The 72089-nt window shown below is 31.8% G+C and overlaps 4 protein-coding genes, 2 long non-coding RNA genes and 2 pseudogenes across 8 annotated transcripts; 6 read left to right on the top strand and 2 right to left on the bottom strand.

Moving 5' to 3' along the window:
* Nucleotides 1-6271: 6271 nt before the first annotated feature.
* On the top strand, nucleotides 6272-6737 carry LOC108846967 (uncharacterized). 2 transcript variants are annotated; one of them, XR_008943869.1, is made up of 3 exons: nucleotides 6272-6343; nucleotides 6455-6498; nucleotides 6570-6737. It is a non-coding gene; the product is annotated as an uncharacterized LOC108846967 (long non-coding RNA). The 2 variants fall into 2 exon arrangements; XR_001948849.2 differs by having other exon boundaries at nucleotides 6414-6498.
* Nucleotides 6738-6832: 95 nt separating this feature from the next.
* LOC130510200 (uncharacterized) lies at nucleotides 6833-8327 on the top strand. Its single transcript, XR_008943870.1, has 3 exons — nucleotides 6833-6974; nucleotides 7136-7612; nucleotides 7705-8327. It is a non-coding gene; the product is annotated as an uncharacterized LOC130510200 (long non-coding RNA).
* A 5223-nt stretch (nucleotides 8328-13550) lies between these two features.
* On the top strand, nucleotides 13551-15358 carry LOC130510199 (indole glucosinolate O-methyltransferase 1-like; annotated as a pseudogene).
* A 10341-nt stretch (nucleotides 15359-25699) lies between these two features.
* On the bottom strand, nucleotides 25700-26225 carry LOC130509968 (protein DOWN-REGULATED IN DIF1 11-like; annotated as a pseudogene).
* A 6486-nt stretch (nucleotides 26226-32711) lies between these two features.
* On the top strand, nucleotides 32712-35867 carry LOC130510198 (probable pre-mRNA-splicing factor ATP-dependent RNA helicase DEAH3). 2 transcript variants are annotated; one of them, XM_057006604.1, is made up of 7 exons: nucleotides 32718-33089; nucleotides 33179-33381; nucleotides 33459-34543; nucleotides 34865-34990; nucleotides 35075-35313; nucleotides 35401-35519; nucleotides 35596-35867. In XM_057006604.1, exons 1-7 carry the CDS (start codon nucleotides 32799-32801, stop codon nucleotides 35720-35722), a joined length of 2190 nt encoding a protein of 729 aa, XP_056862584.1. In that variant the 5' UTR covers nucleotides 32718-32798; the 3' UTR covers nucleotides 35723-35867. The 2 variants fall into 2 exon arrangements, with proteins under 2 accessions (XP_056862585.1, XP_056862584.1); XM_057006605.1 differs by lacking the exons at nucleotides 35075-35313; nucleotides 35401-35519; nucleotides 35596-35867 and having other exon boundaries at nucleotides 32712-33089; nucleotides 34758-34984.
* Nucleotides 35868-42857: 6990 nt separating this feature from the next.
* LOC108844443 (ADP-ribosylation factor 1-like) lies at nucleotides 42858-44733 on the bottom strand. The gene is made up of 7 exons (XM_057005660.1): nucleotides 44618-44733; nucleotides 44259-44424; nucleotides 44098-44168; nucleotides 43756-43875; nucleotides 43359-43477; nucleotides 43166-43247; nucleotides 42858-43074 (listed from the first exon to the last, which is right to left on the bottom strand). Exons 2-7 carry the CDS (start codon nucleotides 44404-44406, stop codon nucleotides 43069-43071), a joined length of 546 nt encoding a protein of 181 aa, XP_056861640.1. The 5' UTR covers nucleotides 44407-44424; nucleotides 44618-44733; the 3' UTR covers nucleotides 42858-43068.
* An 18550-nt stretch (nucleotides 44734-63283) lies between these two features.
* On the top strand, nucleotides 63284-66896 carry LOC130510197 (boron transporter 1-like). Its single transcript, XM_057006603.1, has 12 exons — nucleotides 63284-63774; nucleotides 63864-63946; nucleotides 64018-64210; nucleotides 64285-64423; nucleotides 64493-64658; nucleotides 64730-64896; nucleotides 64972-65145; nucleotides 65227-65322; nucleotides 65408-65539; nucleotides 65610-65929; nucleotides 66003-66270; nucleotides 66342-66896. The coding sequence occupies exons 1-12, from the start codon at nucleotides 63671-63673 to the stop codon at nucleotides 66609-66611; spliced, it is 2112 nt and encodes a 703-aa protein (XP_056862583.1). The 5' UTR covers nucleotides 63284-63670; the 3' UTR covers nucleotides 66612-66896.
* Nucleotides 66897-71058: 4162 nt separating this feature from the next.
* Nucleotides 71059-72021, top strand: LOC108845183 (short-chain dehydrogenase reductase 3a). Its single transcript, XM_057006303.1, has 2 exons — nucleotides 71059-71072; nucleotides 71207-72021. The coding sequence occupies exons 1-2, from the start codon at nucleotides 71059-71061 to the stop codon at nucleotides 71985-71987; spliced, it is 795 nt and encodes a 264-aa protein (XP_056862283.1). The 3' UTR covers nucleotides 71988-72021.
* Nucleotides 72022-72089: the final 68 nt, after the last annotated feature.

The following is a 72089-nucleotide window of genomic DNA, read 5'->3' as shown; positions in this document are numbered from 1 at the left end:
AATGAAAGTGTAAAAAGTGCTGAGAATCAATCTTATCTAAATAAATTATTAGAGCCGAAAATTTATAATGTTTAGAGAGTTACAAATACACACCGAAAAGATCCTGTCGACAATGTCGGTGAACACTTGGAAATAAGGCATTTTTTTCTCTTTGCTGGAGTTCTCTCGAGTCTTTTTGGATGGCTGTGAGGTTGATGTTGCTGAGTCAATGGGTTTTATTATTTATAGGGAACTGTTAGATGTAAAAGAATATATTTTCCTTTTATTGTTTAAAGTAGTTTTTTTTTAAATGTATATTTGCCTTTTTTAATCTTTTTTACATTTTAACATAGATGTTTAATGTAGTATTTACATTTGTTTATCTGTATACTTACTTGTTTTCAAAACTAAAAATTTTTCTTTTATTTTTTAAAGTAGTTTTTTTAAATGCATATTTGCCTTTTTAATTTATTTTACATTTTAATGTGGTATTTGCATTTTTAATCTGTAAACTGACTTTTTAGTTTTTTTTTTAAATGCAGATTTGCCTTTTTAATTTTATATTACATTTTAATTATGGAATCGTGTAAAGAAATTATGGAAATGTTATTGTTTAATTGCTGAAGTTTTTTGGAAATTTATTGTTTAAGTTTACTAATTAATAAACATGACACGTGTCCTCCAAAGAAGCTATTATTAAACGATGAGGTGGACGCTCCCTGGTGCTTCAAAACTGTACTTTTAATAGTATAGATTGGTTTCTTCTTAAACTAACCCACGACCAACACCAAAAAAAAATGCTTTTCTTCATCTTTTTATAATATTGTTAATTGTATTAACTAATACTATATAAGACCAACTCTACAAAACACACACCCAAAGTAAACATAAACACAAAAACTATTAAATAATTTTATGTGTGTTATTAAAATGCTATCTTAGTTTTTATTTTATTTTTATAAAGTAAATATCTTACTATTAATAATATTTATCAAAATCCATTTTCTACCCAATAAAATTAATTTTTAGTTTATGAAGAAATATAACTATTATTGTGTACTATACCATATTTATAGACTTTTGTTTTTCCCATTTTAGAAATATTTGTTACATAAAATATAAAATTAAATTTGTAGATAGAAGTTATCAAGAATTATTTAATTCTAAATATTACATAAAATTAATGCATATATAGTTAAATTGTACACATATAATTAGTTTTTTGTACTTAACGACTAATGAATATATATTATAAATATGGAAAAGTTTATTAAAAATTATGCATATACATTTTACTTTTAATATGTACGGATATATGCATATATCATATGTATAAGTTACAATATTAAGTATATATATATGTATGTTTGTTTCAACATAAAATTAAATTTTAAGTTTATTTTTAAAACATATAATTATATTATTTTGTGTTTGTTTTTTTTTATTTTAAAATATGATTACGTGTGTCTTGATAATAAATATTTTTTATATTATATTGTTTACATAATAAATATTTTACTATTAATAAAAAAAATATTTTATCATTGTAAAAAACAAAAACCAGAAACTAAAATCTAAAAGCACCATTCATGATTTTTAAAAAACTAAAATCTACTGCAAAATCAAAAATCAGAAATCAAAATCTAAAATCCAAAAACCAAAAACTAAAATCTAAAATCTAGAAACCAAACAAATAATCATCACCTAGATAATAAAGTAGTTTTTTTTGAAAAACAAAATCGTAAAACCATTTCAAAAACTACAAACAATCATCCTCTCAGATTGTAGAAAAAATCAAAAATCTGATAGTTGGCCTCAATTATGTACTAGGATAAATGAACTTAGGAAAGCACTTTCATCCATGAAAACCGTTTAAGATTTTTCAACAATCAAAATAATAACATACCAAGTTAAGATCCACGCTTTTATGCAGGGTGAAATGATTAAATTTATGATATTTGCATAACTTTATATGAAATATATTTTGTTTCGTAACATAAAATACATAGTAATTTGAAAATTTAAAATTTTATAACGTACATTTCATTGGAAAAATGATTGGGATTAGCTAAATAGACTAATTTCTCATAATTAATCTTGATCCAATTTTACAGATCTCAAAAAGAATTTGATAGTATTTAGTAGTTAAAAGGCCTATCAATTTAAAATATGTTATGAATTGGCCACTTACGTTTTATTTTACTGTGTTGATAATGCAATGTAAAATCTATAAATTAATAATCGACAAATAAATAAACACCATAAATTGATAAATTTTGTTGGTCTCGATTTGACTGCTTCAAAATATGATACAAATCGATAAAATAATAAGATAATAGTTTTTTAGAAAATTATATAAAATAATAGTTGGTTCATACTTATATAAAATTTGTATACATTAGTTATTAATTTATAATTTTAATTGGACCATATTTTATATATAATTTTCAGAAAATTATTATCTTATTATTTTATCGATTTGTATTAAAATTTAGTCTGGCCCAAGTTAAGTCCGAAAAAATAATTTATGATGTTTATTAATTTATCGAAGTATTAATTTGTAGAATTTCTACTGTATGGAAAAAAATTAATCAACTGAATTGGTTTTGTAAATTATTATTAATTTATTCTAAACAGATTAAAATAAATAATTACTTGTGAAATAACTGTAACTTATTCTAAAAACAGATTAAGGTATAATTACTTACACTGACTTGCATGGAATTAGGCAATAACTCATATTGTCCCATTTGCATTGACTTGGACGAAATTATGCAATAAATTTTATTCTATAGCGCCATTCAAATGTTCTTCTTTTATTGTGCACCACAAACTCTATGCCATATAATTGGGATTTTAGATAGAAGCAAAACCTATAGTATACTGATTCACAATATACTATTTTACTAGGATATGACCCGCGTCTTGCGCGGAGTGAGAAAAATAATAAATTATTTTACGTACGTAATATTTTTTTTAAATTGTTAGTATACATGTATAGTATGAATATGTAAAATATGATAAAAGTTAGACAATGATAACACGAATATATGCATTAGAGGATACAAATAACAAACATCATGTCTTATGTTGAAAAGTTGAGGATCGACATATTGGTTTAAAATAAGATTACTTTATGGATTTGTATTTGTTTCAAAATATAAGAATATATCTCAAGTTTGGAATGGGTCATTCACTTGAAACTTATAAGACATAATTGTTGACATAAAATAAATGCTGAATAATATTTAAAAAAACATAAATAAGACATTAAAGTACTATTAATAATAAAGCAGCAAAGAAGCGCAAAAAAATTAAAACCGGGAAAAAATATTTGGATAAACTCTACGGTTTTTTAATATATAAATCCGACGGTACATATCTCTACGGTTTGTTAATGCTTGCCTTAGGTCACTATCCAACCGGGAAAAAATATTTGGATAAACTCCAATGGAAAGAAGAAATATCTACTTCCAACCATTGCTGGTGCCGAATCAAGAACTCTCTAAAAAACATCTCTGTTACAATGAAGAGAAAATGGTATGTCAATATGGTTAACCTTCGGCCCCACACCCAATGCCATCCCGAGAATGACATGATTTTGGTATGCGACCAATGTTACTACTTCAAAAGAATGATGCAATTTTATCACTTTCTGAATAAGGAAGAATAAAAAGCAGGAGTGAGAAGCCATGTGTAATGAAATCTATGGAATATGTCTAAATTTGGATTTTAGTTCTTTGTAACAATAAGAGGGTATTATTTCTACTTTGTCTACTTTACTATGCGGTTTCCTCTTCTGGGATCTGTTACGTGTTTAAGTATTTGTGTGGTGTAATCCAATAATTTGCTTCCTGAATGTTTAATTCAATAAAATTGTGATCTTCTAAAATCCCGAGAATACTAATATACATAACTCTCACTTGAGAAAACCGGTAAATTAAATTGAGATGTAAACCACTGATCTAGCATTTTAATATTGATTTTTTATTATAGAATACAAATTGTGGACAAGAACCAAAAGACTTCTCGATGGTGGAATATTAATTGCATTTTCGTATTGTAAAAATTTTAACAGTCTAAAAGTAAGAGAGAGAGCGAGTCACATTAACATTTACATTTTGAATAAGTCATGGTCGTAATTATAGAAATAGTTTGCTATTTGTCTCTACACGGTCAATCATTAATTTGGTGCACGTAAATGCATTTAAAATGTCAAGAAGAAACCGCATAGTTTCAGTTACCACTACGTTACATAGTTTAGGTCATCAAGAACAAAAATCAATAACTATAGTCAAAATGTAATAAAAAATCATGCTGTAAATTTGTGACATACCAATGGCAACTGATGTAAATAATCTAGTAATTTAAGGATTAATGCATAGGAAGGCTGAGGTGAATTGTGAGAAAGACACCTATGCAAAATGGCAACATGGTAATAATTCTACTTTTTAAAGGTTGTTATTTTTAATTGCTCCTCTATTAATACTAAGGGGATTTATGTAAAATATAAATTTACTACACGGCAAATCAGTTGTACGGTTGCATTGTGCACAATTTAATCACTACATCCCTTGTAAACGTTAACTAGATTCTTATCCGCTCTTTGAAGAGCGGATATATTTTTTTGTTTCAGTTTTTTGATATTTAAATTTTATATTTTTTTTAATTGTATTTGCGTTTTTTATAATTATATTTATCTATAAATCTTGAGATGTTAATAAACACATATTCTTATAACAAACACGTAATTACGTTGATAAAGATGTCTCAAATGCTTAGTTAAGATGTTATAATAGTAAATCTATCTTATTTAAACCATCTCATTTTTTACCGACCCGTTTAAAACCCGTTAAAAATTATTTAATTTTTAGATCTTAATAAGTATTTATTTAAATCTGTATAATTATATTGGTTAATTTAAACGGATTATATTTATTTAAAGTATTTTGAATACAGTTACAAATTTATTTAGTTATTAAAACTATTTTTCATTTGATTAATATATTGCTTGATTGATGAAATAACCGTAAAAATCTATAATCGTAAAAATATCAATTGTAACCCGTTCTACTATATAATAAAATAATATGAATGTTAGTTAATTTGTAATATGTTATTTTTACCAAGTAAACATATTAATTCAATTTTATTATTTAAATTTAGAAAGTTTTTCTTTATAAATTTATTTTTTATTTCTAAATTAAAATTTTATTTATTGATTTTAGTAGTATTATATCCTGAAATTTGGAATATGTTGTAAGTGCAATATCTACATTTGCATATTTTAATTCTAGTAATCTATTTAAAACCCGTTACACTAATGATTTATAAATAATTTTATTTTTAGTAAAACCCGTTATAACTCAACAGTTATATACATAATAGATACCTACTTGTTTCCAGCCAATATCTCACTAAAACCAAAGTTTCATGTTACGTCTAGGTATTTAATTTTACATTATTTAAATTTTAGATATTGTATATTATTTTTAATTTTTGGACTTTAAATTTTTACATAATTTAAATGAATACTCGAATTTGAACTAAATCCGTAGTGATCCGATTCGAATCAAAACTAAAATTTATAAATATCCAAATAAGGTTTAAATCTATGAAACCAATATCTGAATAATCTGAAAAGAATCCAAATGCTTAACCCTACATGTATTCTATAATTTGAATAGAGTAATATATGCTTATACCATCTGCTTTAGACATACTTGATTAATAATATATAGTATGATTAATTGGATAGTGTTAATTCTTTTAATTCTATACTATTTAACTAAGCATTCACTTAACATTAAACTGTTATATCAAACAATACGAAAAGGGAATGAGCTAGGCTTTTTAAGCTGTCCACGTCAGACTCAAAAATCATCCAATAAGAGATCACTATTTTGCCATGTCACATTCAGTGATTATCTGAATCTTTATAAACGCATGTTTTGTACAAACCTTCTTTTTGGCCCAATAATCCACAGCAAAGGCTTTGAAACAGGTTTCGACGCTTCACCTTCATCGTTCTACTCAGAGAAACTCAGGCGTCTCTCAACATCTTCGTTTCTCACCATTAACGTCGACCTCCAACCACTATTTCTCATTAAAATATTCTTCTTCGCTCTTTCCACCTGAAGAAATGGAAGCGTTCCAGCTCCTTTTGTTTCTCAGCTTATATAAATCTATATTTGTATCTCTGTTCCACACAAACATCACGCAAACCACAAAACCACATTTGTTTCCCTGAGTTTTAAATTCAACATTCCATATGACTGTCTAATATCTTTTACGTGATGCTGGATACCATACAAAACTAAAGCATGAGACCACCTACAACCTACTGTATTTCTTCCAACCAAAAGTAAGGACATTTACTGAGTTGTTGATCACCATCTAACAATTGTTTTACACACAACGTTGTTTTCTTCGAGGTTGAGAACAAGCGTCTGATTACTGATACAAACAAGTTCAGGTTCCACTTATTTGAAGACTTTGATGCCAACTGTGGTCTCAGAGGTGACCTCTATGTTATGCTACATATTCTCCTACCTTGGATCACTTACTTTCGTAACTATTTTAAATTTCAGTAAGGTTTTACACCCTCCACGTGGCCAATTTCGCTACAGGATGCTGTAGATGTTGTTGGCCGCATGAAGCTAATCAATTGCAACCTCTCTCATTAACGGACCCGTACTTGATGAAGTTGATAGCTTCCACTCAGCGAGTATTGGTTCACCTACAGCCAAGAGAGTAAGCTTTTTGAATTGGCTGTACTGCCGACATTCCCCTGTATTTACATCAAAAATTAACGCACTCTCAATGAGCTTTTGCAGGGGGCTTCTTATATACATGTTAGACCAGGCTGCCAACGAGCTGTACATGAAAGCTGAAATACTATTAAACAAATTCTAGATTATGAGGAATAGTGTGATTAACAAAGGTTAATTTGCAAGACATGTCCTACATATATAATCATCATGGCCTTCACCAAGGTCATAGTCTCTTAAAACTTTCTGATTTGCTTTTGTAGGGAGTGTTATAAAGTGCTATACAAGGCATTTTAGTATAAAGTTAAAAGCTTTTCTTGTTTATAAAAAAAAATTAAAAAAGCTATTTTTAGGATATATTTTACTGTTACATATGTTTTATGCAGGATTCCTCTTTTCCAAGAGTTAAGTGTTTGTTCATGGAATAAATGTTTTGGTAATTATTTTCCTTGACTCCGAAGTGGCATGATCATCTATCATGGCTGATGGGTTTGTGATGGAACCTCATAAACCATTTTCCAAACACTTCTTTTTCTTGGACCTTCAAAATCAGTAAGTACTACAGTCACTCTCCGAACAAGCAAACCATAAGATGTGAAAAGTTGTAGAATATCTAGACTAAGTTCTCGGATCTTTGCAGATGGGATTTCTGATTTTACCAAGGCAGTGTGGTCGAACTTCTTGATGGTCACTCATATAATTCACATGACATTATTGGTTATCTTGGTCATCTTCTCAACTTTTCCTGCCAGACTTTTGTGTCTTTGTTTTTCTTATTAATGGCATGCTGTAGAAACATGAGATGTAAAGAAGAGATTTTTCCTTGTGGCCTTACTGGTAAAGGGAATGTGATAGAACATATGGTTTGTAAACTCCCAAATAGGAACGATTGTCCATTTAGTTCTGCCAGATGTTCCGTATAACTAAATGTTTATTGTCTTCTTTTCTTTTGCAGTTAATCGTTACCATTCTCTATTTCACAAGAAGTGCCCACTTCATCAAAGGTATTTCTATGCGTCCTTAAAAGCATTTTATCAAAATGAAGTTAGTTTCTGCATTTCTTTACATGCTAATTTCTTTTCTGCAAATGAAACATGAAAGAAGTCGTTAGTTTCATGGCTGAAAATGGTAGTGGCAAAAAAATAAAAAATGGTAGTTGCAAAGAAGTATATAGCTGACAGGGCGTTGTGCAAAGCCACGTTACAGCTCCAGTTTTCAGGAAAACATTACCCGAAAACAACCACTCGCTGATTCAAGTGGTAGCATGATATCTTTATCATCCAAATGCTTTATTATTTTTCTCCAAGCAAAGGAAACGAAAAACATTGTCAATAGGAGCAAAAGTGGGACCATAATGTATATGCACAGATGTCTATATTTTTTTTTTGGTAGGATGCACAGATGTCTATTTTATCATTGGGTTGTGTCGATTTGTATTGACCATAATGAATATGCACAGATGTCTCTGTTATCATTGGGTTGTTTCGATTTGTATTTCATGTCCGGTGGCTTATTGAAGGCTTTTGGCCATTTACGAAATTAGTAAGTTTTACTATCTAATAACTTTGAGTTTGTTTTATAAACGTCTTATATATGTATTGACATAATATACATTAAAAATTAATAAATTAATAATTTTTGGACTTTGATAATTTATTAAACTATAGATTTTAATAAATATGTTTTATAGAACTTAAATGTCTTTTTAAATATAAATATACTAAATTTCATTAAAATATATTAAACATTAAGAAATATAAAAATTCCATTGTGAATATAAAACTAACACATAATGGTTGGTTTGTGATGATAAAAAAGACTGGTTTGTACGTAGATAAATTAATTGTATATGCATATAAATTATTAATTTATAATTTTAATGGGACTATTATTTACATGAGATTTTCCTAAAAATTCATTATGTTATATCGGTTTGTGTCAAATTTTGAACCGACCCAATTTAAGACTGAAATAATTTATTAATTTATGATGTTTATTGAATTATCGTGTATTAATTTATTGAATTTCTTACTATATATACTCAACAAAAATATGCATAACTTTAAATTAATAAAGGAAATAATGGTACTATCCAAATAAATTTTAAGAAACTTTTAACTTGATTTCACACAAATAAATTGATGAATAAAAATTACTAAATAAAAAAGCAAATACTTATAAATCTTATAAAGTAATTGAGCAGAATTATCTCTCTCTCTCTCTCTCTATATATATATATATATATACACACATATGTGTGTATCAATCATAATAAAATCAACTGTATACCAGAAATTTTATATGATTATTTCAAAATATTAAATTAACCATTGATCTTATGAAAAAGAGTCAATTTATTGTCATAATATTATCATACTCTCATACAATATTGTAAATGATTAATAAATGATATTATCCGGGCGTAGGCCGGGAAAACCTCTAGTGAACATAAAAGATGCTGCCTAATGCATAGAAATAATAATTGTACTATATCCAAAGTTTTTCATTATATACAACACGAGGAACTATTGTATATATCTACTTAGAGCATTTTCAATGCAGTATTTTTTTAATTTTATAATAATATTTAGAGATAAATTTACTTAGTGTTAAAAAAGAAGAAGATAAAATTACTCAATCCACTTCTATTTATTCATTTATAACAGGAATTGATATTTTATTTACTTAATCTATAGAAGAAAAAATAGCATTCTTCTATTCTTTACTTTATATTTAGAGACTACTAATTTAAAAGAATACATTGTAACATATTTCATTTTTATTATAGAGATCTTTTACTTTAAAGTAAACATAAAAAAATTCATTGGAAATGATCTTAGCTAATACTTGTAGCATTAGCAGTTTAGCACAATCATTAAAAATAGTTGAAGATCGATCACTAATACTTTTTTTTGTACACCAAATTATATTGAAACTGAAAAAGCAAACAAGGCCTCAGGCCCAAGTCTTAACCCAATGGGTTTTAAACAAAATAGCCACTTAGGGCTTTCTTGGCAAGCAAATTGACATCTGAAATTAGATTACGAGAGATGTGATGAAAGGAGATATCGATGAACTCAGAGGAAAGTCTTTGAATATCACAGACGATACCAAAGATTTCCTTAGCCTGAGTCTCAAAGTTGATTGCTCTGATGAGCGTTATGTTGTCAGAGAAAAATTTCATCCTGGGGATGCTTCGCTTCACTGCTGTGATGATTCCCGATCGGAGGGCTAGTGCTTCTGCGACGATCGGAGACGAGACGTTATTTATGATGCTGCTTCCTTGTGTCGAGCTGGATCGTGATTCGTTGGTGATGATCCATGCGAGACCTGCCTTCTTCGATGATCTGTTCCAAGCGGCGTCGGTTCTACAGAAGCTGGTTGTGCATGTGTTGATGAGAGGGGAGTTCCTCCAATCATCCTTTTCTCCTCGTATTCCAGGTACTGCAGGCGTCTTTTTCTCTTGATTTCCTTGGGCTGTTATCCATTCCTGTGCCGATCTTAAACCCCGAGTCGTGACTTCCTCTGTAGATAGAAGCCGATCTTCAAAGATGAGAAGGTTTCTGGCTGTCCACAGAGACCAACAAATCCAAGGCAGGATGTTTTTTGAGACTCCCTTTGGGGGGAGGCAGATCATCGATTTGAAAGCAATCACCATGTCCTGGAAAGTGGCGTCGGTAGCTATGTGAACTACTTGTTTCATAGGGACTCTGCTCCATACCTCTTCTGCAAAGGGACAGGTGAAAAATATATGCATAGGTGTTTCTCTCCCTTTGCATCTTTTACATAGAACGTCAGCTTGTATCCCTCTTGTCTGTAGGTTATCACCTAACGGGAGTGCTTTTTGGATAATAGACCAGAGAAAGAGCTTCATTTTTGGTGAGTAGCTCTCGTTCCACACATCTTTTATCCAGTTAAAAGCTTGGGATTGACTTGTTGGACGTTTTTGTGTAATTGCAGCGCAGTACCCCGACCTTGTAGTGTAGACTCCGGATTGTAGGGGATGCCAGATGAAGATGTCCTCTGATTCTGAGTGACCTGGATGAAGACTTCGGATTTGTGATGAGAGATTAGGTAAGAGCTCTTCAATCCTGCGTCTGTTCCACTTCATATCAGTAGTCAAGAAGTCTGAAACTGTTAGATCTAAGGCATTCTCTGGTATAGGGCCGAAAGGTTTCAGTTGTGTCTCTAGAGATATCCATGAGTCTTTCCACACCTTAGTGGTTAGGCCATTACCAATAGCTTTTCCTATATTTCCCACTAGAAGATCTTGTCCATGTAGTATACTCCTCCACCCGTGAGAACACACTGATGGTACTGATGCTTCTAGGATAGAGATATTGTGGCAATACTTTCCTTTTAGGACTCGTGCTAGTAAGCAATTCGGTACGGTTAGGATTCGCCATGCTTGTTTAGCTAGGAGAGCTTGGTTAAAGATTTGGATATCTCTGAATCCTAGGCCACCTTCTGCTTTAGGTTGCGTTAGCTTGTCCCACGAAACCCATCTCATTTTTCTTTTGTCGTCTTAGTCATCCCACCAATATTTTGTCAAAACTGATTGTATGCGCTTACATAAGCCTGCAGAGAGCTCGAAGCATGACATTGGATATGTGGGGATTGCGGTGAGCACTGATTTCAACATGGTCAGTTTGCCTGCTTTGGAGAGGCATTTCGTCGATCTGCTGACTGCTTGTTGACGGATCCTGTCAACTATAGAAGTGAACAGATCGCGTTTTCTCCTTCCGAAATGCTCAGGGAGTCCCAGATACTTACCTGAACCGCCTTTTCTCTCTATAGTCAGGCATTCTTTTGCCATAGTTTTCATTTCTATAGGAGTTTTTGATGAGAACGTAATAGACGATTTATCATTGTTTATCCTCTGACCTGAAGCTTTTTCATACTCCAGGAGGATTGATTTGAGTTTGGAGCAGCTTTCTTTTGTGGCGTAGCAGAAAAACATAGTGTCGTCTGCAAACAAGAAGTGATTTACCCGTGGACTCCCTCTCGCCACCCTTATACCTTGTAAGGTTCCTTTCCTTCCTGATTTAGTACATAGGCCTGATAGGACTTCTCCACATAGAATGAATAGGTAGGGGGATAAGGGATTGTCGAATCTCCCTCTCTGGTGTTACATGACCTTGCGCTGTTTCATTTATTAGATAGGAGTAGGAGACAGTTGAGATGCAATGCATAATTAGGTTCGTCCATTTCTCATCCTTTTCTTATATTTTTACTTTGTAGAAAACTATTTTTTCAGCTTATTTCCACTTAACTAAAAGACAACTAATCCCACAAGATTTTGTATGACACTGCTAAGATGCAATGTACTGACGACTGTCAACTGACAACACTATATAATTATAAAGTTCACACCAAATCTTCTAAAATCAATCTAGTACATGTTTCAGCCATTCAAGTTCCTTTATAGCTTAAAGTGGTATCGTGATTCACGTGTTTGTCGTGGACCAGCTAGTACGTGAATGATTAGAAAAATATTGTATGATCACGATTCACCACCCATTTTACATAGTCTTGTGTGTCGTCATCATTTTTTCGTTTCTTTAAATGATTAGAAAATATATATAGTCATTCCATTCTATTCTCCATTATTAGCCCTCCGGTTGGAATTTGGAGATCATCTTTGGTTGAATTCTATAATATAATGTATATAAATTACGTAACTTTAAAAGTTATTTTGAAATAAAAATAAAAATGGATTTCTTTTCTGTAAAAAAAATGGATTAGTTCTCAAATTTATAGAATTTTAATATTTTAACTAGATCTCGATCCGCACAACAGTGTGGATGTTTGTTTTCATTTATTTTTATGTAAATATTTTGTATTTAATTTTAAATTAGTATATATTATAATATATATGAGGTGTGTCTATTATTTTTTAAAAATAATAATTACCGTTTATTTTTGTTTGTTGAATATGTTGTTTCAAATTTTCACATGTATTTATATCTTCTTCTACATAATATATATTCTTGGATCATTATTTCTTTATTTAACTTACCAATATATATATAAAGATTGAGCATGCATTCATAATGTTTTAGTGACTACAACGATATAAACAGAGGTTTACTGGTTAATTTTAGTTGAAATGGTCTGCCTACAAACAGTTTTATAGTTTGATAGTGATTTCAAATATACTATATGATGGTATATCTCAATCGTACACTCTTGCATATATTATTCCTACGAAAACATCCTAGTATACAATGGTTTATCTAAATTACACCAATATAAATCATTTATTAAGTATTCAAATATGTGTTTGTTAACCAATCCTGATTTTTAAAAATAATTTATTAAGAATGATATATTATTGAATCATATATTTAGTAACTAATGAATGATAAGTGATTTCTAGTTAATGGTCTATTTTTAGAAAAATCACACATGAATCAAGGTTGTGACTTCTCTTTTAATATAATAGATTTTCTCTTATTTGTTTCAATAAACTTTCGGTACAAAAATAAATTAGGTAATGTTATGGAATTAGCTAAGAATTCCCTACTCCTCTTTGGCGATGGTCAAGACTCCACTCTATGGTTCCATTAACATCAAAGCTTGTCATTTCATTCTTAAACAAATGAGTATGTAATGTTCTAAATAAAACCAAAAAACAAATGAGTATTCATAGATGTTATCGTCTCGAGAATCTCCAACAAAAAATAAATAAAATATTGGCCATACCTCGTCGTCTGGTGGAGCCAGTTGGTCATCAAATCAAAACTCGAAACAGTTGGCTTTGGCTTGTGTTCCTTTTCCCTATAAATAGCAATAAGTATGAACGTTACAACCAAACTCACAAACAAACACAAACTCTTCTTTCAATCTTATAACCACCAACAATAATGCCAAACCATCTTCAAGCCCCCTTACTCACTTACTCTAAGCCGGTTTTAACCAAAGAAGAGCAAGAAGTCGACGACAAAATGGTGAGTTTGCAAGCGGAGAGTATCGTCAATACAGTGGCTTTCCCCATGGTTCTCAAAGCCGCCTTGGAGCTTGGTGTCATCGACACGATCGCTGCAGCAGGCAACGACGTGTGGCTCTCACCGTATGAGATAGCCCGTAGTCTCCCAACCAAACCCACCAACCCGGAGGCCCCAGTGTTGCTTGACAGGATGCTGCGGTTACTCGTCAGCCACTCTGTTTTGAAGTGCCGTATGGTAGAAGGTACAGAAAACGGTCGAACCGGAAAGATGGAGATGATATATGCAACCGAGCCGGTTTGCAAGTATTTCTTGAAATTTAGTGACGGTTCTGGTTCTCTTGTTTCTATGTTTATGTTGCTCCACACCGAAGTGTTTTTCAAGACTTGGTACGTACTTCATTATTTGTAAATGAGTTAAACCGAGTTGGTTCGTTCCTCACCGTTACTAGTTTACAACGAATGTTCTTTATAACCCAATCATAAATGAACATGTGTATATTATTTTCTTTTCCTTTATTCACAGGACAAATCTTAAAGATGTGATACTAGAAGGAAGAGATGCATTCAGCTCTGCCGATGGCATGAGACTTTTTGAATACATTAACTCAGATGGAAAATTTGCTAAAGTGTTTGATCGTGCCATGTCAGAACCTTCCACCATGATTTTGAAGAAGCTTCTAGAAGTTTACAAAGGATTTGAAGATGTTAGCACTTTGGTGGATGTTGGTGGAGGAAGTGGCACTACATTAGGTCTAGTCACTTCCAAGTATCCTCATATCAAGGGTGTTAATTTTGATTTACCTCAGGTTTTAGCCAATGCTCCTTTATATCCAGGTACATAACTACTTATTTTATTTTTTTGATAAAGTTATATGTTGAAGTGCCAATCAATTTGTTTAATTTTGCTAATTTTAGGAGTGGAGCATGTCTCTGGAGACATGTTTATAGAAGTTCCCAAAGGAGATGCAGTCTTTATGAAAGTAAGTATAATTTGATATTTGTTGCACCCTTTTAAAAAAAATTACAAAAAGAATAATTTGATATCTTTGAGTTTTGTTAGAGTTCTTTTTTTCTTCTAAAACATTGTGGTTAATTTGTTGGTAGTGGATACTACATGATTGGACGGACGAACTCTGTATAAAGCTTCTAAAGAATTGTTGGAAGAGTCTACCGGAAAATGGAAAAGTGATCATTGTAGATTTGATAACACCATCAGAACCAAAGAGTGGTGACTTTTCCTCTAACTTCATGTTTGGTATGGACATGTTGATGCTAACACAATGCTCAGGCGGTAAAGAGAGTTGTTTTCGCAGTTGGAGAATTTAGCATTTGGTTCAGGTTTTCTTCGGTGTGAAGTTGTTTGTTATGTCCATTCATATTCTTTTATCGAATTCCAGAAATAGATTTGGAATCTACAAAACAAATTACGGGACAACTGAATAAATGATGAGGATTGGTGCTTATTTTAATGATTTTGGTGCATGTAATAAAGTTTTATGGTGTTGGCTTGCTCAATTTCCTTTTCAGTTTGTGGTATGAAAGTGTGTTTGTATTTGAGAGATTGTTTCCTATGCTTAAACTTTTGTTGGGAAAGCATGTTCCTTGTCTAAAAACATTTCTAAATTGTTTTGGTAAAGGAACACGAAATAATCTTATTTTAGTTTCTTTTTCGAATGTTTTTAAAGTGATGTCACTTTAAAATCGATTACACATTTTTAATATACTAAATTGAACATACATACCTGTGTTTATACAACCATTTACTGTCTTAACTTCTCTGGTGAAATAAGAAAGTGGAGAGGGTAAACTAGGGGTGGGTAGACGGCTAGACACAGTCTTCGTTAGACCCGACCCGAATGGATATCCAAACGCTCATCCCTAGGGTAGATGCAGTCTTCGTTAGCTTTGACTTTGAGTTGTATTTGACTACACCTACACGCGTCTTAATGAATTTCACTAAGTGTCAACTGAGAACCTTGACAACATGTGTTTACTGATCTGTGATCTACTTCACGTTTCCTACCTAGAACAAATGGCACACCATCTACTTGAGTTAAGCCTGGCCTTGAACAAAAGCGCAACAAACTGTTGCTTGTTTTTCCAGCGCCACTGCGGCACTGCCTTGGTCGCTTGAACTATTTTAGTAGGCATTGCCTATTTCTTTTGCTTCTGGGTTTTGGTCTCAACATTAGCTCAGGAAACTAATCACTCGGCCTGTTTTTAAGTTCTAGTTCTAGGTAGTGTCAGGTTGTCATAACTCGACCACTTTTGGATCTCTGCGTATATAAATTATATCCAAATTATATGAAACTTTTGAACCGAATTAACTAATTTCGAATCGAACTAACCGTATTACTGTTTGGGACAGATAAATAAAATTTCTGAGGCTTAGATGCTTAGTGTAGTGTTCCGACAACTTTTGGATTTTTGCTTAGAAATTCATAGGATTTCGATAAGTCGTGCCATAGAGCATCGTTGGGTTTGCTGGATTTGTGCCAGTGGCGAATCTAGAAATGATTTTTATCCAGGGAAAAAATCAAAACTATTAACAGAAGCATAATATATAAACAGGGGGCGGGGGGAGTGCATCACTCAAATTTTATAAGAATTACACCACATCTGAAAATGTTATGGTGCGACACTGTCACGCCCTTAGTCCATGTAGCTTCTCCCCTGGTTCGTGCTAAGGATAAGCATCGTCAACTCCTGTTGGGTTTGTGCTAAGAGTGTCGTTGATTTTATGAGTAGTGTTCATATTCAAAAAAGTTGTTGGGGGAACTGGGAACATGGTTTGTGTTTTGAAACGTCGTCATGAGACATGTTTTATGGTGTCGTCGGATTTAGTAGCTGTTTATGCGGATGTAGATCAGATCTTTCAGTTATATATATATATCAAATCAAACAATACTAAAATGAGAATATGGTGAGTGTTTAAGCTGTCCACGTTAGCATGAAAATTCAGGCCAATCAACACATTTCTTTTTTCCACGTCATACATGCTTGCTTTCGGTTGGGCTTCGTTTGATTATTACCCATATCAGACAAACACACAGAGAGTGGGTTTTGGGCTCCGTTTGCTGTAAGCCCTATTCTAACTATCACACAAGTAAACAACCACAAAAGAAACCATCGTCATCTCGCTACTGCTTCGTCTTCTTCGCTTCCATCCCATAGAAACAGATCCCCCTCTACAGCCTTCAGTTGAACATCTTCAGGGAAATCTTGCAAGAGAGATCGTTTTATTAGCCAAGCGTTTCTTATATTACACGAATCGTCTATGTTGACGCCTCTGTTGCAATTAGTTTTATAGACCAAACCATGTCGTTGAGATTGCTGCGACGGTTGAACGGAACCGACAAAAAGCTTCCGGTGGTTCCGCAACTTTGAAACAATCTAATTTGGCCAACACAAAAACTGACTTGCCAGGTTCGGTTTAATATATTTCCTTTACAAGCACAACAAATAACATCTTTACATAACCCATGAAAGAAGTCTTCTTTTGTTTCTTTGCACTCTAATTATTTATTCATCGCAGATATGCTAATAATTACTTTTGTTTGTGAATGGTTTAAACTAACGTAATCGATTGATGCCTAGAAAAAAAATAATGAAGAGGAGAGTCTAAGAATGAAAACAAACATCCAATTAGTTCTGTAGATCAAGGCACAAGGTATGTTTGCAGGTTCTGTTATTATATATATTTTTGTGTTTATGAGTTATATGCTGTAGGTTCACATTTATTCTCTTGCTCTACTTATGTACTTTCTTGCATGCATCTACATCAGTAGGAATCGTGGATTCTGGGGTTTCTTTGATCACCCAGTGAGAAAGTCTGCTCCAAACTTATTGGTATTCTTTAACTTCCTATCTAATGTGAAGCATATCTTACACATAATATCTTTGTATTTGATATTTTGAATTTGATTTTAACCAAGTGAGAAGATGCTGTGTTAATATCTTTGGATTTTTTTTGACAATAAGCAGGCATATGAACATATTGAGAGATCAAGAGAAAACGCTGATAGCTTGGATTTCGAACCCAATGGGATCTATCAGTTTGAACTTCTAAGGAATGAAATGAAAGAGCTGGAGAAGCGGGTCCAAAGAAGTACAGATGAGTCGGTAAATGAAGAGGTTAGTAGTAACCAGACTTTGCTGCAAGATGTTTGTTTCATTTTCGACACATTTAGTAAATATCTATTTGGCACGTTCTGCTTGGAAGTTCTGGGGATCCTTCTACATCAGGCAGTAGCACGAAAGGTGTGGAGTTTGTTCAGAGCTCAAAGAAAGAAAACGTCACTGACAAAAACACTCCATCAAATCAAAGAAACAAACACAGTATGAAAGTCGTTTCAAACCTTCATGGCGCCCAACTTTTTCTGATCATCTTTGTTCCTTGACAAGTCTACTTCATGGTGTAGTTGCTGTGATATTTTTGATAGGACGTGTGGCAAGGTCTTCAGCGTCTTGGATCTGATTCAGTTACTGCTATCGAGCTACTTCGGAGGTCTGTAATAGGAGATGAATTAACAGAGAATGAAAAGAAAGCTCTGCGCAGGACTATGACTGACTTAAGCATCAGTTGTCCCCATTGGTGTATGATTCTTCATGTGAGTAAAAACTATTCCCTCCGCATTGTTTGGTCATCCTTGGCAATGTGTTTGAGCTGTTGAACTAATCTATTGGGTACTTATGTCAAAACAGGTTACACCAGTTTGCCATGCGGATATTGACGTGTAAGGTATCTAGATAGAGAGCAAAGCGTCCACCACCACCGAGAGCTAGAAAGTCCTCTGAGCATAATTTGTAAAACCGATTTGCTTCTGTTGGACAGTATATAGTGGGTTGTCCAGACTTATCAGTGAAAACATGTAGATGCTCAGTACTACGGTGAGATCGCTATTGGTACTCCACCACAGAAGTTCACCGTGGTGTTTGACACTGAGAGCTCTAACCTATGTGTGCCATCATCTGGGTGCTATTTCTCGGTAAGCAGCAACATATAATCTATAACTGTTGAAAAATGTGGTCAATATATTTTGCAGAAGAGAATTTAATGTGTGCTTCCGTACGTTGTGTAGATTGCATGTCTCTTCCATTCCAGATACAAGTCCTCGCGTTCAAGCACATATGAGAAGAATTGTTTGTTATCTCTCTCTCTATTGAAAACTTCTTTCCTGTATTAGCCATGCCGTTTTTGTGGTTTTGTGTTCTGAAAGTGTGGGACCAGCTAAGATTGTTTGAAGGAACTCTCCACGTGATTGAGAATCTGGCTTGAAACATTAAACAAGACTACTAATTGAACCACTGAGTAGTGAATCATGTATTTGATTAGTATTTCGTAGGAGCGAGTTTTCAATATTATAATCATTGAAATTGGAAACTAGCAAGTTGTTGTCAAAGTTGATATCGACGCAATGTTATGGAATTTTATGTAATATGATTTTATATCAATTCTATTTTTAAAGTAAGTTTTTTTCTAAACACTAGATTTTATATATATGGAGGTACAAAGGATCAAGTACAATCAACAAGAAGGTGATAGTGGTTATCAAGCCTTAAACAAAAAGATGACTAAGCCATAGAGGATAACCCACATATATATATGATTGAAAAAGATCCTTCGTAACTACACTTAAGGGCATCATTATTAGAGGGACTGGACTTTGTCCCTTAACTAAGGATTTTTTGTTTTTTTTGTTTTTTTTTTGTTCAGTAGAAAGCAAGGGCCAATATTTAAATAAGGGCTTTTCCCTTCTCTTTCCTCCTCAATTCCCACATTTTCCCTCATAAGGGCTTTGCTAAGGAACATCAATAAAGATGGTCTAAGCAATAAGCTTAGCCCCAAATAAGTGTTGATGAGAGTGAGATGTTGCTTTCCAGTCAGCAAAAACAAAGTTAAAAAAATCTAAAAATTGTTGTAGTCCTACGAATGGGGAGTATTATTGAGTTATTATTATCGTGATACCCAGGCCTAAAAAGTGTGATACAAGAATAAAAAAACAAACAAAAGTGTGGTAAGAAATTAAAAGCCGACAGAAACGGATGAAATAGTGGGGACTCATTACGGCTCAACAATATTGCAAATTAGAATATTAATCAAATAAAACCAGTATGACTAAACCAAAAGAACACCCAGAACCACCTCTTTTTCCTTAATGTATATTTATTTGTCAATCAGCAGGGCTACAGGGGCATTCCATGGTAACTCTGGTGCAGCTGCTCAGACTGTGGGAAACATGGCTCCTTGGATCGTGACAGTGGCTGCAACTACTTTAGACCGGTCCTTCCCTACACCTCTTACACTTGGGAACAATAAAGTCATATTGGTAATAACAAGATATACATTGTTATACCAAGTGCAGATGTTTTCGCAGTTAAATGTCTTATTGTTTAGTTCAATCATTGTATTCCAGGGCCAAGCAGTAAATTACGTATAAATTGTTAAATTTTTATTTTATTTAATTAAAAAAATAAGCAGAAAAACTTAGACGAAACAGACGGTATGAAAAAAAAATAGAGAACAAGGAAAAGCTCCTGAAAAAAAACAGAAATGCCTCATTTTTTTATTTTTAAAGTAAGATATATATATATTAGTAAGACAATGTGTATATATTAATAGTGTTTTTTTTAAAAAGTAAATAAATAAAACTTCAAATTGTATAGTTTAGTCAATTTACTTAAATATAAATGTGAGTTTTTTCTAAAAATAAAATAAAGGATTTTTTTGGAACAAATCTCATATAAGAGTATTTTGGTCAATTTTTTTACAATTAGAGTCCAACTAACATTGGAAGACATATTTTTTTCTTAATCATAAATACTACATTTAGTAATTCTTCGGAATTTATGTATTCTTATTATCTTGGTTTGTATCATTCTGAAAGGATATTTAAGATTTAATACAAAAATTCAAGTTTAAAATATAGTAATTAGCTAGAATATTATAGAAAGTAAGAACAAAAAAGTATTTACTTTGTTTTAATTTGGATTATGAAACTGATATTCAAAACATATTAAATTTTCTAAGTGTATATGCCTAAATAAAATACAAGTAGTAATATGGTGATAGGTCATAACTAGGGATGGCTACAATAATCTCTAAAACAATTCTGGAAATCCTTTTGCATTTGTAGCAATTTTCTTTGGTCAAAAACATTTGTAGCAATTTTTATAGTCAACTTTGATGCATCAATATTTTTTTATAGCTACTCAATGATTCAATCTCAAACTAATTGTTCTGACTTTAAAATCTTTTGATTGCTTTCTAAGAAGTAAGCTTAGAAATTAAGCAAAATAGGTTGTTTCTTAAGCTCTCAGATTATTCTCTTTTGACATAACACTAATTCAGTGTTGGCACTAATTGTCAAGATGTCGATCTTACAATATGGGACAATTAAGAATTTATGTTCAGTGAGCTGCAAATCATAAGTAATCAAAGATATAAAATTGTCATGGTAACAAGTATATCCCTAAAATATTTTTTAAAAAATACAAACTTAAAACTGATTAATAACTCTTATTTGCATAAAAACTATTATTCGTTTCATTATCAGCCACGCAGTTTTACTTCCACACAACAATAAAAACATCAAAGACTTCAAAAGAAAAATAATAGTAAAGTTCAATACATGAGTTAGAGCAAACATATTAAGTTCCAATTTACAGCTCATAAGATTATAATCAAGAAAACATAATTAGGAATAACTTCCCTACATTTTGAGAACTGTTTATGTATTTTGAATTCAATTTTTATATTTTCGTCCAACTAACCTTTAAAAAAGTTATTGCAAAAAATGCGTTGAAGAAAGCCTATATGTGATATCATATAACAAAAGTGAGAACATGTCTCTTTTCCTATATAATATCTTACACACTAAATAATTTATATACACAGAAAATTATACAATATTTGATATTCACACAACAAAATTGGTTGGACTATATAATAGCAACTATCCGCGCGTAGCGCGGAAAACGACCTAGTCAGAGATAATAATGGGGTATTAATCATGTTTGGGATTGCGCTGACTCGGTGGTTAAATTAACAAAAAGATCAGGGATTACTTTTGAGAATTTTTTTAATTTTCTGCTCAATATATATATATATATATATATATATTATATATATATATATATATATATATATATAATATATTTAGTTGTATAAGAATTCGAAAGTGTTGTGTTCCATAGCCTAGTGGAAAAAATCCATGCACCTGTCCCCATGACCCGAGCTCGATCAACTCCTAGTGTTTTTTCAATTTTTTTTGTTTTTCTTTTATTAATGGCATAAATGTAATTTTTGTTATCTTTTTCCCAGGTCGAATTAGGTTTTGCAGATCAGAGTTTTACAGCCGTCATTGTTCTTCTTATAGAATCCATCCATTGTTATACGTTTTATTGATTTTTTGCTTAAATCTTGCAAATTTGACATATAATACCGGATTTTAACCTTTAGAAACAAAAAATGATGACTCCGATTTAGAAAAATAGCCATGGTTAACCATGAATATATAAGTTGATTTTCTGGGTTTTACTTGTTAAACATGTTTTTCTTGTAAGTAATTTTGAATTCTTATATGGTTTAAACACCTGTATTTGCAGATTTGATCGATGTTTGAAAATTGGAATAGGGTTTATGCAACAGTCATTTAAAATCTGAAAATTATGTGTTGTAGACGTATTAGAAGATAGAGATTAGAGATGTAACTGCCTGTGTAAACTGATCTGCCAGAAGAAATATAACTGTTTTTGCAGTTACCATATAAAAAGGAATGTATATATTCATATAATGCAGTTAAAAAATTTAAAAAGTGGACACAACTTTTATCAATAGGGCACATTGCTGTTTTAATAGAATAGATAGATAATAAGATTACAACTTTCTACTATACGATTTTTAGACTGACTTTCCAAAATCAATAGAGTCCTGGGATAATGGTCGAGGCCTTTATGAAACATCTGAAATTATAACACATCACCATGACTTGACTATATGGTGAAACATCAGTAACTTGTGTTAATATGATATATAGTGTTGGTCAAGAACAATTATAGTATCAGCAAAATGACATACATATGAAAAATTCAATGATCTACTGTAACCTTTTTGAGTACCAATAAAGGTCATATGTATGTCATTTTACTCACATATATTGACTAAATTTGATGAAATTTGCATATTTCTTATCCTTTTAGATTCTAAATATCTGAACCCGACCAGTATCCAATACGGACCCGAAAAATTATAGGTATTTTAAAATATTTAATTATAGACCACAATTGTTCCGGATCCGAGAAGAACCGATCCAAACCCGGACCGAAAATTTATAAGTACCTATTAGATCCAAATGTTTAGGACTTCAAACACCCGGACCCAAAAAATCGGTCCGAATCCGACCCGAAAACCCGAATGCCCATGCCTACCAAATACCAACAACGAGTCAACGAAGGTTATTTAGTTATTTGTTTTGTCTTTTAGAAAAAAGAGTTAGTATTTTGTTTTAACTCATTCACAACTTCATTTAGTATAGGTCTAGGCATGGATTGAATAATACACTATTTTCAATATCTGTGATTTGATTCGTACTTCACGGATACTTGATTTTTTTATTTGTTTTGGTTCGTAAAAATATGGATATCCCGTTTTCGGATATCTAGTATTTTTTTTGATATTTGCGAATATTCACGAATATTTTCGGATAATTTTTCCACTTTGTTCAATACAAGTAAATCTAAAAAAAATAATACCAATCTATTTGTTAGAAATATATTTTACATTATAAAATATAAGGGCAAATCTCTCAAATAGCACTTTTTAATTTTTGGTCACAAAAATAGCACTCAAAAAATAAAATGCCCAAAATAGCACATTTTTTGTTTTGAAAATTTTAATATTTACTTTTAAAAATTTGAACACATTCCTAAAACCCCACCCCTTAACTCTAAACCATAAGTCTTAGATTAGTTAACCCAAGGGTTATAAATGCATATTTACCCTTCAATAAAACTTCTTTTAGTCATTTTCTTCCTTGTGATGCTATTTTGTGACAAAAACTTGGTTTGGTAATATCTTGGGCTTTTCTCTAAAGTATAAAGTAAACATCAATGAAACTATATGTTTTATAAAATTATAAATTTTCTTATAAAACAATATTTTTAAAGAAAAATTGTAGTCTTGTATAAAGATCTATATTATTTTTTAATTTAATATTTTATAAGTAATTTTTAAAATAAAAATTTAATAAATTATGTGTGTTTTTTACAACAATAAATTATGTGTTAAGTAATAGTTATATAATATTATACATTTAAAATTTTCTCTCTCTCTCTCTCTCTATATATATATATATGTATAAAATTTGGAATGTATTGGATATCCGTCTCTAAATTTTCTAGTATTTAATGGATATTGATTCCTATTATTTGTTTTTTTCTTGGAAGACCTATGGATATTCAAATTTTTCGAGTCGAGTCGAAGAAAATAACAAATTGAATCAAATTTAATAGATAAATGATAAACCTTAATTGTAATAAAATCATAAATGGGTCAACACATAAGTTACGAGTTGCGTCTATGTATTTCGATTTTCAATTAAATTTAAATAACAAAAAGACATTTAATTAGGAATTGATTGTCACTTGTGTGTGAAATCACGAGATACAATAAACAACAACATGAAAATCTCTTGATTCATGCTTTTAAAGCTTTTCTAGAAGGTTTTGTCTTGTTAGAGACCGCCCTGAAAAACTTTTTTAAAAGTTAGGCTGGAAGCACAAAGAAAAAAACAAGGCTGGTAAGTACTTTTCAACCTGTTACCTTTAAGTGGAAATTAACTATTTTTACCATATGAACTAGAGGTAACAATTTCAAAGAGCCGAAAGTCACATCTTTATTTACCGGCCGAAAGCAGATGCTTCTACACGTCTGGGCGTTCAGGTATTAGTTGGTGTTTGGATTGGGTATTTAAGATTTTAGGGTTTTCAGATTTACGCTTCTAGATTCCATACTAAAATTTTATTAGTATGGGTCGGGTTCATATAATAACACTTAGATTCAATTCAAAATTGTATTGCGTCTGAAAACCAATAAAGTAATCATATGTCATTCGGATCGGTTTGGTTCGGATATAACCAAAGTAAAAAAACAATAACTTAAAGAAAAACATAAAGAAAACACCTAAATTAAATAAAAATTTATCTATCACACATAAAATTGATAAAACAACAATAAAATGTTAAAATAAGCATGAAAACAAATATCATTTGTAAATAATATACATTACCTTATAGAGAGTAAACTTTTATTTCATGAGCAAATAATAAAGTACTTATTTATAAGTACTTTAATGCATTTTTAAAAAATTATTTATAATATATCATATTACAACAAATATTGAATTTAATAATTGAAGTACTTATATATATTTTAAAATATATATTAACTATTAGTTTCAGATTTTTCGAGTTACAGTTCGTGTTCGGTTAGTAACACTTCAAGTTCATATATTATTTATACCACCCTATAACCTTGTTCGGGTATTTTTACATTTTAGATCGGATAACAGATCTGGTTTTTCGGTTCAGATTCGGTTCAGATTTTGGATTCTGGATTTTATGCCCAGGCCTGACCTGGGACAATCATAGCCATTATGATTTGCGGATAAGAGAGAATTGTGTTGAAAGCAATGCAAGGAGAAGTGCATTAGAAAATGTAACTGTACTGGGTTTGCGAATACGGATATCCTGAATGGTGGTTTGGGTTGTGTGATTTGGAGAATTTACATCTATATCCGTTAAATATATCTAAATAACACTACCATTTATGTTGATCGGTGATTCAACTTGCATGTTACTCCAACGAGTCAAGATCTGTAAAAGATTTTTTGGTGAAAAGATCTTTAGACTTATTTATATAATGGTAAATGTCATTACACATGAATTACAAAATGACATATATAAAACATCAGTACAACATGATATCAATTAGTTTAGTTCCTTAAAAACGATCAAGCTGCCAAACTGAGTTCTGATTCTCAGTTAAACGAACACAATCGCTCCATGTCTGTTTGCTTTTCGGAATAGCCTTAGACGCAATATTTCTAAACTCGTAACTCGATAAAATGATTTGAGCCATTCCTAGATAACAATCTTTCCAATCTTTATTAGTTCACCACAACATTCAGCTAACAATTCTGGCTTTCCCTCATCTACCATGTTCTTGAACAAATCATCTCCACAGTGTGATGAGTTCAGCTTTTGAAAGCAAACCTTAAGAAACCCCAGCTCTTTGTCTGTGTAATCGTGTCCAAACTTCTTCCCATATCCAATGCGGGTGAATCAGCTTCTCTAAATGGAGATTCATCAGGAGATTCGACATAAATATCAAAATCAGATGTAGGAGATATCTTTACATCTTCTGGTACTTCTTGTGAATATTGATCAATTTCCTGGGAAGAAATTGGGTATGACGTGAAGACCATTACTATGGATACAAACATTGCAATGTGAAGAGACTTTGCCATATTTGATTTTGTTATTGGTAGATGTTTGATTAGTATCAATAAACGAAAGATTTTATAGGGAAATGAACATGGTGATTTGCGGAAGCATAATTAATTAATAAGACGTTTGTTCATTAATCATTTTATGTTATAACTTCATAATTCAGCATTTAATATTTATGTTTCAAAAGTTATGTTTTCTTTCAGTGTATAGTTTCATTGTGGGCTTATGGATCAAATCCAACATGCTTAGAGTTTAGGCAAACTTGAGATGACACTACCACTACATTCAAATTTTACAAATCAAAGTGATATACTAGACAACACAACAAGAATACACATAAATATTTAGATAAAAACGATCAAAGAAAGGTAATATTTGGTTTTGGTCATGTTTAACAAGATTTTTACTTAAGCTTTTCTGTTGAAAACATGTGTTCTTAAAACGGGAATGTGAAAATTTGTATTGTAACATATACTCCATTAACCTCTACGGTATTTCTGTTATCAAATTTGCATCAACACAAAAAAAAAATCAAAGTTTGTCTTTTTTTTTAATTACTAGGAAGTTCGGACCAAAGCTCTAACCCTCCCAGACCCGAAAACACAGCATGTAATATTAGTTTTGTCACAGCGGTGACTCGAACTAAGGATCTTTGACACATGGTCAGGGTCATTTCCAGTAGAGCTAATGACCTCTGGTAAGTTATCCGGATAATGTTCGAGAGTAAGTTTGTCGGTTTGGTCATAAAACTATAATGTTGTTTGTTCTTACCTTCCACTATAGAAAGTGTATGGCTCATAAATAGTGGCAAGGTGTTTGGCTTGTTCAACAATTTTGCATATGAACTTTAACTTATGCATCATCTTACTATCCGCTAAGCTCACACCATTCATTAAACCGCTCATTTCTTGAGCATCTTCCCACAAATGATCTGAGTAATCATCAACGGAGTCGAATAGTTTCATCAAAGGCGATAGGAACAACTCTGGAGTTCATTGAACCATTTCTTCCAATTTTTAACTGGGTTAACATTTGAGAAAAAAAATCTGAAAGTTTAAACAAAAGAACGAAAATAATCATTTTTTGTTTGTGAAATACCATCTCTTTAGGTTCTATTTATCTCTGTTGAATTTTAACTACACATCAGTTCTTTGATAATCCTAATAATTTTTTGACAAATCTATTAGTGAAACTCTCAGTTTTCCAATAAGGGAAGATTTAATAGGATTTATATAAATGACTAGTCCAATAACCTAGGATTTAAAGAAACTTTTACAAATACTAGATCCAATAAGGGGAATGAAAAAGTGAAACTCCATCAAATCATCAATTCAATAAGCCCCCCCTTAATTCTTTTGATTTACTTGTTGGGGAGGGGGGAGGGGTTTTACTTCTTGGGGGGGGGGGGGGGGGGGGGGGTTTGTACACATGCATTGGACAATATATATCAACGTAGTTTACTTTGCTTGACGATAAATTTGATGTAATGCTTGAAATCTAGTAACTGTCTTGGTTTTCATTCCTGATGCAAGAAGAGCCAGTCGAGTTTCATGTGTGTAGATGTACCAATTTACATTCACTTTCCTGGTTTCTACCAAACGAAAATTCAACATAGAATCACAAGCAAATAAGTCCATGCCACTGAGACAAAAAAACATAAAAAAAACTATCATTAACATAAAAATATAAATAACCAGAACTGGAAAGCGTCCTATGTAGGTAAAATATGTAGAGAATAAAACAAGCTACACCTGATTTTACAATTGCAAAATCAAGTAAGGGAGAGTCACTCCAGAAGAATCCAAGTATGATCTCTGATCCTAGCCAGCATTTGTGGGTAAGTACCTGCTTGGTTTCTCGATGAAAAAACTGTTTTTCACAGTAAGATCTCTGGAAAGCTATCACTTTTTTGTCAAGAGAGAATCTGTAGAGAGGTGTGCCCTTCTATTATAGAACCAACTGAAGGAGATACATCTTGTTTAAATGGTTTTCCATGAAAACGACCTAAACAGAAAAATGGGGAAATCAGCCAAGGATATAGATCATCAAGTTTAATATAAATATCATTTATTGTTGAAACAAAAATCAAATAAAAATAACAAAGGAAAAGCAAAGAAAGAACACCTGACTAGATGTGGTAGAAATTAGCAATCTGTTGGCATCATCATAGAACAGCCCCTCGATTCAAGAATATTGCAACGTATGGATGGATGTTATATATAGGCATGTGATAATCCACCTAAGCCAACACTTGGCAGTGAACTTGAAATCCTGTTAGACATACTCTTTAAGTCAATTAAAGTTGTATCAAAACCATATTGCAGGCTATCACTCAGAACAATTTCACAAAGAACTTTTAGAAAGATGAAAACGAATGGCTTACATCTTAAGCAGTGCTGATAAGTGGCCTTGAAAGAGAAGGATAATATTATCGTGATTTAAGCCTTTCCCTGGATCTATAAGGAAAAGAAAGAAAAAATAATTATGGTAGAACTGATTAGTTTAGATTGATGAAGATAATATTATCAAGACAAGTCTCTAGAAAACAAAATTTGAATTATATGGTATGCTGCATACAGTTCTTCAATGCAAGAAACTCTTTCAAGGACAAGTCTCTTTCAACCTCGTAGACTTTCGATGCAACAAATCTCCAGTAGTCTCTCTGGCCTGTAACAGAAGTGCAATTTTAAGTTGAATTATTACACTAAACCAAGACAAAGTAATGGAGCTGCCGAACAAACCTGCTTAGAACAAGTAGCTAGAATCCGTCCAAGTGTACAGGCGGTAGCAGATTTTTTTTTCTTTCATACTTGCATTGCTGAAACTAATAGGAAAACTAGAAGTGGTTGAATTCAAAATTCAAGAATAGACAATAAATTCAATAAAGCTATGTCAAAGAACTAGAGAATAGATCAATTTAAGCACAAAATATACACACGCACACACAACATAAATCCAAGTTTTATAGCAAAAATATGATTGCTAACACAGTAAATTCATAGTAGTGATCTACCAACACAACGATTCAGATAACAGTTTCATCAAAGTAGCGAGATCTTATATCCATTACATGGATATTATCATATTGCAGAAGATATGAGAACAGAGAGTCGTTAACTGCGATGAATTTAAGCACAGTGATGGGGTTGCTCAGAGATGTTATACTCTGACAGAAACATATTATTTTTGATTTGGAGATAAAACAGTCCTGAGAGTTGCAGTCTCATCGGGAAGTTGATGGTAGATGTTCTTCAACGACGACCAATCACGTTTCAAACTAATGAAAGCGATCAACGAACACATGCAGATTTTACTTGAGCCTGGAGGCCAGTAGAATTCAATTCATACTTACAATGGTGAGCACGGCCCTAACTACAGTTCACCTGCGCTATCAGCCCATTTAATATCTAAATATTATAGTTTTGAGTTTCTATTTTTGGGGGGAAATTAATTTTGAGTTTCTTATTGAGTAATTTGATATTTGATAAATATTTCTGAAATTTTAAGATACTAGGTGTTTTTCCCGCACATGCAGACATAATATTTTTACGGATATTTATTATTTTGTGTTCTAAAGAACCAGAATACTATCAAATTATTATTTATGTTCTTAAGAAGTTTATATCAAATATCAAATTATTTATATATGGAAAAAATCATCAATATATATATACATATATGCTTCATTGTGTTAAAATTTTAGAAAAACTCACATATTAAAAATACTTTAGAAAATATCTTTATACAAATATTTCTCCTTGATTAATATTTAAATATAAATTCTTTTGTTTTTTCACTTTACCTTTTATAATAGAGAAATATTATTTTCACATAACATATATATATATATATATCTTATTTTTTTAAATATGTTTTATCTCGAAAAATTATCGTATTAATTTCTAATCAATTATCTGATATAACTTATAAATCTAATATTACTAATATATTAAATTCGTTTTAAATTATATATAAAATTCATTAATGGTATCATTGACTTTAAATTCTCTAACTTTTAACGTGAGAGTTCTGTTTAGAAAAACCACTTTGCAAATAATAATATAAATTTATTTTATAATTTATTACTCCACCCGGCTCCAAAAATAAGATTTTCTAGATTTTATTCTTGTTCCACAAAGATAGATTTTCTATATTTTTAAGGTACTTTTTAATATTTTTGAGAAACATTAATTATGAATATTCGAATTGATTAAATTTTATCTGTGGATAGTTATTGAAAAGTGTATGGAAAAATAAATAGTAAATTAAATTGTAAACATTTATTATATTCTTAATAAACGTATGGTCTATACTGATTTAGGATCCAGTGAATCAGAGGCAGAGGAAGAGGAAGAGGAAGAAGTAAAAGTAAATAAGGATGAGTTATCTAGATGGAAGAAGCATTCAATATTTTTCAAGCTACCTTATTGGGCGGTAAGATCTCTTTCATGTGCTTTTTGTATTGTCTCTGTTATGATCTCTTTATAAATTCTATTTTTGTATTGTTTCTGTTATGATTAGGAACTCCCAGTGAGATACAACTTAGATGTTATGCATGTCGAGAGAAATGTGGCTGTTAGTCTAGTCTCGACATTGTTGCACTGTGGGAAATCTAAGGAAGGTCTTCCTGCTCGTAAAGATCTTGAGGATCTTGGTAGGGAGGATTAGCACCCTCGCATCCATGGGAAACGAACATATGTTCCTCCAGCACCGTGGTCCTTGTCCAAGACAGAGAAGAAGATATTTTGCAGGCGACTATTTGACTTCAAAGGGCCAGATGGGTATTGTTCAAACATATCTAAAGGAGTTTCGTTAGATGAGTGTAAAGCAGGGCCGGCCCTGAAATTTCGAGGGCTGTAGACAAGTCAAGAAGGAATTCAATAATTTGGGGGCCGAAATTTTTTTTTTTTTACAAATTTGGGGGCTTATTTCCATGTAATTTTTTTGAAAAAAATTCGGGGGCTTGAAACGAATGTTTCATCAGGCTTGGCTCAGGGCCGGCCAACTGTAAAGTCACAGAACAGAAATCACATAACTATCATGTCTTAATGCAGCAACTGCTTCCAATTGCACTTAAAGAGCTGTTATCTAAAGGACCTAGGCTAGCAATTTCAAGGTTATGCGCATTCTTCAATCTGTTGTCCCAGAGAGTGATCGACAGGGAGCATATTTTGGTAAAGGAAGTGGAGATTTTTGAGACAATTTGTTTGTTTGAAAGATATTTTCCTCAAAGTTTCTTTGATATCATAGTCCTTTGACTGTGCATCTAGGAAGAGAAACCCAACTTGGGGGACATGTCCATTTTAGATGGATATACCCATTTGAGAGGTAATAAATACATGAGTGTTATAGATTTTAATATTCTTTTGATAATCTACATATATTCTAATTTGTAGGTACATGAAAGTCCTTAAAGACTTTGTCAGAAATCCTGCTAGATTAGAAGGGTGCATCGCTGAATCTTATCTAGCTGAGGAATGTATGAAGTTTTGCAGTGAATTTCTGAAGAAGTCAACAAATGTAAAAGACAAAATAGAAAGGAACATGGAGTATGAGAATAGCTCCATCTTAGAGGGTCGTCCAATATCAGCTGGCAAAACAATTACACTCACTGAAATGAAGAAGAAAATAGCACATCTTGCTATCATCCAAAACCTTGCTCTTGCCGAACCTTATGTAGAGTTAGAATCATATTATTCTTATTAATATTTCTTATACTTGTTTTATATTTATTTCTTATGTTTTTTTTAGCAGTGAGCATCTCTAGTATTTACAAGAATCATATGGCAAATGTAGGAGAGATGCTTCAACCTTATGGAGTATGCATAAGAGAAAATTTAATTTAATTAATTAGAAAAAGAAGGGGGCATAAGAGTAAATGATCCACTTTAATAAAACCTATTTTTGTGACTTTGGACCTTGAATGCTAGTTTGGGAACAAAAATTTAGATTGATGATATCCTAGTCTTTTTCTCTTTTATAAATCTTATTTAATCATAAAACATATTAGACTGTATAAAAAATTAGTTATTTACCATGCATTTACATAATTTTTTTTTCTTTTAGTGGCTTGATATCACCGAAAATATATTGCAAATCACTTTGTGATAAATCACTCATCATTTAACTATTAGAAAACAAAAATTCTATAAAAAAAATTTGACAATCATCCAGATAAATAAATGTACTAATATATGAGCCAACACAATTCTTTTAAAAAATTTCACATACATCACAATATACCAGAAAAATATGGATGTTAATTTATATTCTGCCAATTTATAAAACTTATCAAATCATACAGAAAATTATTAAAAACAAATGCAGGTTTTATAGAATTCTAGGACTAAAGAGTGTCGGAGTCAAGTCTACTAGTGTGCTAGATGAATATGCAAAACATGGTGGGCCAAGCTTGCTGTCTTATGTAGAACCCAATTAAAACTTAACGGGCCTTTGGAAACTATTAGGGTTAAATTCGTAAATCCGAATAAACCTATACGATCTCCTCCTCCTCGCGCCACAAACCCTAGCTTTCCTTTTCTCCGCTGCATTGAGTCCAAGTTTCTCGTTCGCTCATTCATTCATTCATCATGGGTACGGAGAGGAAGCGGAAGGTTAGTTTGTTCGATGTTATGGAAGATCCATCTCTTTCGGCGAAGAACAACAAGTCCAACGTTCTCGGAGCTACGTCGGCGGCGGCGGCGGCGGCTAATCTGATCAACAAATGGAACGGGAAGCCTTACTCGCAGAGGTACTTCGATATTCTCGAGAAGAGGAGAGATCTTCCCGTTTGGCTGCAGAAAGATGAGTTTCTCCGGACGTTGCAATCTAACCAGACGCTGATCCTCGTCGGTGAGACTGGGAGTGGTAAAACTACTCAGGTGAGATTCTTGGCAATGATGTTTTGATTTAGTGGTTTTAAGAATGTGTGAAGTTAACAGTAGTAATGGCTGTTTTATTATTGTTACAGATTCCACAGTTTGTTTTAGATGCGGTGGAGGCTGGGAAGACAGATAAGCATAAGAAATGGTTAGTTGGATGCACCCAGCCTCGTAGAGTCGCTGCAATGTCTGTGTCTCGTCGTGTTGCTGATGAAATGGATGTCACCATTGGAGAGGAAGTCGGTTACAGCATCCGTTTTGAGGACTGTAGTGGCCCTCGTACTATGCTCAAGTGAGCTTCTTTTTTTTTTTTCTCATTTTAATGTTTATGTTTTTTGATCTGATCATAATGATGAAATTCCGTTGCAGATATTTGACTGATGGTATGCTGTTGAGAGAGGCAATGGCTGACCCGCTTCTAGAGAGATACAAAGTTATTATTCTCGACGAAGCTCACGAAAGAACTTTGGCTACTGATGTGCTTTTTGGTCTCCTGAAAGAGGTTCTGAGGAACAGACCTGACCTTAAGCTGGTTGTGATGAGTGCAACCTTAGAAGCTGAGAAGTTTCAGGAGTATTTTAGCGGTGCTCCTCTTATGAAAGTCCCTGGTAGACTTCATCCGGTTGAGATATTTTACACACAGGAGCCTGAGAGGGACTATCTTGAAGCTGCGATAAGGACTGTTGTTCAGATACATATGTCTGAGCCGCCTGGAGATGTTCTTGTTTTCTTAACTGGAGAGGAGGAGATAGAAGATGCCTGCCGTAAGATCAATAAAGAGGTCGGTAACCTTGGAGATCAAGTGGGTCCTGTCAAAGTTGTGCCTTTGTATTCTACTCTCCCTCCAGCGATGCAGCAGAAGATTTTCGACCCTGCACCAGAGCCAGTAACAGAAGGTGGTCCTGCTGGTAGAAAGATTGTTGTCTCAACCAACATCGCCGAAACATCTTTGACAATTGATGGGATTGTTTATGTTATTGACCCTGGTTTTGCCAAGCAGAAAGTCTACAACCCAAGGATCCGTGTTGAGTCATTGCTGGTGTCCCCGATTTCAAAGGCAAGTGCTCACCAGAGGTCAGGTCGTGCCGGTAGAACTCGCCCTGGAAAATGTTTCAGGCTCTACACAGAGAAGAGTTTCAACGATGATCTGCAGCCGCAGACGTATCCTGAGATATTGAGATCTAATCTTGCTAATACTGTCTTGACATTGAAAAAGCTGGGTATAGATGACTTGGTTCACTTTGATTTCATGGACCCTCCTGCTCCTGAGACACTGATGAGAGCATTAGAGGTTTTGAATTATCTTGGAGCATTGGATGATGAAGGTAACTTGACAAGGACTGGTGAGATAATGAGTGAGTTTCCCTTGGATCCACAGATGTCAAAGATGCTCATAGTCAGCCCTGAATTCAACTGTTCAAATGAGATTCTCTCAGTTTCTGCAATGTTATCAGGTACGTCTTTTGCCATTATATATCATGTGCTATATTATTTTTTAGGGAATAGGCCATTGTGTATGAGATAGAAGTCATCAATAAGCATGTCATATTCACAAACATCTACTGCGTACAAACATTCCATGTGTCTGCATTTGTGTATCCTGCCATTAGAGTTAGGTTGACTAGCGGTTGGGAAAATCTATGTAAGTGCTGATGCATCTAGTTGCAGTTTGTCAGTTTTCTCTCAAGAAAATGGTATCGTCTCTCTGTCGCTTCTATGCATCTGCTGACCTCTTCCATGGACCTATTCTGTTATGAAACAAATTATTTCTCTAGTACCGAATTGCTTTGTTCGGCCTAGAGAGGCTCAAAAAGCAGCAGATGAAGCTAAATCTAAGTTTGGACACATTGATGGAGATCACCTGACGCTGCTAAACGTGTACCACGCCTACAAGCAGAACAGTGAGTTATATATATTTTTTTCTATCCTCTGTTATAGCTCTGCTTGAGACAAGTAGTTGACCTGGGCACTTGCAATTCTCACAGATGAGGACCCAAACTGGTGTTTTGAGAACTTTGTCAACAATAGAGCAATGAAGTCTGCAGACAATGTGAGGCAGCAGCTGGTGAGAATAATGTCGAGGTTTAATCTCAAGATGTGCAGCACGGATTTCAACAGCCGCGACTACTACGTCAATATCAGAAAGGCAATGCTTTCTGGCTATTTCATGCAGGTGGCTCACCTAGAACGCACTGGCCATTACTTGACCGTCAAAGATAACCAAGTATGTCAAAACATAATCCTTTTTTTTTGCGTTCATAAGAAAGTTCATGCTTTTTAATTGCTTATAACACTTGTATATGATGGACAGGTGGTTCACTTGCATCCATCTAATTGCCTGGATCACAAACCAGAGTGGGTGATTTATAATGAATATGTCTTGACTACTCGCAATTTCATTCGCACTGTTACAGATATCCGCGGTGACTGGTTAGTTTCCATTTCCTGCTTCTGTTATCTGATAAACTCAGCCTGTGGCAACCGACCATCTTTGGTTTGTTTTCAGGTTAGTAGATGTTGCACCGCATTACTATGATCTTTCCAACTTCCCCAACTGTGAGGCAAAACGAGTCCTTGAGAAGCTTTATAAGAAGAGAGAGAGGGTAAAGGACGAGAGCAAGAGCAGAAGGTGAAGAGATCCACTCGCTGCATCAGCTAGAGATTTAAATCACCAAGGCAAGAAAAATCTCTTTGTCGTAAGACTATGTTTTGTATAATTTATGTTGGATACTTGGTCCTTTGTTTTTGTTCAATGAAAGAATCTTGCATTACTCAAAATTTTCGTTTTAAAATCTTTATAAGTTTGAGATTACAAAAGCTCTGTTACCCATCGGCACTATTCAATCCAGCTACTAGCGTCTTGTTTCTTGGCTTTAGTCTTCCTCATCATTTGTCCAAAAAAAAAAGTCTTCCTCTTCAATCTCCTCAACTCCATAACACTAGTCCAATCTCCTTTCTCGCTATGAACTCTACACAGAACATCATAAGCTGCGGGATGCTGCTCTCTTCTCAACCTCGAGATTCCTTTAGCAGCAACTTCACCTAGCTCCAAACATGAATGCAATCCGCAAGCCAAGTTCCCCAAATAACAAAATCAGGCCCAAAAGGCATTACCATTTATCAACATCTCTGCTTTATCTAATTGACCAGCCCTTGCTAGTAGATCCACCAGCCCTTGAAAGTCACCTGATCAGGCGCGAAAATGTCAGCGTAGAAAAGTTGCACGTGACTCTAACATGAGCATCTTGTCTTTTTTTTTGGCCTTCTCTTGCGCTGACGCTCTCTCTGAATACAAGACAATATGATTGAGCTAAGTTTTTTTTTTTTTTTTCAACTCAACTTCAACTTTTCATTAGCCAAATGTTTTGATACAAACAATTGTGACCACAATGCCTCAACAGAGACTTTAACCACAATGTGATCTATGGAAGTAGATATAGCATCATCTAGGATCACTTATTTGGATCCTACATTGCCTCATCTAACTACCTATCACTTTGACCACCATGGAAACAAATTCATTTTACCAAAATGGTGAAAATGAATCATTCCTTACACCACTAACTACACGGGCATTGACCACAACTGAAAAAACAGAGACTTTACAAAGGAATTACAATCTAAGACCTTGCTGGAGATCACCACTTGATTGACATTCAGAACTTGGATCATACCAACTCAACGCCAAGGCGCATACTTCCCCCTCAAGTCCCGTCCAGATAGCAGTCGTACCCCAGCCTTATTGTATGGATTCCAAGCCTAAAGAACCACTAAATGGGAAAATACCTTATTGACAGATTTCTTTTCAAACACAGAAATGGGTTCCCCACCAAACTGGTGCGTTAGCTGCCACTTAGGACCTTCCATCACGAGTTCCTAGTCTTGACTCCAAAACCGAGCCGCCGGAACAGAGCGAAGCAACATCTCCACGAGCATGAGCTTCGGTTCTTCCGGAATGAAAAAGACGGGTTTTGATGTCGAATCCAACCGGAGCTCATCCTCTAACACCTGCAAAAGAACACAATGGAGCTCGAGGGAGAACGACGACGGCACAGATCAGACATCAACGGAGGAACACGGAGCGGCAAGGGGAAAATAGCTCCGTCCAAAATCCAACCCTAAAAGCCGACCTCCGTCAGCGACACCTTCGAGACTCAACTCGCTGTGACTCCAGAAGTTCGGAAACCGCACTACACGGCCAGATCTGAGATCTGAAGAGCCGAAGAAACCAGAGTTCACAAGCATCTCGCCGAGGGGAAGGAGCGTTAACGAAGGCAAAAGGAAAAACGAAGAAAGGGAAAGGGGCTCTCCGGCGACGACGCAGCGTCAGACGCCGGAGAAACACGACGGCTAGGGCTTCTACTGACTCTCTCTCTCTCTCTCTCTCTCTCTCTCTCTCTCTCTCTCTATTGAGCTAAGTTTTTTTTTTCTTTTTGACTGAACTAAGTTTATAATAATCCCTTTCTTATTAATTGAGAAACATTTTAGGACAGTAACCTTTATTTTGTAAAATATTACAGCCATACTATGCTAAGGTGGCAGTCTGATAATCTTTCTCAGCTTGAATAAATAACTCCTCTTTCTTTACTAGAATATTTACAAAATATGCCATTGACATTCAACCCACCTATTAATAAACGTATTGGCAGTACTTACTTTTTGCAAAAATGCACATATATCATACGGCGTTTGACTCGCATAACTTCTTAAGAGCTCACCAGTGCAATCATCAAAATCAGATGATACACGAACTTTGACTCCCATCATCTGTGCTTATAAAAGTGATATTTTCATTAATAATAATCATTATAAGAATAAACTGTGGTCATATGTCATAATCTATTAGAGGTGGACATTCGGGTACCCATTCGGATTAGATATGGATTTCGGATTTTCGGGATCAATGATTTCATCCCCATTCGGATATTTCTAATTTTTTAGTTTGGTTTCAGTTCGGATCCTTGCGGGTTTGGCTCGGATCCGGATAACCCATTTAAATTATTTTTAAAATTTTAAAATTCATTATATACTTTAAATTTCACGAAATCTATAAATAAAATAATATATTACATGTAAATTTGAATAACGTGAGTCAAAATACCTAAACTTAACATATAAATTGGTTTGGTTTGAATATTTGGATAGAGAATCAATAAATATTTTAGGTGTTTTGAGTGTACTTTAACTATTTATACATATACTTTTGATTATTTGTATATATTTTCGAGTATTTTGGACAACTTAAAAGTATCATATATATTTTGGATGTTTTTAATATACATTAAATCTAAAAATAGTTAATATATATATACATATATGTATATTAATCTATTTGGGATACATTCGAGTACCCGAAATACTTTGGTTCGGATCGGGTTTGGTTTTGGTTCTTTAAATACCAAAAATTTGAACCCGTTCGGATATCTAAAACCTGATAGAATTTCGGATGTATTGATACCTATGTGTAAACTATAGTCAATATAATTCCAGCCTATCAATTGCAGACCTGATCAAAAATATTTAGTAATCATGATGTATACACAAGGTGTAGTCATATTGGAATATATGTTTTTATTTGGTACATAAATATGATATTTAAAATATTCTAAATATGCATAATTACTCTTTCTAAATATTCACATAGGTTAGGTGACCACGTAATTATTGATTTATTACTCTTTCTATATTTTCACTTTCTGTTGATCCTAAAATTATATATGATTGATTGGATTATGTGCAAGTCACGGAAATATCTACAATTGGAAAATTGACTATATTTAATAGTAAAGATACACGTAATAACTATATATACGTTATAGAATGCATTGCTAAAATTGTAGGGTTCTGCTATGAATTCTTAGGTTCACCCCTAGAGTGAACTTTTAGGTTCACCCAATCAATAGGATTTCGTTATTTTATATTTAGTATCTTTAAAAAAAGAAATAAAATATTGACAAGTTATATTCTATTTTTAAATTAAAAAATAAAAATAATATTAACTGCAAACAAAAACACATTTAAAAAATATATTTTTAATACCGTCAGCCAAACACTAAACCCTAAGATTTATGTTTTAGTGTTTTGCTGACCGTGTTAACAATGTTTTTTAAAAAAAATCCAAAGATTTAGGATTTATCCAAGGGTTTATCAAGGATTTAGAGTTTATGATTTAGGGTTTAAGGTTTAGTGTTTTGGTGACGGTATTTTAAATATAATTTTTTTTTGCGACTACCATTGTTTTCTATTTATTTTTTATTTTAAAAACATAATAAAATTTGACTATATTTTGTTTCCTTTTTTAAAAGATAATGAATATAAAATAATGAAATCCTATTGGTCGGATGAACCTCTAAAGGTTCACTCTAGGGATGAACCCAAATATTTCTCTCTACTATGAATTCTTAGGTTCACCCCTAGAGTGAACCTTTAGGTTCACCCAATCAATAGGATTTCGTTAGGTTCACTTTAGGAGTGAACCCAAGTATTTCTCTTCTACTATATAAACAAGTGTATACCAAGACCAAAAATGCATTCCAAGTTACAATCCTCTCTAAAAAAATCATTTTGAAATTTTAGTATTTACAATAGCGGATTTTGATAGGATTTTACGATTTGAAGCCTTTCAAATCCACGTAAAAGATCAAGGTTAGGAATATATGTTTTATAGAGTTCTACTATATAAACAAGTCTATTACCTGACTAAAAATGCATTCCAAGTTACAATCTCTTCTAAATACATTTTCAAATTTTAGTATTTACAATAACGGGTTTAGATAAAATTTTATGATTTGAAATTTTTCAAGTCCATGTGAAAGAACAAGGTTAAGATTATATTTCTCCTTTGAAAAAATACTCTGCATTTTTTACATACATCATGTAGTGATTATTTATAAATATTCATTAAAGAAATACCCTTTAATTACTAGATTATTTACATATTATGCCACCAAAAGGTTCTGCTCCACACGAATATACATTTCAAACTATGTTTATATGTAAATTGATTTAATATTCTCGCCTACATTATTTTTTCTCTCTTTAACAAAGAAGCTAAATCTACTATCTATACTATTATTTATGAAGTGATTTTGCTGATTTGTCATCTTCTTTATGAATTTAGCTAATTTTGCTTATTTGTCATATTCTTATTAGTTTTTAGATTAGATCATCAACTTATTAGTTTAGATAAATAAATGTTTCAAACAATTAATTTATTAATTTAAATAATATAAATATTTCGGAATTTTAATTGAAATTATGATTATAATTAATTTGAATTCATTTTCTCCATGATTTTAGCTAATTTTGCTTATTTGTTATATTCTTATTAGTTTTTAGATTAATCATCAATTTATTAATTCAGACAATATAAATATTTCAAAATTTCTAATTAATTTGTTAATTTAAATAATAAAAATATTCGAAAATTCTATTCTAATTGAAATTATGAATATAATATTTTAACTTATTAGTTTTTAGTTTAGATCATTAATTTATTAATTTAAATAATATAACTATTTTTTCTAAATTTCTAATTAAAAATACAATTATAATTATTTAAAATAGTTTAGGACCAACTCTTATTTTCATATGATGTAAGATTTTTAAACTCTATAGTTTTATTTTTCCCATTCATTCCAAGTGGTCTCGATTATAGTTTTTTATATTTTTAGTTGAAGTTCTATGTTATCTTCTTTCTTTGAGCTTGAAAGACTAAGAGCAACTCAGTTTTGTTACATGGAGTTTGGAATTATGAATTAGGTATTCTGAATTATTTGGTAGTTATTTCACGTGTATGTTTTATTGTAATATATAAGATAATATGATTTAATATTTAGTTTAAAGTAGCATATGTAATCATGTTATGAACATGTGTTTAATGATTTAGTTTCTAAACGGCTAAAGTAGGTATACTTTTAATGAATAATTAGAATTATTGATATATAATTAACCAGAAATTAACTTTAATAATAAAACGAAAACTTATGAAATATTAAGATAAGTCAATATACATATTGATCAAGTAAACCAATGAAATATTGTCGTTATCTCAATTTGTTTTTTTTTTAAGTTTTCTTCTAAATTATTATCGAACTTTAGTTTTTTATTTACTTTGTTCTTATTTTTTTTATGTTTTAGTGTTTTTTGGTAATTTAATACATGTTTCTGGTTCAAAAATACAAAATAGATTAAGATAAACAAAAACTCACATTCTTACTTTACTTTATTGTGTGGAATATTTGATATGTAATTTTTTTGAGCAAATTGATATGTAATTATGCTCTTATGATCTCATAGTTTTATAGTTTTCCTTTGTGTTAATGAGACGTAAACTGAAATAAAAAGAGAAGAAAACTAAAATGATTAAGAATATAGAGAATTAGTTATTCTGATATTTAAATCATAATACATACATTAATAATTATTAGTAAAATGATTATGCCCGCATGTGCGGGCAAGACACCTAGTTATATATAGTATCATAACCAAACAATACATACGGAGTAAACTTTATGAAATTATTTTAAAAGTGAAAGCACGAAAAGACCATCATGATATGGTTTAATAATATATGACTTTTTCTATTGTAGATTTAGTTAGATTTCTAACTTTAAGTTTCGCAAATATATGATATATTTATTTTTTAAAGTTTTTTTGTAGTGATAGACTTAAAAGCTGGTAAACAAATTTATTTATATTATAATTTTAATGTGAATGATATTTTATATATGTTATTAGATAAAAAACATAAAAAATGTAATTTATTAAAATTTTGCTTAGGACATCAAAAAAATTTGACCGGCACAGTCAATTACACATACAAAAATAAAACACTTTTAACAATTTACAATGCATGTTTATTTATGTTAATTTTGCAATTATTAAATCAAATTTTACTTACATATAGTTTTGTTTAATCCGGATTTTGGTCCGGTTTTGGTTTATATACCGTGATTTTTTTTTAAAATAACATCCATTCGGTTTATTTGATTATATCAAATCCAAATAATTCTCTTAATTTTAGTACGATTTTAATTGGTCAGGTTTTACCGTATTGAACACCTCTATTTACAAACCATTTTTATAAAAAAAATATTATTATTTGTTAATGTAATTTTGATCTCACCCCGTGTAAGGCACGGGTCTTAACCTAGTGTTGTCTTAAAAGAGATCAAATACATGCATCCTAAGTAAGATGCATAGTAATAACATTGAATATTTGGATATCTGTATACTCCCTTTGTCTGTTAATGGATGAGGTTTTAGAAAAATATTTTTGTTTCAAATTATGTCATATTTTGCTTTTTGATATAAAATCTATTAATTTTTATGTAATATGATTTTTTATTCTATAAAATTTTATTGGTTAGAATGTGATTAGTTAGATATTTAATAATGTTTTTTGTAAAATATACAAAATTAAATATTTATTAAACTCTAAAACAACTTATACAGAGGTATCCGATAGCTTGAAACCAAATCAACTAATGGAAATTATATACTCATATTGCATGACCACACAAACAAACATATTTGAAATCGATTTCAAATCTACATTGTTTACCACTCAACCATGTTCAGTGTGGTTAAAATTTCATATATTAGAACGATGGACTAGAATAGTTTTCAAGAAACAATGTAGATTTGAAATCGAAATCGATTAATTTGGACTTCTATAAGCTATAAGCCCACTCTGCGTAAATGTAGATTTGATGTCTGTTTCATTAATTATTTTGTATAATGTTAGATTCTAGGTGCAAATTTGAATAACCAAAAGTCAAGATCCGGTTAAAAAGAAGAAACAAAAGGTTTTTTTTTACAACTAAGGAAGAACAAAAACAAAAACAAAGAAACATAGTGTTGTTAAATGAAAGTACAAAGTATGATATGGTTTTCAGTTTTGAGACTGAGAATTGAAGAAGAAGAAGAAGAAGAAGGTATGAGAAAACAAGTGAAGAGGAATCCTGCTACCATGTTTCTATGCCTGCACATCATAAGTTAAAAAAGTGTGTCTCAGACTCCCAAGATGATTATATGGAAGTTGGAGTCGGTCAAAAGAGGCAACTAGAAGATACCTTGTTTGCGATGTTGTTGGAGAGCCAGTCAAGTCCCTCGTAGAGTCCTTCTCCAGAGGTGGCACATGTGCTCTGAATGTACCTGTCATTATTACAATGATATCATAATATAAGCTCATGTCTGGGATTTGACCAAAAAAAAAGAAGCTTATGTCTGGGCCTGAGAGAGCTAGAGTTATGTGTTTTGGCTAACCAGTGTCGTTGGCGGAGAGAGTGAAGGCCAAGCTTGTCAGTAATCTCAGCAGCGTTCATTGCGTTGGGAAGATCTTGTTTGTTAGCAAAGACAAGCAGAACTGCATCCCTCAACTCATCCTGCACAGAAAAAAAAACAATAACAAAGTCAAAACCAAATGGTGTTATATAGATCGAACGAGAAGGAAAATAACGGATTTAGTTTCCATTAGCGAACACGACTTTATTTTATAAAATACGTTTAATCCATATTTCATTTTGTATCATTTTTAATATATGGCACATATATCCGATCATGTAATAGTTTATTTTCTCGAAAATCTGTATATTGACAACGGAATCTTATTTTATTATTAATGAAACCATTTGTGGATCTACTGATTCTTATGTAATATTACCTCGTTCAACATCCTGTGAAGCTCGTCCCTGGCTTCAACAACACGGTCGCGATCGTTGCTGTCCACAACAAAGATAAGTCCCTGTGTGTTCTGGAAGTAGTGTCTCCACAATGGACGGATCTGGATGAGCAAGAAAGAAACCATTAGTAAAGAGTTTGATAACAACAATTCTACAAGCCAGCACAACTCAAAATGAAATAGCATGGTCCATTAATCTGGGAAATGTCAGCCAGAACCAGAAAACGACACTTCTTTGAGAAAGAATCAAAGTATGCTCGATATTTTCCGGCTGATTTGATTTAGCTTATAAAGAGTAATCTGTGTTATGAGAAGAGAGGATACCTTGTCCTGACCCCCGACATCCCAGACGGTAAAGCTGATGTTCTTGTATTCCACAGTTTCAACATTGAAACCTTCAAAAACAAAACAATAACGGTTACAAAAAGAACATTTTAACAAGAGATCACAAGAAGAAGTTAGATAGAGGATGGGAGTTAACTTACCAATGGTAGGGATAGTGGTGACGATCTCACCAAGTTTGAGCTTGTAGAGGATGGTAGTCTTACCAGCAGCATCAAGACCAACCATCAGAATACGCATCTCTTTCTTCGCAAACAGCTTGCTGAACAGTTTCCCAAATGACAACCCCATCCTTTTTTTTTTCCAAACCTATTCACACCCTCAAAAAAGAATTGATCAATTCAATCGGATCTCATCGATAGTTCGATCTAGAAACTAGTAATATCAAGATAACACAACAGATCTGAAAAAAATGACAGAGCCATGAACAACGCATGAAACAGAACTGCACTTAGATAGACGAATCGATGAGGCGAGAGCGGTGGAGAAGCAATAAACGTACCGAAGAAACAACGCCGCAGGAGATCTTAGCTCTGATGGCCTTTCAACGTTTCACGATGATGTATTATTTTTCTGCGACACTTATATAACCCACTACGCGTTAAAAATACGTCGAATATATGTTAATTAGAAAACATATACTATACAGCTCGGGCCAATTATTGCAATATTAGAATAATCTCACCTTCTTAGATAGGCCAGGCCCATTGGGCTGGACCAAGAAGTTAAGCGTATTCACTCGCCTATTTGAATTAGCATGAAAAATGTTTTGAAAACCTAACCGGATATCGAATTGGTGTAGTTACTGGTTGACTGGTTAGACAAATTTAATCGGTCGAACTGGGTTTTCTATTTATGAAAAAAAAAATATAATTATATATCTACATATAATACACTCTCTATTTTTTTATTTACTAAAAATAAACAACAAACATAAATCTAAGATGTGAATACTATGTGAAGTGAATTGAAAAAAAAAAGCAAATGATTTACGGTTACAGTCCTCATCTTTATTTATTTTTACAATTAACATCTCAAATTTTATGGATATGGCAAAATAAATATAGTATATATAGTATATGAGAGTCAAAAATCGTTTTTCTACATTATTTCTTAAGAAAATAAAAAAACAATTAAATACTAATAGTTGAACATTAATTATTAAATATTAAAATTTTAGCTAGTAATAATAGAAAATACTTAATTATATGTTAATTTTTAAGAACCGGGTTTTAAAATTGACCCGGATCACCGGTTTTACCGGTTTTTCTCAAATCCGGGTCTTAAACCGAACCGGACTCAGCTTCTTCAGCGAGTCACGGTCGGACCGGTTCGACCGGCCGGTCCGATCCATTTTTAAAAACACTGCATGAAAGTTTTCTTTACGATTACTGGCCCTGGGCATTCGGGTCAACGGGTCAGGTTCGGATCAAATCCTTTTAGATCTGAGTCTTTCGGGTCTATGAGTTTAGGATCCGATAGGGTAATTTCAAATTCTCGGTTTCAGGGCGGTACAGATCATACCAGATCCGGGTCGGGTTGGGTTTTAGATAGTTGAATTCATTCGGGTAACTAGAATTTATTCGGTTCAGGTTCGACCTAAAAAATACCTAAAAATACAAAAAAAAAAATCTGAAATATTTATATGTCCAAAAATATTCAAAATTTGTGTTTTTATTATATTAAAATGTGTATAAATATTAAACTATCCGAGATACAACAATAATTGGTTGTCTCCTATTGGTTGACTCCCTTGCTCTGTAGACAAATAACTCATCTTCGACTCCCTCTCGATTCATTTTATTTAATTTACATAATTAATTTGGGTATCCATCATTTTTTGAGTTTGGGTCGGGTCCAAGACCCGCGGCCGGGTCCTATACAACAAAACCCTATAGGGTAATTTGATCGGGTCAGTTTCGGGTCAGGTCTTCGGATCCAGGTAAAATGTCGAGGCCTAACGGTTACCATTTGAGCATTTTATAAGGATGAATTATATCCATTCAATTCAATGATCTCGAGTTGGCCTGTCCTTGTGTCTGAATCAATTACGTACAAAGATTATTTAATTAGTGGTAATAATGATTTACCCGTTTAACTAATTTTTATAGAATCAAACGGACTATGAAATTTTGGAGGTGATTGGTTCAGTTGTAACAGTGGAAAATTTACTGTAGGATTTAGGATATAATTTTTATTAATTTAGATGTAAGTGATGTAACTTTAAAATTTATTGCTATAGCAATATATTTCCTACAAAAAAAATGGAGTTTTATAAAATAAGGTTGTTACAGCCATTTTTTCTATTTTTCGTTGTAACTTTAAAAACCAATATAAAACATTACTGGTAATTTTAAAAGTTGTAGGTAAAAATTAAAGTTAAAGTCACTTCCTACAACCCGAAATATTCGAGCCTTCAAAAATTACCTTCAAAAATTACCCGAAATATAAAAAATTAAACATTTTTACAGAAATAACTTTTAATGTGTATTTTATCAATTAAAGAAATAACCATTAATGTGTATTTTATTAACAAAATACCATTTTTGCTGAGGTGGTAGCTCAAGAATCACTCTCACACTCCTAAATTTAATATCCATCTATTACTAGATTAAATACACAATATGCCATTAGTTTTACATAATATACATCAAAATAAAACTCGATATCAACATTTATAGTAAACTTTTCGTTTGGTGGGTTGCTAAATATTTTACCACATCCTACAACAATAAATTATTAAAAAATAACCTTGCGCATGGTGAATTTATATGAAAATTATTTAAACAATATTGTATGAAAAAATAAAATTTACATTTTCGATCAAATTAATACTTTGATTCTTAAAAAATTTAAAAAAAATTTTTGTTAATTAGATAATTTTTTTTGCTGATGAGCTGATATCATTTTTAAAAATATTTTAGATTAAAAAATCACTTCTCACATAAGAACCTAACGTTTACACCGAAAATCTGAACTTTACTATTTGGTTACAATGAAACTATGTCAATAAACCCTAAACCCAATAAAAACCCCGAAACCTAAATGATAAAAATTAAACAATAAAATCTTAACCCTTACCTCCGTAAACATATTACTGATTAAAAATATAAATTATTATACCTAAATCATATACTCTTATTCACAACCGTACCCCAACAGCTGAACGTCAGTGTAAACAAGTTATACAAAAAAAAATATTTATTAAACAGTTAGGTATTTTCATAACCGGCTAATCTCGCATTTAAACTTAGCGCGCGGTAAAGTTATTACGTATAATTTAGCCGGATAATTTTGAATTGGCTGTCACCTGTAAATATTAAGCGGACAAATGGTTTGACCCTATATTGCGGGTACGTCTAATGCTTCAACAATGTCAAGTAGAAAGAGTTGACACATTTAAATCTAAACCCTAAACCTAAACATAAACCCTAAACATAAAATGCTAAACTCTAAACATAAAATGCTAAACTCTAAACATAATAGGGACTCCGGAACCCAAAGAATAAAGAGTAAACACTAAAAACTTAATCCTTACCCCCTGTAAACATATTACTTGTTTAAAAATATGAATTATTATACCCTAAACCATATACTCTTATTCACAACTGTACACCAACAGCTGAATGTCGGTGTAAACAAGTTATACAGAAAAATTATTTATTAAACAGTCAGTTATTTTCATAACTGGCTAACCTCTTTTTTTTCACTTAGCGGTAAGGTTATTACGTATGCTTTACCCGGATAGTTTTTGCATTGGCTGTCACCTGTAAATATTAACCGGAAAATTGGTTTGACCCTATATTGCAGGTACGTCCAATGCTTCAACAATGTCAAGCAGAAAGAGTGGACACATCTAAACCCTAAACCTACATTATAAACACAAAATGCTAAACCCTAAACCCAATAGGGATCCGGGAACCCAAAGGGTAAAAAGTAAACACTAAAATCTTAACTCTTACCCCTGTAAACATATTACTTGATTAAAAATATTAATTATTATACCCTAAACCATATACTCTTATTCGCCACTATACCTCAATAGCTGAACGTCAGTGTAAACAAGTTATACAAAAAAATATTAATTAAATAATTAGGTATTTTTATAACCGGTTAACTTCGCATTTTTCACTTACCGGTAAAGTTATTACGTATGCTTTAGCCTGATAATTTTTGCATTGGCTGTCACCTGTAAATATTAACCGGGCAATTGGTTTGATCCTATATTGCGTGTACGTCTAATGCTTCAACAATACTGATTTCCCAACCCTATACCAGCACATTTATTCTCTTATACCAACAATGCTGTAAATATTGTTGTGGTTATCTAAACCCTTATACCAACACACTTATTCTCAATCTTACCTCTACACCTCCACGTAAATGTAAACAAATTATCTAGAAAACGGATTTCTTATACATTTATGTAACTTGTTAACCGGATAACTTGTCCTCATGGCTAATAAATTATTTAACCATTTGTTGAGGTAAAGTTATTACGTGTACTTTAGCCGGATAATTTTCGCATTGGTTGTCACCTGAAAATATTAACCGGACAATTGGTTTGACCCCATGGCTAATAAATTATTTAACCATCTGTTGTGATTTGTGACAATACCAAATATTATTATAGCCGTCTAACATAATTTACATTACAATGAGATTTCTAATGGACTAGAATTTTTTTAATTATTTACAACCATGATTATCAAATATTGTTAGCCAGCTATAAACTTTAAAAACCTTGGCTAGTAAATTATTTAACCATCTACTGTGGTTTGTGACAGTACCAAAGTATTATTGTAGCCGTCTAACATAATCTGCATTACAGTTTTACTATTTATAACCCGTGTAAGTGAAAAAAATATCCTTATTTTTATCATCATCTCGGTTTCAGTTGGTGATCTGAGGTCTGATTGTTTCCATAAGATTGAGCATTATCTATTTTTGCGATGAAGCTTCTTAAATAAGTACTAGAAGCATCATCTTTGCTTTTAGCATGTTCTCTATTTTTTTCTAAACTGATTAACTTCTTTTTTTTTCAAGCACTTACAGGTCTGGTTTTTAATTATAAATCTATAAACAGAAGCAACTGAGAAAAAAATAAATATGATTTTTTCATTAAGCTAAACTTCAAGAATAGCACAAAAAATAAGAGGGAGATGAGGTAATAGGCTGTAAAACCTGGTAAAGAAGAAAGTAGAGATCTTGCAAGATATCATAATAAAAAAACTCTTTGAGATGAGGCAGTGTGGTGGTCGCCCATTGCTGTTCTCAATTTTCTTGATAAGATGATTGTAATTTTTAGGGACAAAGAAATAAAACAAAGAGAATAGTAAAGACGAAAGAAAATGGGAAATGAAGATTTTAAATTGATATGTGAGAGTTCTACATTTGGTCTGACATGAGAAGATTTGCTGACAACATATGAGATCTTAATTAATCAATATAGATTTTGTCTTCATATTCGACTTAATGTTTAAAGGTGTAGATATAGGGGTAACAGAGTAATAAATAATTATATACAGTTTGCATATAGTGAATTTTGGTAGATAATTAAATATGGTAAAGTTCTTTGGTAGAGAAGCTAATTTCTCTTTCTATTAACGTATATATCAATTATGTTAAAGCTTCGCAAGACATAATGATAGATTCTTGATTTCAATAGATTCTTACGGTTATCTATATATATTAATTATGGTTTAGATTAGTGGCAGTGACTTGTAATATTAGAGATAAAATAAGAGTTAATTCTTAATTGTACTTCAGTTTTAACAGATTAGATTCTATAAAATATTTTATTTTGATGTTACTATCTAAAATTATTCTTTTTATAACTGTTTTATTTATTTATTTTTTTTAAATGAGAAATTCTAATTTACCATAAACTTGATGCTATTTTTTCAAATTTACTTTTAAAAGATGGCTATTTCCGTACATAATTTAATTTTTTGATGAAAATGACTAAACTAACTCTCTTAAATAATTTACAAAAATTTAAGAAATTTATCTCTCCCCTTAAATACTAAATCATAAGCAATAATGTAAAACTCAAATGCTAAGATATTTTTTGATTGAAAGTATTTTGAAAAATAGTAGCCAACTTATAGTATTTCAATCACTTTTTAAATATTTTTCAAAATAAAACTCATAATTTATTAAAATTTAACTGTAACAATTATTATTAAGTTTATTTTTAATGCTTGAAACAAAAAAAATATAAAAGGAATAAATTTTTATAATGAGATTTCTATGTGCATATATAATTTTATGATATTATTGAAAATTAATATTTAAAATTACAAATTTTATTTTTTCTAATTTATTTATTTTAGAAAAATTAACTACTAATATCTTTAAAAGCTGTAGTTTACATTAATTTATTAAATTATATTTAATACAATATAAATTTATATATTGTGCCACATATTACGTTATTTTCTAGATCCGCCTTGAACACATGGATCATTAGTTATATAGTACTAGGTGATTCTCCCGTACTCATGCACGAGATTAAATACTTATAAAATAACCAAATCATAATAATTGTTAAACATTTACATATGTTATTTATAACTTTCAAGTAATTTTATAACTTATATTTATGATAAATAAAGAAAATTGTATTAGGTATCATTATATGGATATAAATATCTATACATTTGTTCATAACTTTTAAGTTATTTTAATTTATATCAGGAAAATAATATTAAGTATCATTATGTTCTCATCTTAATTAGATATGTGATTCCATGTATAGTAATTTGGATCGTTTCATGTATGGGCTCAATATTTGAGTTCAAAGTAAACGATAATTTTTAATTAAGTTAACATTAAATTTTTATTTTTATTTCATTTAGTTTGGTTCTTTCTATTAGATTTTTAAATATATTTATACACGTTTTTATAATTTGATATATGTTTTTTGAGAAAAAAATATAAATTTGGAATTGCATTAATAAATACTTCTAATATTTTAAAATTTTAATATATGTTATTTGGATAAAATTATATAAAATAAATTAATATGCTAAGAGATTGAGAGTTGAATAAGCAAACCAATTCGGAAATATTTCAAAACTTCATTGATTGATTACGAATTCATAAGGTAGTTACACCCAAAAATTCAAAAGGTCGTATTTATATGTATGTTTTCATCTTAATTAGGTATCTTACAAACATAATATTTTGGACAGTTCCAGTGTTTCACTGTTGGGTATGTTTTCACATCTATTATTTTAAATTGAACAACTGTTTTTTTATTACTTTAATAAGATTAGAATTAGATAACTATTTTTGGCTTAATTTAGTTCAATTTATCCTTTTATATTTCTAAATATATTTGATAAATCATATAAAATTTGGTAAGTTTATTTTTAAAACATAGAAACAAAGAAAATGTTGTAGTTGCATTCATAAACATATCTTATAATATTTGAAAATTCATGTATATTTATGAATATTTATAAAACAACTAATCCTAATAATTGGTAAATCATCACTTATTTAGACTTGTGAATACATTTTATAATTTTATCAATGAAAATTAGGTAAATATTTAATTTATATTTTTTCTTAATTTACCATGTGATTTGAAAAATATGATATTAGATAATCACTTTACATTGTTTGAAATTAATTTCTTTAAATCATTGATCAAAAATATAATCATTATAAAATATGTTTTCTTAAAAAGTATCTAAATTATTTTCGTTTGTAAATTATATATATACACCTATATATTTTGAAAATTTATAGATATTCACTTTTAATCTATGTTTTCAGGGAAAATATAAAGTAAAATAAATTCGGTTTTTGTATATAGAAAATCAATATATTGTATAGACATTTCCTTTTATTATATATGGTTTTATATAATAAATAAACTATAATTAAAAAGATAATTTAAAATTTATTAATAAAAAGGAAATTAAACAATTTTTAGTAATAGTAATTGGGTATAACTAAAATTAATTCATTAAGGGTATTCGTGTAATTAACTATCATGAAAATTAACGTGAGCCCGACACATAGAAAACTGACTTCTGAGATAATATTATAAAATATTACATATTTGTTATATAACTTATATTTGTATAAGCACATGTACATGCTGACGTGCATCGGACAAATTTATATGTCACCACACACACATATATATATATATATATATAATATAGTTTTCCCACTCTTTTTTTTAAGCACCAAATAGTTTTCCCACTCAAACATCTATATTATATATTCTGCCAACACGTGTAATCCATGGTTCGAAAAGTTTTCAACTTCTACAAATACACTTTCCTATAACTACAAAACTAGATTTTAATCCGCGATTCGAAAACGCGGATATTATTTTTCACTTTTATGAAATATATTATTTGTTTGTAATTATTGAATTTATTTATTTTAATAAAAAATTTCTTTATAATAAATTCGACACATAGAATGTCTCTGGTAAACTATGTATTTCTCTAGTTTTGTTTTATTTGCACTTCAATCAACATATTTATTTGGCTTGTTGTTAGAATAAATGATTATAGACTTTGATCTCTGCACCTCCGCGGATGTATATTTTAAAAAATATGATGATATTTGTTTTTCATGTAATTATTAGGGTTTGACAAAATGAACCCGAGGAACAGAACTGATACCAATTCGTAAATATAGTACCAAACTTGAATATAAATTGATTAAATATTCGAATTATTCAAAATTTTGTTAGTTAGAGAACCGAATCGGATCTGAACCGAAGTATTCGTGTACCTGAATTTATCTAAAAATAGATTTATATACTTATATATTAATTATTTTTATATTTAATGTATATAAAATATCAAGAATGATACTTTTAAATTGGTTTAAAATACTTGAAAATATATATAGATAGTCAAAAACAAATATCTGAAATAGTTAAAGTATACTCAAATCACCAAAAATACTTAAAATAATTACTGATTTCGTATCCAAAATTTTAAATCAAACCAATTGATATGTTAAGCTTATGTATTCTGACATATGTTATTTAAATTTATAGGTAATATATTACTTTATTTATAGATTTTGAGAAATTTTAAATATATAGTGATTTAAAACTTTAAAAATAATTTAAATAGGTTATCCAAACCCAAACCAAACCCGCAAAGATCCGAATCAAGCTCAAACAAAAATTTAGAAACATCCTAATAGGAATGAAATCTTTGACCTCGAAAACCCGAAATGCAAACCGATCAGAACCAAACCCGTATGGATGTCTGAAAACCCATCCTTAGTCATTATTATATATCGTATAATTTCATCATATAATTAATCGTATTTTATATGTACCATCATATAAGTAATCATATAATTAAAAGTATTTAATACGTATCATCATATAAATAATTACATATATTATATTTTAAAAACTTAATATGAAATACAAAAATCATAATTTGGGTTGGTATTTCAAATTGGGCTTTGTATTGTATTTTCTTATATATATTGACAACATTTTTTTATAATGGATTTAATAACTTAAGCCCATTACTTTTTCTATTTAATACTATTATCTTTGTTTCCAAACAAAATTATTTTTTTTAAAAGACTACAATCCATGTTTCCAAACACAACAAATATTTTTAATACTCTTATCCAAGTATCCAAACACACCGAAATTGTACTTCAGTTTTAAATTTTAATAAGATAGATATACTTTCGCTGGGACCAATCAATAACCATCCGTACACTATCAAATATTTCAAAAATACCAGTAAAGCACAAAGAGTCGGCCATGCATCTCTCACGTATAATATACTAGATTTTGACCCGCGCTTTTGAAGCGCGGAATATTTTACGATGAAAAATTTCACTAATAATTTAACAAATATTTTAGTTATTTTTAAAGAGTGTGTATTTAAAATATTTTTGCATTTAAATCAGTATTTTTAAATTCAACCCGATTGTGATTATACTGGTTAATCTGGAGATCTGACAATTCAATTTATGTTTTTAAAATATTTATATTAAAAATTTACTAAAACCCGAGACTAACCGATTGAACTGATGGATGACCGATATGTAATCTAATTGGATTTAAATTGTAATAGTTTCATAATTTGCAATCTTATAATCGAAATTTTAAAGTTCACTATTTTGCAATTTATGAAATTATGACGTTTCTACAAAATTTTAAAGAGAAAATGATAGATATAAAATACTAAGATTAATTATTGTATTATTTGGAAACATTGATAATAATATAAAAAATATATTGTTTGGAAACATTGATAGTAGTATAAAGAAATAAGTATATTGTTTGGAAACATGGATAGTAGTATAAAGAAATGAACATTAGTGACTTAATGTATGTTTAACTATAAAGTATAAAGATGTATTTAATTTAAAAACTTACAAAATAAATGTTAGGTCCAACAGAATGTTTCTGTTTTAATAAGATAGATATATTAGTCTATTTCTCACGTATAATATATAGTTTAACTAGGGTTGGCCCGCCCTGCGGACGGGATGTGAATTATAAATTAATTTAAACGGTTATCGTTAATGGCGTGTATCACTATATAAGAACAAAGGTAGGACATGTGTGTTGCGTAGATGTTGCTTCAATAACTTGATTTATGTGTTCCACCATGAAGGATTGTAGAGTCTCTGCTTCCATGATTTAATCGAAGTAATGGGTGTAGAATGTATACATATTATTCTAAACCCTTCACCAACTATGCGTTTACAGGTTTCAACCATGTGGTCTTCATGTGGTGTGTAAAGACAGATTTATCTTCACCCGCCTCCACCAGTAGATCAACACGATGCCTGGCGATTGTGTTCCTTATCCCAAATAGTTGGTACTAAAAACAAAAGCCTGTTTTTAATAAGCAAGTTTTATATACATCACAAAATCTTTGGAAAAATAACTGTTTTAGTTATCTCCCAAACCCTGCATGGTCTTCCCAAAACATGTATAGGCTTAGGCTTGTAAAGTTATCCAAAACCATTTTCCATGTTGCAGAGAGACTTGTAGTTTACACTCTGCTTCAAGGGGTTTTCTTATATCTGCTACTAATGGCTCATCTCTTGAACCTCTTTGTGGATGGAACTAAACAGAGCCGTTGTGATATAGTGCTCCCCATGGCTCGGAAACAGAACATGTTCTCATGAAATCTTATATATTAGAGGCGAAACTAAACCCACTAACATAGTTACTGGACACTGTAATCTATCTTATATATGTGTGAATAGAACCTGACGACTCAACAGCACTGGAATTAAAACATGTGGGGCATGTGAACAAAGAATTCCCATGCTGGAGCTTCTTTGGGCATTTAGCACAGGAGATGTAACACCAACCGTTTGTAGTTTCAATTGAAGCGATCTTGGCTTTGCATAGAAACTCAGTAGCCTGCAGTTATTAGAGAATTTTGGTCGTAATCCACGGAACGTAGTTGTTCAACTCTCCTATTGAAACCTAGTGAAAATGTATTTTTGGCTATAAAGTTTTTTTTGTCAAGCACGAAGATCGGTGTGACATTGTGTTTAATATTTCTAAAATTCATAAAACTTTATAATGCATTGTTCTGAAATTGTCAATGACCACGTATGTATATTAATATTTCTAAAATTCATCTACCTATATAATGCATTGTTCTGAAATTGTCAATGACCACGTATGTATAATATTTAAACCAACCTTTTTTGAATAAGTTCGAGTAATTAATAAAAAAAATTGCAAGTAAGAAATAAAGTTGAGGGAGACAGAGAGTAGAACAGATGGCAAAACATAAGGTTAACAATGGTTCAGTAAAATTTTAGGGTCTAAATTAGTTCCATTAGCCAAGCAACTACTCTGTATGTGCCTTCATGAGATCCTTTTCTCCTGGTCAAGATGTTCTCCTAAATTCCTTCTGTCATAAATAGTTTCCCCAACTGGGGCGGATTGGTTAGACATATTTTTATCATTGATATTGGGAGGAGGCATATCCCCACCAGTATTGCTGTGTCCTTCCTGTCTATGATTACAAAAGAAAAAAAAAAGCTTCAAGTAAATCAAGAGGGGTGGCAAGTATGAACTAAATATGGTTTATATTAACTGATAATGATGCTGTAGGTGGAAGCTCATATGGCTCAAAAATGCGTGCCACAGTGAAAGGTTGGTGTTTTGTGGAGAATTTAACTCAGTTAGCTTCAGGTGGAAGGTGTATGTTTGATCCACATTATCTTTTATAAACTGTGGAATCTCTACATGCGAAGAATCTCTCACACCTACAACTGTAGCCGAATCGGTCGCATCAGAGATGAACATCTCCAGACGGTACCTTGAAATAGTTTTAGTTCTTTACGTGTTAGTTTTCATAATTTCAAAAGCATAAAAGGTCACTGGGTAATGCAATGAACTTAGCCAAGGTTGCGTTACAATACCTCATAACACCCACAGCACTCGAGTCATTACATGATGGGCATGTGAGTGACGCAACCTCACGCTTAAGCTTCCTATAACATTTAGAGCATGAGATGTAACACCAGCATTTGGTAGTTTCTATGGCATCAACTTTTCATATGAATGGTCTTATGCATAAGTAGGACTGCAGCCTTTTATGTCCAAAAATAATTACGAACTTACTGAAGTATAATCATGATTGTTCCTCATCTGCTGGATTTCAAAGAATGTTTTCTCCCTACCACGTTGAACAAACGAAAACAAAATAAATAAATGAAACCAAAAGCATCTACTTCCAAATCAATTAGCGAAACCAAAATCAACTAACTCAAGCTTTCTAAATCAATATAAGAAACCAAAATCATATAAACTCAAGCATTCTAAATCAATAAATGTAACCAAAGTCATAAATCAATGTATTCAATCCTATAAAGGTACTCTTGGAAGACTTCCGGTTACTAATTTTTGTTTGTGTTAACCGGAAACAATATCAAAACTCATAAACTGCCTAGAACGATTGATACGTTGAAGAAAAAAGAAAAGTCACTAACGTTAACATCCACCATGGGCAAATCCATCCACATAAGCTCCCCACCACGGTTTACGTTCCTCTCCTCTCAGAATTGGACTTCAAAACGAAAAAAAAAACCTTTGAGTTAGAGAGTTGAGCACAAAGATACGAATATGGGTGAGAGGAGTAGAAGATAGATGTGGATATCGCGAATTGGAGAGGAGAGACTGTAACATATTTATACACCCATTTCGCATACGAACAGAGTAATCGAAGGTTTCGTAGTGGGCTAAAGAATTAAGAGGATTAAAGACGAATAAATCACAACTCATACAGTTACAGAATCTAGATCGTCCCGTTCTCCGTCGAGGAGGATTAAACACGAAGGTGTTTCGTATCTTAGCGTTTCACTTTGCTTACGCGGTCGCTGGGCCGAAAGCCCTAGCACGAAGCAAGCCCAATAGACGAAATCCAACACTCCGCGTTTCATTTAACGCGACACGTGTCGTCGTCACAGTGTCCCTATTTCTGACGTGTCGTCCTAGCTGTCACAACAGGAGGGATACACCATACTTTATAGTAATAGATATATTTATCGCATTGGTCTTTACTGATCTAGTTAGTCTTATGGGTTGTCGGGCTTTATTGTAATCGGGCCTTCAGCGTCTTGTGTTCTCGATTTGGGCTTGGTCCGGTTGGACCAAGTTCCTTTAATAATAATATATTTCTAGAGGGAAAAAAAAAAAGTCTTATGGGTCATGTTTAAAGGAGCCAAATTAAGCTATGCGTGCGAAACCGCAGCCAAACATGTGAACGACAACTTTTAAACGTATCTGAATCCAATCCTAACAAATAATTATATTACGATTGGCGACAAAGAAAGTGAAAAAGTGAAATCAATTTAAAATCAATTATGATGGGATAGTTAGGTCAAGTTTAATTGCTTCTTAATTCTTTAAATGCTTCTGTGTGTTTTTAGGTCGTTTTCATTGCCACATCACTGCATGATTATAAATATCTACAGCATCTACTACTTTATTATACCTAATTAAAAAGTGTAACGTGAAAAATAAAGATGAGATGGATCCAGATATCCAAAAATTTAAAGTATATGGATTGGATTCGTCGTATCCTTAGATTTAGTATCTAGATCCAGATTCGTGGTTTTTGAATATCTGGATTCTAGATATATGTATATGTATCTTACTATTGACATATATCGTAATCGAAATCCAGATTTATAAGATAATTAAAATAAATATGTCTTAAAATACAACTTTAAAAAAAATACATAAATTAAATATTTATAAATATATATGTATATAGTATCAAATATTAAAATGTAATATTATAAAACTATGTTTATGTATAAATATAAATAAATCAAATGTAATTATTAATTTAATTATATGTATCGTAAAATATGGATCTGAATCCGGATATCCAAACCTAAAAATCAAGATATACGGATTTGAATGCGGTTTTGACGGATCCGAAAATTTTATTATCCGGATTCGGTCGCCCCATATATCTTATTTACGGAGCAAATCCAGAGTGAATCTCGGATTGAGTATAAATCTAGGATAATAAGTCTCATGTCTAGTTAAAAAAAACTTTATATTGCATTGTCATATTTATTCTCAACTATTTATCTTGTAAGGAAACACATATATTTTAATCTTTTGCCAGAATTTTATTTCTAATAATAAATTTAGGTACTAGAGATGTTTAAATATATAAATATTTAGAAAACCTATAAAGACCGAGAGATCATAATTCTTATGAGCATAATTTCAGTAAACACATATACTAACTGGTTTATTAATTAATAAAACAAAAATGAAAAGATATTGAATGTAGTATTCTAAGAGCACCTCCAATAGGAGAACCCCATAGGATATCTTAAGAATAAGGAAAAATACAAAAAAAAATACAAAATAGGAAAGAAAGGTTCATAGTTTCTCTGCAATCTAACTAAAGTTTATTTTTTTACAAATATCATAACCAATAGAACACAAACACATATCAAAATTGACTGTAGAAAAGTATTTTCAAACTGTTAGATAATTATGCTTTGATAAATACCAATACTTTTGTGTTTAGACACTCATGTGGAGATGGTAACCGATGGTAGGCATGAGCACATATTGGATATCCGGGGTTTTAAAGATATTTGTGATTTGTTTCGTATGTTACGGATATCTAATTTTCAATTTTTATTGCTTCGGAAAATACGGATATTCGGAAACGGATATCCAGAGAATAAATAGATATTTGCGGATGTTATGAATACTTATGGATATCTCATTTGTTTTGATTAATACAAATAATCTTAAAATTATATTATTTTGTTTTGTAAAATAATTTTTAAAAATGATATAAGATAACAATTAAAATAAGTAGTGAATTTACAAATTTTGTAAATTTAATTAATAATTATAATAACACAAAACTTAAGAAAAAAATTATAATTGTCATAAATGTTTTATCTTCCTTTTATGTAATACTTTTATATAAGTAAGAATGTGAATAGAATATGTTAAATCATATGTTAGAATAATAATTATATAATTTTACACATTTAAAGTTGAAAATATAATCAATATATACATGTATTTATATATTGCTGGATCGGATATCCGCTTCCCAAAATTTTAATACTTATGATTTGCTTTGATTTTAAGATCGAATCGAAATGAATAACAAATCGAATCAAATTTAACGGATAAAATGTCCAGCCCTAACCGATGGAATGCTCTAAGAATGCAAGTTGACCAATTAATTATCAAAACGATAGGCAGGTAGGACTTAAACTAGTAACAATGGGGCTGTTGAATAATTTTTTCAACAGCATAATTGCTACAATGAACCAGTTGAACTTCTAAAAACAATACACGTGGATTACATTCAGTTGAATGTTTTCAACATGTTGAATAAAACTGAAATGGGCACAATCGTAGCCCATGTCGACATATGAAAGAAAGAAATATCTCATGGGACCCGCATGCAATTTCTTATTGGTTAAAAAATCTGTGTGATTTTTTTTCTTCTCTAAATTATTAACACTTAATTATTTTATGGTGATCTAAATTTTTCAAAACAAAGAACTATACCAAAATTCATCATTTTTATGATCTATACATAGAGATTAGTCTCATTCTTTTTGGACATAGAAAAAAAGAATTGTCATTTTCACTATTTTGTAATTTTATTTGTTAAATGGTGATTTTTATTTTTGTATTTATTATTTTTAAACTATAAAATATAAAATATTAAACATTTTATTTTTTTAACTTTTAACATATTTTAAATTTGAAATATATATTAATATAGTGTTTACAGATTTTTTTTTGAAAACAAAATAGTGGGGTAAGGTGTTGAATTTTATTAAATAAAACTATTGTTGATAAAAAAATTTAGATGTTGTTGAATTGTGATGTGGAAAAAAGAGAAGACGATGTGGAATGTAAAAAATGTAATTTAGAGTGTTGAAAAATCTTAACCAATGTACATAGTCTTAGAAGTAAGCCAGATATTAGTATTGACAAAATTCGAAATTTTACAAATCGCGAGAGTTGGAGTAAACAAGAAAAAATACAAAAATTTAAAATGAGAAAAAAGAAGTAAAAGTGAGAGAGAAAGTCGAAATAAAAAAAATATTTAGACCAAAAAAGGATAGAGTAAATATTTAGACTAAACTTGTATTTGTCTTTTACTCTATTTTTACGGTGATTAAAAAAAATAAGAAGAAAAATGTTTGGTGTTTCAAAAAAAGAAAAAAGAAGAAAAAAGTTTAATTTTTCTTCTCTTTTTCTTTAACCAAGTAAAAACATTTTTCTTCTTTTTCGACCTAAAAATAAGAAAAATGGTTTCAATATCCTTTTCTATAATCAAATAAAAACATTTTCTTCTTCTTTTTTCTCGACAAGTAATAAGAAGAAAAATGTTTTCATTTGATTGGCTAAATGTTGAATAACCACTTTTCTCACTAACAATGCTTTTCAATCAAAGCTCATGTATTGCAAAATTGTATCCGTATCTTAATTTTAGCATCATAGTATATATATTAGCACAATTATATTAAAAAATGAAACTAGCACAATTTAATATTTCTCGGTTGTCTCATCAATTTATTACTAGTTCCCCTAGCTAATAAAGAAGGGAGATTATACTTTGACCTTTTTGAAAACTTACTTTGAATTGTCTCACACACATAAGTAGTAGTATGTTTGTAGGAATCACACTACTACAGAGGTGGATATTTTATCCGATATCTAAATCCGTATTTGAGCCGATCCAAAAAATCTGAATCGAAATCCAAACCAAAATAATAAAATATCCGAACAGGTATTAATTTAAAAAAAATTGGATATCTGAATCTAAACGGATAATATCCAAACTAGAATATATATTCAAAAATAACCCAACATATGTATACTTACCCTTATATTTTTATTCTATATCTCTAATTTTATTTAAATATTTATATTGATGCTACACATATTTCAAAATCATATAATATACATATAATTAAGAAAAAATGTTTTGATACTCACTCAAAATGAATATCAAGTTTTTATTTCATGTATTAACAAAAGTTATATCCAAATTTTTTTAAAAAATAGCTAAATTAATGTCTATTAATTTTTGAAATGTCATCTCCAAATCTATTAATCATTTAATTTATTAAAAAATAAAAATCAGGTAATTGAAAGCTAAACTTTTAAATATAAGAAACTTAAAAGATGAAAAATTTAATTTTTTTCTTTCAAAATCTAAATATCCGAACCCGACCTGAAATAACTGAACCCGAACTAAAAATATCTGAATCCGACCCGAAATGTTTCCCGAACAAGTTTTATACCTCCTATACCAAAACACCCAAAAATCCGAAATATCAAATCCAAACCTAAATAGGTATCTGAACGCCCACCTTGTGAAGGATTAAACTCACACCTAGATTCAGGTTTAATGTTTAGGAAAGGTTAGGGAAGGATTATCGCGGGCTGAATCCCGTAATAACTTGTAGAATGAACTTCAATTTGTATTGATATAGTAGAAATGGGATGGTTACAAAAGATGATCTTTGGTGAATACCAAGATTATAAGAATATTACAATAAAAGTATTTCGATGAATGTTGAGTAAAAAATGAGTTCCCCCAGGATCCCTCTCTTGGTCTTCGACCTTCTCTCTTTATAGCCTTGAACTTCTTTAGGTTGTTTTTAATCGACCTCCGAGATCTTCTCCGCTTGAGGTGGAATCCGCAACAGCTTCCCCTTGACTGGGTCCTGCGCTTCTTCTTGTTATGACGTGAGCTTCCTCTTCGTCGTGACCTCTTCAGTTAGGATCCTTAGCTTTCAGCCCTCGGCTCTAGCTCAGCTCTCTTTAGGCCTTGAACTCGTGATGGGCCTATCGTGGCCCATCATCGTCTTCTATTATTTGTTAGTTAGCTACCGGGCCATATTCGGGCCCAACACACCTCTACTATTACGCCAATCGCAAGTCACGTAATTTGCTCGTCTTTCCTAAACCCTTCATATTCTATTTATTTTAATTTGTATTTTAATATATATATTTTGGTTGGTATATATATATATACTTTTATTTAAGAAATGATTTTAATTATTTATTTGTCACATTTATCATGATTTTAGATAATTTTACTTTATATTTACACTAATTTTAATTAATAGCTTTGATTATTTATTTTATTTTAAATACTTTTAACTAAATAGTTAGTTTGAATAATAATCTCTATTAATATTTATATGATACGAACTTGTATATACCGTAAAGTTAATAACATGTATTATTTTATTTTAAATAGCCAAGTTAAAGTTTGTTACAATGAAGTAATATTTAATATAAGATAAAAATTATCATAATTAAGACATATCATCTATTAAAATAATAGTTAATTAATTTTTATTTTTGGTATTTTTGATTAATATAACAAAACAAAATTTAATATTATTTTTACATTATTTGCCAATCAAAAATACTCTATCAATTTTTATACAAAATTAATTATCAAATTTTTTATAAATTTCAAATATATACAAAACTTACTTAAGCAAAATAATGTTTAAATAATATTATCCCGAGATATTGCAAAAGTCGTGTAATTGTGTTTATATATAATTATTTTCTTTTGATAAATAATAACACTGGATTTTTATTTTGCTCGAAGTAGCTTATTATATAAATAGAAGGATCCCTTCAGCTTCTTCTTCCTTGTCAGTTGCCACCGTCAGACATAACACACACAGTATACATTGCAAGCTTGATGTAAATTCAACGACTTACCACTTTCTTGTGATCCAAATTAAAAAGAAAAAAAAAACACTTGTTTGTTCAATTGATTTCTCTCGATAACATGTAAACTGGATCCATGTATCGTTTCCCAAGTTTCTTCATCGAGATTCAATCTTCCTCTCACAGAACTCCTCACTCCTGCTCTTCGCTAACCTCGACTTGAGAGAGATGTTCTTCGAAATGGGTTTGTCCGGTTTGAAGTAGTTTTATGAGTTGTTTCCCCCTTGAACCGGGTTTGAGCTCAGATCTTTTAACCTCCTCGGAGAGAGAAGAACTCCAAAGTGTTTGACCAAATTGACTATGGAAGAGACTTTCGTGCCGTTTGAAGGAATCAAGAATGATATGAAAGGCAGACTCATGTGCTATAAGCAAGACTGGACCGGAGGATTCAAGGCTGGATTCAGGTAAATTAATTTTACCGATGAAGGAATGAATATTCCATTTGATTCTTCTATATGAATATTTACATAATCTTCTTCTTCTAATTGGGTAGGATTCTGGCTCCCACCACTTACATATTCTTCGCCTCTGCCATTCCTGTCATCTCCTTCGGTGAACAACTAGAAAGAAGCACCGGTAAGTTGCTTCTCAACCAACAAAGTTTCCACCTTTTTTTATCAAATATTTGATTTTGGAAAATCTGGCAGATGGAGTTCTCACGGCTGTTCAGACCTTAGCATCCACCGCCATCTGCGGCATCATTCACTCCGTTATCGGAGGTCAGCCACTGCTTATACTCGGTGTTGCTGAGCCAACTGTCATCATGTATACTTTCATGTTTAACTTTGCCAAGGCCAGACCTGAACTCGGACCAAACCTCTTCTTGGCTTGGTCTGGATGGTAAGAGTCCTCTTTGTGGTTTTTGATTTGCTTAAAATAGTAACCATGTCTTTAAGAATGCGTGTCTGTGGTAGGGTTTGTGTTTGGACTGCTTTGTTGCTGTTTGTGATGGCTATATGTGGAGCTTGTTCCATCATCAATAGGTTCACCCGTGTAGCTGGCGAATTGTTTGGACTCCTTATTGCTATGCTCTTCATGCAACAAGCCATCAAAGTAGTAACCTTTCCCACCACCATGTTTGTTTTCATCTCTAATGCATTTGATTTGATTTGATTGATCCAGGGGCTAGTGGATGAGTTTCGCATCCCCGACCGGGAGAATCAGAAGCTCAAGGAGTTCTTACCTTCCTGGAGGTTTGCTAATGGGATGTTTGCTCTGGTTCTCTCCTTTGGCCTTCTTCTAACTGGACTTAGAAGCAGAAAAGCCAGATCATGGCGGTACGGTTCTGGTATGTGAGTGACTAAGCTTAGATTCTTTTAGTATTCAGATGAAACATCTAACTGACTCAGTTTGATGCAGGCTGGCTCAGAAGCTTAATAGCTGACTATGGTGTACCACTCATGGTGCTAGTGTGGACTGGTGTCTCCTACATTCCAGCAGGAGATGTTCCAAAAGGAATCCCCCGGCGACTTTTTAGCCCTAATCCTTGGTCCCCTGGTGCTTATGGAAACTGGACCGTTGTAAAGGTTCTGTCTTTTACCTTTACGTTCAACTAAGAGTTGACAGACTTATAAATGTCTAATGACTTGAACATTTTTCAGGAGATGCTTGATGTTCCAACCGTCCACATAATTGGAGCTTTCATTCCAGCGTCAATGATTGCTGTGCTTTACTACTTTGATCATAGCGTAGCTTCACAGCTTGCTCAGCAGAAAGAATTCAATTTGAGGAAACCTTCTTCTTACCATTACGACTTGCTTCTTCTTGGGTTCCTGGTAAGCATGTGGAGAAAGAAAAGACTTGCATATCTCAATATTTTTCTCTTTGGGAGCTTACTGGTCATATAATCATTGCAGACATTAATGTGTGGTCTACTCGGAATCCCTCCATCAAATGGTGTCATTCCTCAATCTCCAATGCATACCAAGAGCTTAGCAACTCTTAAATATCAGGTAACGTTACTACTCACCACAGTCCTATTTCCCCCATGATTTTTTCCTGAGTTCTGAGACCAACCAAGCTTGGCTCTCTTTGCAGTTGCTTCGTAACAGACTGGTTGCAACAGCAAGAAGAAGCATCAAAACGAATGCGAGTTTGGGACAACTCTATAACAATATGCAAGAAGCTTATCATCACATGCAAACACCATTAGTATACCAGCAGCCTCAAGTAAGAGTATCTCTCCTTTTTTTATTTCCAATAGAAGACATAACTAAGAATAGCTTCTTTGCATTTGCAGGGTTTAAAAGAACTGAAAGAATCAACAATCCAAGCAACTACACTCACCGGAAACCTCAATGCTCCGGTTGATGAAACTCTGTTCGATATAGAGAAGGAGATTGATGATTTGTTACCAGTGGAAGTCAAAGAACAGAGGGTAAGCAACTTCCTTCAGTCTACAATGGTTGGAGGATGCGTTGCTGCTATGCCTATCCTTAAGATGATTCCAACATCAGTCCTTTGGGGTTATTTTGCCTTCATGGCCATCGAAAGCTTACCAGGAAACCAGTTCTGGGAAAGAATCTTGCTTCTCTTCACAGCCCCAAGTCGTCGCTTCAAGTAAACTAAAACCTCCACTCTCATTCAAGGCCTCTCTTTTTTTCTGTGGCTCATTCGTTTCTGTTTTTGGCAGAGTTCTTGAAGATTACCACGCAACATTCGTTGAAACAGTTCCATTCAAGACGATTGCAACGTTCACTATTTTCCAGACGACTTATCTCTTAGTCTGCTTTGGCCTCACGTGGATTCCAATTGCAGGAGTTATGTTCCCTTTAATGATCATGTTCTTGATTCCCGTACGACAGTACATCCTCCCTAGATTCTTCAAAGGAGCTCATCTTCAAGACTTAGACGCAGCAGAGTATGAAGAAGCTCCAGCTTTACCCTTTAATCTCGCAGCGGTAACCCAGTTACTCTTATTTTTATCTACTTTAGCTTCTTTTTTTTTTTTTTAATACTTGGTTTGTAGCAGGAAACGGAGATTGGATCGACAACTTCGTATCCAGGAGACTCAGAGATTCTTGATGAGGTTATTACACGAAGCAGAGGAGAGTTTAGACATACGAGTAGTCCTAAGGTCACGAGTTCGAATTCCACTCCACTCAATAACAGGAGTTTGTCTCAAGTGTTTAGTCCACGAGTGGGTGAACTCAGGTTGGGTCAAATGAGTCCTCGAGTTGTCGGGAATAGTCCTAAACCGCCGAGTAATGGGAGGAGTCCTTTGAACCAGTGCTCTCACTGAACTGAGAGACTATACATATTCAAGAAGCTCAATAAGACAAAACCCCAATGAGGCTGAGTGTTTAACTAGTTAATTAATTTGATCTTTAGTTCTTGAAAAAAACCCCAAAAAGCTTCTTGAATCTCTATTTGGTTATTGTGTGTTTGTGTGTTTATGCCCCTTACCTGGTGTTTGATCTTGACGCTTGAGAGTTGAGTCTGTAAAATCTTACCTATATCGTAATATATGTAATGATGCGAGGCAAATATGTAAAAGATTTTAAATTTCAACGATAAGTTTATATGATCGGCTGTAACAATCGTGCTAGTTGCTACATTGTTCATCAGAAAAGAATAGTTGTTACAATGTATTTCCATTGATAGTACTGACAAAAAGAATTTAGAAAAAGACAGTACATGCTTCTAAACTGCATGTAATAATTCACGCTTTCCCTTTTGATTTATTTCCCACGCTTGTTTTCCTTACCGGATTTATTCATGTATGAACCAAATAAACGTATGTATGTAAGCGTAACATCATAGTGTATTTAATTTACTGACAGTTGATTTGCATGTGTGGATAGATCATGCACATGTAATCCTTAACTTTGTAGAATGTGTTGGTAGCAAATGCATATGAGCATGAAGAGAGTGGCTATCTGGTTGAAATTTTATCATGTCCTTGTGGTACTTTACATATAAAACAATACAAGGGTCAAACACATATTGGTACTTAATCATGTCCTTTGGTACTTAATCAAACATATAAATTTATTTAAACCTAAATTATACATTATAAAGTTGGAAAGCATTTAGTAATTTTTGGATAGGTTTCTAGAAATAATGGTGATGATTGGTTCGACTGTGGTTTTGAAAATTTAAATGTAAAAGTTTAGCTGTATATAAATTGGTTGTAGCAGTAAAGTTGTTACTGTATATTTTTTTTGTAGAAATTTTTGTTGTAGTTAAATTTGTTGTAGCTGTAAGTTATAAGATGTAGATATTTTAAAATAAAATATGTGAAATATGTAACGTATATATAAAATAATTAACTTTTATCAATTAAATAATTTATACTAATAGTTTTTATAAATTATCAAAGTTTATTGTTATTTAAAATGGGATACGTAAATAATATAATTATGTTATTTAAAATATTTTAATAATTTTAAAAACACCCAAAATTGAATTAAATATTTATAGATGTTTTTAATTATGATTATTTAATTTATTTGATATTATAGATATTTTTTTATTTTACAGATTCTACAGCCTATAAAAAAAGCTTTAAGTTTTTTACCTAAAATACATAAGAAAAAAAATTACTTTATTTTTTTTGTTGTAGCTTTAAAAATAAAACTAAAGGAGACAAAAGATCTTCTTGACGTAAACCTCTTTCTAGAGCAATATTTCCTTTTGGCTGTCCATTCATGAGTACTTTGTATTTCACCGATGTGATACACTTCATAATTCAGGTAATCCATACCTCAAAGAAGCCCATTTTTGCATTACAGCCTCAATAAACGACCATTTCATTCGGTCGTATACTTTACTCATATCTGTTTTAATGGCCATCATTTTGTTCCTTCCGCTCGGCTTAGTTTTTAAGGCATGGAACATCTCTTGCGCAATTATGATATTGTCCGAAATTCTTTTTAACTCGTAGTATTCAAATTCTATTACAAAATCAAAAACAAACAACTTATCATATATATGTTGTATATAGATGCAAATACAAACTATAAAACAAACTTATTTGGAAGCAACTATAACATCTCGGTTTGTGATATATAAAAAGTTTAAAATAATTGATTTAGTTACCGATGTCACAAAAGTACACGTCTTTTTCTATCACACATCTATACAGAGCTCCAGTGTTAAGGGTACTTAATCTGGAGTAGTAGATATATGGATGACCTACAAGAAAGTGATTTTCGGTTCTTGTGAATAATATTAAATCACGTAGAAAAATCATGTGGTGATTACATGGTCAATAAACAAGATTTTCGAGCCTCAAAAAAAATTAATGCACCATCCTTTGCAAGGAATAGAGTCCACATGCCGAGTGAACAGGTGTGCGAAGCCCATTAATCGTGGATGCACGGACGTTACAAGTGGTATTAGATCCAACCCATATTTGTGTGGAGCCCTTGTGTGGGTTCTCACTAACATTGGTAGTGATCTTATGCCGCGACGAAGACACATTCTGTGAAAGAGGATGAATTGTAACATCCCATTTTTAATATATGAAAAGGTTTAAAAGAATTGATTTGGATATATTACATCAAAATGCAATTGCCTTCCAGTCATACATCTAGAAAAAAACTTCAGAGCTAAACGTGCTTGAGCTGGAGTAGTAAAAGAATGAGTGACTTATCGGAAAATTATTCACGATATTTTGTGAGTGAGGCCACATCTTAGCAAATATCATGTGGTGATTACATGGTCAATAAACAAGAGTTTCGGGTCTTAAAATAATTAATGCACCGGCCGTCTCACGGAATGGAGATTGTGGGTATGGAAAACCTGTAGAAATCGAAATCTACACATTGCTATAAATCTAAAGCATGTAGAAATCAGAATCTACATATTAATATAAATCTAAAATTAGTAGAAATCGATTTCTAACATGTTTAATATATTCTACCTATTTTAGAATACATGTTCTACAGATAAGGATAATATTATAAGAGAATATTTGAGAATATTTTGTTTTCTTATTTATTAATAAAAATCGATTTTTTTTAAAAAAACTTTTTTTTAGAAAAATCTTTAAAAAAAAAAGAAATTCGTTTTTAGAAAAGAAAATAGAAAATCGTTTCAAAAATCGATTTAAAATAAATAGAAAGATCGTGATATATTAATTCTAATTTTTTGAGATTTTAATTTCACCCTTTTGTAAAAATTATATTTTAATATTCAAAATTATTTTTTTAATTGTAATTTCGAATTTATTTTTTGAAATTTTTAAAATTTTTAATTTTTCTTTTAATTATAGTTTTAATTTTAATTTTTTTAACTTCGAAACTCTTTTGAGATTTTTAATTTAAGTTTTTAATTCTTTTAGTAAAAAAAATATTTTAGTATTCAAAATTAGTTTTTAATTGTAATTCAAAATTTTAATTGAAATTTAAGGGCAATATTGTCATTTAAAAAAATTAGTCTAATAAGATATAAAGCAAGAGAGATTAGACTAAAATGACATAGTTATTATTTTTTGGGTTAAAAAATCAATTTTCCCTATATTTTATTTGACACACATTTACAAATTATAAACACAGTAAAAAATTATAAACACAATATTTGTAGAATAAGACGCACACCTAACAAACAATCAAGATTTTAGTGCCAGTCAATGGTGTTTTTTCTTGAGGATCTTTTAACGTTTGACAAGTACTGGTTTTATTAGACTTTTCACGTTCGAAAGACATTTCCACTATTGATTAGGCGACGGATCTTAAACATCTTGATGGAAGTTTACTAAAATTAAAATAACTAATTGTCCTTTCCATATAAAAGGCAATGTTAGTATTATACTCACGAGGCGATTAGGTAGAGATAACTCATATACAGCTAGAAGAAATTTAAGTTTATTTATTGACACAAACTGACACAATAAAAACAAAAACCAAGTGATATATGTTGTATGTATGTAATGTTAATCACTTAATTGTACGTGCTCGCATTTTTGTGTATACGGTTCTGTATTTCGTTTATAGGTTGCCTATAGTTTATCTACATCTCTTCAAGTTTGGGAAGACAATTCGTTGGATGGTATTTTCAAGTGGAGTTCTTATTCTGCGCCAATTACATTTTCTTACGAGCAAAATACAATTAGAATTCTTGTACTATATTTTTCCTTTATGACCATCCCCGAACATGTGAATATTCTTTGCGATGTTTAGTACGGGGAAAGTGTTACTACTTTTGTTTATTTAAATTGAATTAGTGCCAAAACTTGCTACCCCTTAGACTTGGATGCAGCGTCTGCTATTCACTGAGAAGGACGTGAAAAGTAGTGCTACGGATACCAATCGACGGTAACACTTTCATGTAAATAACCTATTAACTGGTAACTAGCTCACTGGATACCAATCGACGGTAACACTTTCATTCCTAACAAAGCAAAATAGCTGATCAGATTTGAAGTTAACTTTTAATAAGCTAAAATTCCAAATATAACATCATCTTCCGTCTAGCTTAATTTGAATTGAAACCTAACAAAATCCGTCAGTTTCCTCTCAAAGTTGTACACAATATTTGATATTACTAAATGTGTTTATACTGCTTAGATAATCGAATGCATTATTTTATTTTGAAAATCATATCTTCAGTTATAATTTGATGCATATAGTTTCTTTCAAAATATTAATAGAAAGAATGGTCAATAATGCATGCTATGGATTTCAGTATATAAATACTAGCCTTGAAAAGTTATTTAGGTGTAGCAAAACTGAAATCCATCAACAATGTCCGGAAGCAGGCAAGTGCTTCATTCATTTAATCATTTCTCAAGTATTTATAAACACCTATACATGTTTTTAGGGTTAGTATACACAACCTTTTGCTGACGATTAATATATTCCGTGAATGTAACTGTTAAAATTAAACCAGCAGATTATATGGCAAGGTCGTAATCATAACAGGTGGAGCCAGTGGGATTGGAGCCGAAGCAGCTAGGCTCTTCACTGAGCACGGAGCTAAGGTGGTCATCGTCGATGTACAAGAAGAGCTTGGTCTGAGCGTTGCCCTTTCCATCGGAGAAGATAAGGTTACTTACTATCACTGCGATGTTACAAATGAGATGGAAGTGGAGAACGCCGTTAAGTTCACCGTCGGAAAGTACGGAAAACTAGACGTTCTATTAAGTAACGCCGGCATCATGGACCAGCCGGGGAGCGTCCTCGACTTTAATCTCGAACAGTTCGACCTAATAATGTCGGTAAATGTTCGTGGTGCGGCTGCGTTTATAAAACACGCTGCACGAGCCATGGTGGAGAAAGGCACGCGTGGGTCCATAATATGTATGACGAGTTGTGCCGCAGAGATCGGTGGCTCGGGAGCTCATGCTTACACGGCGTCAAAACATGGGCTTCTTGGGCTGGTTAGGTCGGCTTGCGGGGATTTAGGAAAATATGGGATTAGAGTTAACGGCGTTGCACCGTATGCGGTGGCGACGAGGATGAATAGCTCCGATGAGGAAACTGCGAGGACGCTGGAGGAATATTGTGCAGCCACAGGGATTCTCAAAGGGGTGGTGCTTAAGGTTGGCCACGTTGCTCAGGCTGCTTTGTTCCTGGCTTCGGATGATTCGGCTTACGTTAGTGGCCATAACCTCGTAGTTGATGGCGGTTATACTGTCGTTAAGAACGTGGATTTGGACTTTTCTAAACAATAAAACCAGGCATTTTCTTGTTATGTCGCTTTTCTTCACCAATCGGGACTTCAATAATCTGGTGTTTTTTGAGATAAATATAATAATAATAAAGGGTATCAAGCA

The sequence above is a fragment of the Raphanus sativus genome, chromosome 3, assembly GCF_000801105.2.
Source record: "Raphanus sativus cultivar WK10039 chromosome 3, ASM80110v3, whole genome shotgun sequence".
NCBI classification, from domain to species: Eukaryota; Viridiplantae; Streptophyta; class Magnoliopsida; order Brassicales; family Brassicaceae; genus Raphanus; species Raphanus sativus.
This window is presented reverse-complemented; position numbering and strand designations above follow the sequence as displayed.

What these genes read in the sequence shown, in the direction of transcription:
- LOC130510198 (XM_057006604.1), top strand. Translation starts at nt 32,799, where the DNA reads ATGGGTACGGAGAGGAAGCGGAAGGTTAGTTTGTTCGATGTTATGGAA. An exon ending in AGTTTCTGCAATGTTATCAG is followed by an intron (nt 34,544 to 34,864) that starts GTACGTCTTTTG and finishes TTATTTCTCTAG; the next exon opens with TACCGAATTGCTTTGTTCGG. An exon ending in ACAGATATCCGCGGTGACTG is followed by an intron (nt 35,520 to 35,595) that starts GTTAGTTTCCAT and finishes GTTTGTTTTCAG; the next exon opens with GTTAGTAGATGTTGCACCGC.
- LOC108844443 (XM_057005660.1), bottom strand. Translation starts at nt 44,406, where the DNA reads ATGGGGTTGTCATTTGGGAAACTGTTCAGCAAGCTGTTTGCGAAGAAA. An exon ending in ATGTCGGGGGTCAGGACAAG is followed by an intron (nt 43,876 to 44,097) that starts GTATCCTCTCTT and finishes TTGCTCATCCAG; the next exon opens with ATCCGTCCATTGTGGAGACA. An exon ending in TTCACAGGATGTTGAACGAG is followed by an intron (nt 43,478 to 43,755) that starts GTAATATTACAT and finishes TTTTCTGTGCAG; the next exon opens with GATGAGTTGAGGGATGCAGT.
- LOC130510197 (XM_057006603.1), top strand. Translation starts at nt 63,671, where the DNA reads ATGGAAGAGACTTTCGTGCCGTTTGAAGGAATCAAGAATGATATGAAA. An exon ending in TCATGCAACAAGCCATCAAA is followed by an intron (nt 64,424 to 64,492) that starts GTAGTAACCTTT and finishes TGATTGATCCAG; the next exon opens with GGGCTAGTGGATGAGTTTCG. An exon ending in GCCCCAAGTCGTCGCTTCAA is followed by an intron (nt 65,930 to 66,002) that starts GTAAACTAAAAC and finishes TGTTTTTGGCAG; the next exon opens with AGTTCTTGAAGATTACCACG.